The sequence below is a fragment of the Mus caroli genome, unplaced genomic scaffold (assembly GCF_978045245.1).
Source record: "Mus caroli unplaced genomic scaffold, Mus_caroli_1 scaffold_8, whole genome shotgun sequence".
Taxonomy (NCBI): Eukaryota; Metazoa; Chordata; class Mammalia; order Rodentia; family Muridae; genus Mus; species Mus caroli.
Genome location: NW_028227263.1, coordinates 137,777,944 through 137,850,032, shown reverse-complemented (window position 1 = coordinate 137,850,032; position 72,089 = coordinate 137,777,944). Strand labels below are relative to the sequence as shown.

The 72,089-nt window shown below is 37.9% G+C and overlaps 1 protein-coding gene and 1 pseudogene across 2 annotated transcripts; both read left to right on the top strand.

Moving 5' to 3' along the window:
- The first annotated feature begins 20,325 nt into the window (after positions 1 to 20,325).
- Positions 20,326 to 45,722, top strand: LOC110288018 (vomeronasal type-2 receptor 116-like). 2 transcript variants are annotated; one of them, XM_085842314.1, is made up of 6 exons: positions 20,326 to 20,620; positions 23,464 to 23,755; positions 25,476 to 26,288; positions 27,913 to 28,140; positions 40,346 to 40,469; positions 44,554 to 45,722. In XM_085842314.1, exons 1-6 carry the CDS (start codon positions 20,424 to 20,426, stop codon positions 45,306 to 45,308), a joined length of 2,409 nt encoding a protein of 802 aa, XP_085698440.1. In that variant the 5' UTR covers positions 20,326 to 20,423; the 3' UTR covers positions 45,309 to 45,722. The 2 variants fall into 2 exon arrangements, with proteins under 2 accessions (XP_085698440.1, XP_085698439.1); XM_085842313.1 differs by having other exon boundaries at positions 44,404 to 45,722.
- Positions 45,723 to 49,965: 4,243 nt separating this feature from the next.
- Positions 49,966 to 52,974, top strand: LOC110288338 (uncharacterized; annotated as a pseudogene).
- The last annotated feature ends 19,115 nt before the right edge of the window (positions 52,975 to 72,089 follow it).

The following is a 72,089-nucleotide window of genomic DNA, read 5'->3' as shown; positions in this document are numbered from 1 at the left end:
AAATGGGACTGAAGGATAAAACTTGACAGATCGAGGTAGGTGTGAGAGAGAGAATGAGAACAAGAGTGAAAGAGACATAGACAGATATGGATAGTCAGAGAGAGAGAGAGAGAGAGAGAGAGAGAGAGAGAGAGAGAGAGAGAGAGAGAGAGAGAGAGAGAGAGAGAGACGAGAAAGAGCAGGATAAACTTCTCTTTGAAAATTACTGTCTAATTATGAGCTTTTTCACTGAAGATCAGATCACTAATTCTTCTTGACCTGCTTTCAATTCTAACTGCAATAACCCTTACACAATAACCCTTACATATAAAAGACTAAAGATGACTTCCTAAATTCAACCACAATAACATTTATTAGCTAATACAAGGACTGATCCATGTGTCAGAAGATAAGATATTACATATTAAATATTCACTGGTAAATTAATGGAAGGTAATGGGATGGGTTTTTCTTTTTTCTTTTTCTTTAATCTTTTTTGTGATTAATGGAAAATATGTTGCTTTAGGGACTTTATAATTATATTTATAAAATATATATGATTTAAGTGAAACATCCATTTGTTTGTATGTCGAGAGAGTTTATTCAACTTCTTACTTAAAAGAAAAAAGGCTTTCCTAAAGACTTTCTTAATGATTATCCAGTGGTGGTGGTCTACATAGAAGGAAAGAATATCCAAGTAGATATTTGGATTCTTAAATATATATCTTTAATCATGTTTTACAGCCCAATCATATTCCCTTCCTGACCCACCCTCCATCAGGTCCTCAACATTGTCTCCTGCCCACTGTATCCAAGAGAAAATACCTACCGCCCTGTCTATCCCACCTAACTCCACCCACCCACTCACCCACTGCATCTCCTCATTTTCCCCAATAACCTCCACTCCATCTGTACCAACTAGGCTTCCCTACTCCCTGGGGACTCATGTTTCAAGGGTTAGGCATATCTTCTCTCACTAATACAAGACCAGGTAGTCCTTTGCTGTATGTGTCTGGGTCTAAAAAAGAACTAGTGTATGTTGCCTGGTTGCTGGCTCTGAGAAATCTCTAGGGTCCTAGTTAGTTAAGACTAATAATTATAGTAGAATGAAAATCCCATAACAGTGCCAAAACCTAGTTAAAGACAATGTAATTGTTATCTCTAGAAATAACTTTTAAAATATCTAGCATAGCTGTCTTCCATGATGCCCAACAAGCACTTGACTGTGAGAGATGCAAATACTTACATCCAACCAATGGACTGAAGTTGGGGACCCCTGTGATTGAATTAGAAAATGGCTGGAATGAGTTGAGGAAGAGCCTTGTTGTCTATTGTTAAGGTTCTTTTGCTTGTCTTTCACCATCTGATGACCTCTTCTATTAGTTGTTCTTGCTGTCTTTGGCTTGAGCTTCTCCCTCTTGTGGTCCTGCAACACTGTGTCAGCACTCCTAGGAGACCAGCTCTCTCCTGGTAGAATCTGTGTACATAGGACTGTGGAACAGACATAGGTCTTGGTGCATTTGGTGACGAGAATAATCCTGCCCCAGCTTCTCCACTGTTCCTGTGCCCTTTGTGTCCCTGACAGGTCTCCATTTAGACAGTTATTGTAGCGATTGTGACTATTTCATCTCTGAGACTGAGAATGAGAGTACTCTGGTGAGACCAGCTATCTCCTGATGAGACTGGTATACAGCAGGCTGTATATAACCTAATAAAATACTTTTATAATCAGGAAATTAAAATACTCTGGGAAAATATTGTTCTGTTGTAATGTTTTAAATGTTAAAAAATATTCTTTTCCCTTAAAATTTAAATGTAATTACATTTCCCAGTTTTATTCTACCCTTCAATCTTTCCCATGTACACCCCTCGAACACTCCTGTATTCAGTGTCCAATTATGAATGTTATAAATATATAAATAGAACCTGCATACTCCATAAAGCATAACTTATATGTATAATATTTCAGGACTGAACTCTTGGTGTTGGTATATTTATTCAAAAACTCTCCCCTTGGGGAGATTATTTCTTCCAATTTCAGCATTCTGTGGTTGTTTGTAGTTCTCTGCATATGGTTGATTGATTCTTCATGAAATTCAAAACATTCATGATAGTATGTCTATTAATATAACCCTTTTCCATTTCTGTTTAGGAAGCCAAATTTATGACACATCATGTATGCCATCAGAAGGTATTCTCACAGCAATCATTCTGTTCCCCTTACTCTCACAACATTTTCAACCTCTCTTCCACTTTCATCCCTGATTTATATGCAGTTGTATTGCACATCAATCAGACAGGGATAGGTACCACATGATCTCTTATTCTCTGAATTTTGTTCAGTTTGGTCCTCAGTAATGGCTCCTATCTGTTTCAATTCACATTCTTCTTTAGAAGTGTGAGAGATAAGATATTAAGATAAGATGATAATAAGGTATAAGAAATTAAGATATTGTGAGTATAAGAATAAATATTTACAATGTAGTGAGCAATAATATTGGGTTATTAAAGTGGCAGTAGCAGATTCTCTTCTAAGATCCATGACCTCCTTAGTTCTGGAGATTTATATAGGATGGCAACAAAGCTTTAATGTCCTCCACAAAGAAGAAAGTATTCCTAAATCATTTTGTTCAGCAACTTGTAACCTAAAATCAAAACATGATAAATATCCAACAAAATTTGATATGTATGTGTATTCTATATTTTTGTTTACAAATACTATCTAGGTCAAAGTTATGTACCATGAAGAAAAAATGGATACCAAAAGAGAATTTTATTAAGCAATTAAAGCTAGGCAGCCACACAAAAAACAGTTTCCAGTCTAAAGTGGTTACCTCATTAATCCCAGGAAAAAGAAAGCAAAGAGGCCGAATATGTAACCAAGTCCAGATTGGTTTATAGAGTGTATTTCAGTACTAACATTTCTAGGAATATGTACTGATGGCATGTCATATAATGCTAGGGTTCACACTAGCACTAAGAGAGCACTAAATCCCACAACAACATTTTCAAGGCATCTATAGTAAGATTGCTCATGACTGTTTGGAAACCCAGACTGTAGGAGAGCAGAGTAGTTGCAACCTCATACTTGTCCATCAGTCTATTGTCTCTACAATACAAGATTTGTTGGATCCCCTTCCCAGACTTGCTCAGTTCCTGATATCAGTAGAATGAAGGGATACTACCACACTTCTAACTTGTCCCTCAGAGATGCTCACTGTTCATTAATGTATTTGCCTGGCTTGCTGATATGAACAAGCGTTCCCAAGATATAATTCATGTCCATCAATAGACACTCTGTGACACGTTTCTGTAATCCTTAAGGGGCACGAGGACTGAGGTATTTTAAATGTAAAATTGAGGACTTTGAGCCACTTGGACTTGAGTTTTCTGCAGGGTGAAAAACATGGGTCTATTTGCATTCATCCATGTGCAGATATTCAGTTGGTTTAGCAGCAGTTGGTGAAGATACACTGCTTTTCTCTTGGAACTAGTTTGCCTTCTTTGTAAAACTCAAATGTCTGCAACTGTGCAGTTTTATTTCTGGGACTTTAATTTTAATCCATTGATCAACCTGTACATTCCTATATGAATATCATACATTTTCATTAATTTAGATCTGTAGGACACACTGTAGTCAGATTATCAGATTTTAATGGTTCATTGTTTCCTTCAGGTTGTAAGTTTACTTGAAATGCGGATTTGTACTTGACCAAAAATTTCTAAGTGATATCCATTGAGAATATTAAACATTTCTCTTGGATTTTCCAATTTAATTGAGTACAGAATTTCAACAAATGCCTTCATGAATCTTAGGGTTATTGCCATCTATTTTTTAGAATGGCTAAGTGCTTGAATGGCGAGGTTTTTTTTTGTTGTTGTTTTGTTTTGTTTTGTTTTGTTTTTTAGAATAACTCCACCAGCTTGCTCCGTAGGTTCATTTGTGTCAATTTTTTTTTCCATTTGTTAATTCTAAGATAATGTACATCTTTGATGTTCAAGTATATTACTTGTAAGCATCAGAAGAATGGATTAGAGGAAGAAAGTCATTTTTAAATATCCAGTACCATTTCATAATAAAATGACTGAAGCCATTAGAGATGTGTATGAATTATCTAAATATAATGATTATAGTTTACAGCAAGTAAAGTGCCAATAATAATAATTGACATCTTTTAGAATCATACTCAATTTTTCCTTCCAAATTTCAAGATTTGAAAGATTACATGATTATGACATGTGCATTTCATATGAAAATAAAAATATAGTTCAGATAAGATGTGAATCTAACTTCACTTTGGGATAGGATAGCTAAACAGGGATTAAATAATATATTGAGATTGAAAATTTTGTACAAAGTCTACAAAAGATTCTAATATGAGAGAAATTACGAGTTAGGGTATGTTTAATAGTTTACTCACAGCTCTGGTGGATTTTTCTAGAAGTAAATATGAGTGAGCATACTACATAGGTAATTTTCTGTCAATTATTTTCATTTTATGATCATTATAATATGCAAGATGCCACGAATCTTGATACATTTCAAAAATGTGTAAATAAAGTATATAATATAAAATTTAGTTATTTTACTTTCAAAAATGGATTTTTTAACATTTTTTATTACGTAATTTCCTCAATTACATTTCCAATGCTATCCCAAAAGTCCCCCATACCTCCCCCACTTCCCTACCCACCCGTTCCCACTCATTATGGCCCTGGCATTTCCCTGTATTGGGGCATATAAAGTTGGCAAGTTAAATGGGCCTCTCTTTCCAGTGATGGCCGACTAGGCCATCTTTCGATACATATGCAGCTAGAGACAAGAGCTCCGGGGTATTGGTGAGTTCATCATGTTGTTCCCCCTATAGGGTTGCAGATCCCTTTAACCCCTTGGGTACTTTCTCTAGCATCTCCATTGGGAGCCCTGTGATCCATCCAATAGCTGACTGTGAGCATCCACTTTTGTGTTTGCTAGGCCCTGGCATAGTCTCATAAGAGACAGCTATAACTGGGTCCTTTCAGCAAAATCTTGCTAGTGTATGCAATGGTGTCAGTGTTTGGAAGCTGATTATGGGATGGATCCCTGGATATGGCAGTCTCTAGATGGTCCATCCTTTCATCACAGCTCCAAACCGAGTCTCTGTAACTCCTTCCATGGGTGTTTTGTTCCTAATTCTAAGAAGGGGCATAGTGTCCACACTTTGGTCTTCATTCTTCTTGAGTTTCATGCGTTTAGCAAATTGTATCTAATATCTTGGGTATCCTAAGTTTTGGGCAAATATCCACTTATCAGTGAATACATATTGTGTGAGTTCCTTTGTGATTGTGTTACCTCACTCAAGATGATGCCCTCCAGGTCAATCCATTTGGCTAGGAATTTCATAAATTCACTCTTTTTAATAGGTGAGTAGTACTCCATTGTGTAAATGTACCATAATTTCTGTATCCATTCCTCTGTTGTGTGGCATCTGGGTTCTTTCCAGCTTCTGGCTATTATAAATAAGGTTGCTATGAACATAGTGGAGCATGTGTCCTACTTATCGGTGGGGACATCTTCTGGATATATGGCCAGGAGAGATATTGCTGGATCCTCTGGTAGTACTATGTCCAATTTTCTGAGGAACCACCAGACTGATTTCCAGAGTGGTTGTACAAGCTTGCAATCCCACCAAAAATGGAGGAGTGTTCCTCTTTCTCCACATCCTAGCCAGCATCTGCTGTCACCTGAATTTTTGATCTTAGCCATTCTGACTGGTGTGAGGTGGAATCTCAAGGTTGTTTTGATTTGCATTTCCCTGATGATTAAGGATGTTGAACATTTTTTCAGGTGCTTCTCTGCCATTCGGTATTCCTCAGGTGAGAATTCTTTGTTCATTTCTGAGCCCCAGTTTTCAATGGGGTTATTTGATTTTCTGGAGTCCACCTTCTTGTGTTCTTTTTATATATATTGGATATTAGTCCCTTATCTGATTTAGGATAGGTAAAGATCCTTTCCCAATCAGTTGGTGGTTTTTTTTGTCTTATTGATGGTATCTTTTGCCTTGCAGAAGCTTTGGAGTTTCATGAGGTCCCACTTGTCAATTCTCGATCTTACACCACAAGCCATTGCTGTTCTATTCACGAATTTTTCCCCTGTGCCCATCTCTTCAAGGATTTTCCCCACTTTCTCCTCTATAAGTTTCAGTGTCTCTGGTTTTATGTGAAGTTCCTTGATCCACTTAGACTTGACCTTAGTAAAAGGATATTGGAATGGATCAATTTGCATTCTTCTATGTGATAACAACCAGTTGTGCCAGCACCATTTGTTGAAAATGATGTCTTTCTTCCACTGGATGGTTTTAGCTCCCTTGTCGAAGATCAAGTGACCATAGGTGTGTGGCTTCATTTCTGGGTCTTCAATTCTATTCCATTGGTCTACCTGTCAGTCATTATAAGCAGTACCATGCAGTTTTTATCACAATTGCTCTGTAGTAAAGCTTTAGGTCAGGCATGGTGATTCCACCAGAGGTTCTTTTATCCTTGAGAAGAGTTTTTGCTATCCTAGGTTTTTTGTTATTCCAGATGAATTTGCAGATTGCACTTTCTAATTCGTTGAAGAATTGAGTTGGAATTTTGATGGGGATTGCATTGAATCTGTAGATTGCTTTTGGCAAGATAGACATTTTTACAATGTTGATCCTGCCAATCCATGAGCATGGGAGATCTTTCCATCTTCTGAGGTCTTCTATAATTTCTTTCTTCAGAGACTTGAAGTTTTTATTATACAGATCTTTCACTTCCTTAGTTAGAGTCACGCCAAAATATTTTATATTATTTGTGACTATTGAGAAGGGTATTTTTCCCTAATTTCTTTCTCAGCCTGTTTATTCTTTGTGTAGAGAAAGGCCATTGATTTGTTTGAGTTAATTTTATATCTAGCTACTTCACCGAAGCTGTTTATCAGGTTTAGGAGTTCTCTGGTTGAATTTTTAGGGTCACGTATATATACTACCTTATCATCTGCAAAAAGTGATATTTTGATTTCATCTTTTCAAATTTGTATCCCTTTGATCTCCTTTTGTTGTCAAATTGCTCTGGCTAGGACTTCAAGTACAATGTTGAATAGGTATGGAGAAAGTGGACAGCCTTGTCTAGTCCCTGATTTTAGAGGGATTGCTTCAAGATTCTCGCCATTTACTGTGATGTTGGCTACTGGTTTGCTGTAGATTGCTTTTATCATGTTTATGTTTGGGCCTTGAATTCCTGATCTTTCCAAGACTTTTATCATGAATGGGTGTTGGATCTTGTCAAGTGCTTTTTCCCCATCTAACGAGATGATCATGTGGTTTTTGTCTTTGTGTTTGTTTATATACTGGATTAAGTTGATGGATTTCAATATATTGAACCATCCCTGCATCCCTGGGATGAAATATACTTGGTCAGGAAGGATGATTGTTTTGATGTGTTCTTGGATTCGGTTAGCAAGTACTTTATTGAGGAATTTGCATCAATATTCATAAGGGATATTGGTCTGAAATTTTCTATCTTTGTTGGGTCTTTTTGTGGTTTAGGTATCAGAGTAATTGTGGCTTCATAGAATGAGTTGGGTAGAGCACCTTCTATTTCTATTTTGTGGAATATTTTGTGAAGAACTGGGATTAGATCTTCTTTGAAGGTCTGATAGAACTCTGCACTAAACCCATCTGGTCCTGGGCTTTTTTTGGTTGGGAAACTATTAATGACTGCTTCTATTTCTTTGGGGGATATAGGGCTGTTTACTAGAAGTAAAAATCTTTGGATTTAAGCATTATTAAGCATCTGAATAGATCGGTAACACTGTTAAAAAGAAATTTTCTTGAACACAGGGAAACACTTTTTCAGGCATTGTTTGCACAAGAAAGGCCACAAGCCGCTCTGGGGATGCCCAGACCCCTGTATTGACTCAAACGTAAAATACTTTTTAATCTGATCATAAACCTTAAATTTGCAATCAAACTGCAAGCTGCAGTCAATGGAACAATGGCAGTTTTAACCATAATTTTTAAGTTTCTTGTGCAAGGTTAGGATAATATCTACAACTTTGTGAAAGCAAAACTTAAGTTTAAAACAATTTATCATCTTTAAAATCAATATTAGAAGCATTACTATCATATTACGAAGTTTGGATGCCAATTAATACCTATGAATACCTATTAGAGAAAGCCTTAATGCTTTAATAAAGAGGCATTGTTTTAAATCTTATCTTAAATTTTACTATTTAGGATAGGAAACACATTAGTTATTATTTAAACTAGAAATATCTTTTGAGACCCAGCCTCTTGGGCTGCCTTATGCCACGTGTTGGAAGGACTCTAAACTTGAGTTATCAAATTTAACACTAACCATCTGTAGCAATGTAACAATTATTAATCTTAACCAACAACTTATGAGCTGAATGTGAAAACATGTAGAACACATTATCAATAAAAAAGAACCAAATGAAGCAGTTAATTTTAGACCAATCAGAGAATATTAATTTTTGTAGCTATAATCATAGAATAAAAAAACACTTTACCATTGTCAAACACATTAATCATGAACCATTTATCAGATTTTTTTACTCCAAACTAAGAGGCTGTGCACAAGCCCCTTTTTTCTAAAACAAACAATTTTTCCAGCAGGGCCCCTCCTGCCATGTGTCTGGTTCCTGGCTGAAGCACGTGGAAGCTCTCAGCTTTGCAGATAAAGTTTTTTATACCATCTTTATTATCCAACATAAAACATAGAAGATTCATTCATACAGACTGGACACAAACATACATGAATTGAACACGAGAACAGATTGGTGCACCAGACATTAAAGAAGACACAAAAGGGGACACAGTGCTCTTCCTATAAAGTCCAGAGAGAACAAAGCATGCCACTCCTGAAATTTCTCTCTGCTTTTTGGGACATTTTACTTCCTCTAGATGCATTTTTTTTTTAATTTATTTATTTAAACTGGGGCAATCCGCCTGATCCATAACTTTAAACCCTTTCTTCTTCCACCTAAGCAGCTCCCTAAAATGCTGTGGCACACCACCTATTTCCGTTTCTATTTCCGATTAACACGCTGCTGACCCAAGCAGAACCAGCATTGGGTTAGCACTGATTCAAGCTTAATTCGAATCCTACCACATCCTCAGCAATACTTTACAAAACTGAAATATTAAGCTAGCGTTAGCATGTGTACCTGTCCTTTGCTCCGGTTCCTGATATGAAGATCCTTGCCTTTCCTGTGGAGCTCCACACCAACAGTGTTTCTCTTAGCATCCCTCTGCCATTCTTCAGGTCCCAGTTGTGGCGCCAAACTGTTGGGGGCGGGCCAGCAGCTCACAACATGAACAGTTCCACTGAGATGGCAGCTCCGAGCTGAAAAGAGAGGAAGCTAGACAGGGAGGAAGGAGAAACAAGGCCAAGACAAGGTCATCCTGTTCAAAGCCCCCATTTTACTAGTTCCAACATCCATTTATAAAGGAAGGGGGTGGAACCCGATTTCCCACCAAATAAATCGGGGTCCAGTAGCAGGGTTAACATGTGTGTGGCTCCAAGCAGCAAAGCAGCACCATCCAGCAGTGGGCGTGGCAGAACAAATGAGCAGGAAACTCCACCCCTGAGCCAGCAGGTCCCAGGCTGGGGTGGGGAGGCTACAGAATGCTTTAAATGGGGCTTAATGGGTCATCCTAGAAGGAATATGGAAGACTTTGTTGCTGGGAGTAATTTGAACTGTGTTGACCTGACCCAAGAGATTTCAAAGGAGAAGAATTTCAGTATGTGGCATAAAGACTAGTTTTTGTGGTATTTTGGTGAAGAATGTGACTGCATTTTGCCCTTGTCTGAAAAGTCTGCATGAGGCTAAGGTGAAGAGAGTTGGATTAATTGCATTAATTGCATTGACAAAGGAAGTTTCAAAAAAGCCCAGCAGAGACTTTGTTCTCTGGTTAAGTCTCACAAAAGAAGTTTGAACAAGCACAGCAAGCTTAGAAAGGCAAAATATAAAATATATGATTCGAGTATTAAACCCATACTAGGAAGTGAAGTGGAGCAAAATCCTGTGTTTTAGGAAATAACAGATTAAGGGAGTGGGACCTTGGGGCAAGGTCCTACCCAAATCAATTTAGATCCAGGCATGCTGGTACACACCTTTAATCCCATGAGACGAGCATGCTGATCTCTGCATTCAAGGTCAATCTACAGAGCAAGAACCAGGAAAGTCAAGCTTAGGCAGTGAAGGATTTAGAAAACATAAAGCCGGTGATAATGTAATAGTACAAGGGGATCATATTCTAGTTCCTGTAAGCAGCAGAAATCGACAGCATCAGCCCTGTGGCTCTGGCTCTAGAGTTAAGAATTAAAGGAACTACTGGGACAATTGATGCTGGTTTGCTGGAGCTAAGACATTAGCAATGATTAAGAAGAGACAAGCATCAATGTCTTGAAATCTGGGAGTTGTTTTCTGGGAGCACAAAGAAGCTGTGTTTCAAAGATAGCCAAGGTTTTACCTCATGCTGCAGCTGGACTTGGTAATGAGTAAGAGTCACCCAGGTGGTACTGGTTTTGAAGGCATGAAGGTGTCATAAAGAACAGCTGAGGCTTGTCACTGTGAGAGGTCACAGAAGGCCATTGGAGAAGGTGAAGCCTCAGCTGTAGCTGATGGCCCAGGACTGAAGGTGTCAGGCAAAGGATTTGATGCATGGCACCATGAAGAGAGCCTATGAAAGGCTATTGGTGAAGCCTGGTTGGAGTGGAACACACCAGTGTGTAAGAGATGTCAGTACCATGGGATGATCACCAAGAAGCAGCCATAGTTGAGTGGACCAACCTGAGTTTAGAGTGCTACAGAGGGCAGAGCTGGAGAAGTGATGCCAGCCCATAGGAGGAGTCGAAAAGACCAACTTGAATCCCAGACACTGAAACAAGAAGCTAACATTGAAATTTCCTTGGAGACTCAAAGATGTTAAAGGTGCCAGAGCCATTGGATACATGCTGAGGAAAGCTGCTAACAGGGAGTGGAACTAGCCCAGGAGAAAGCAGTTTGTTGCAGGCAACAAAGATGAAAAAGAAATGGAGATCTGAAGACTGCTTTGATATCAGCCATGGAGATGCAGAGTGTGGAGTTTGCCCAACTGGTTTCCTGCCTTGCTTTGGAGATGACAGTGAATTAGTTGGATGAATCTCAGAAGAGCCCTTGAACTTTGGACTTTTAACATTGTTGAGACTCCTATAGACTATGACAACATTGAAAGTTGGACTAAATGCATTTGCATTATACTATGTTTAAATTTGGCCTTCATAAACTCATGTTTTTAAAGGAGTCTTTGGGTACCAGGAAATGGAATGTGATGGTTTGTATATTCTTGGACCAGTGAATGGCACCACTTAGAGGTATGGTCCTGTTGGAATAGGTGTGACCTGGTTGGAGTAGGTGTGTCACTGTGGGTGTGGGCTTAAGACTCTCACCCCAGTTGCCAGGAAGTTAGTCTTCCACTAGCAGCCCTTGGATGAAGATATAGAACTCTCAGCTATGCCTGTGCCATGCCTGCCTGGGTGCTGCCATGTTCCCACCTTGATGATAATGGACTGAAACTCTGAACCTGTAAGCCAGCCCCAATTAAACGTTGTTTTTTATAAGACTGACCTTGGTCATGGTGTCTGTTCACAGCAGTAAAACCCTAACTAAGACAGTTGCCCTCAATTTATTTGCTAACTTTGAAACATCTAACCTGCCCCAATTTAAAATGCTCCTCAAACGAACATACATGTCAGAATTAATTTCTATTGAATTAGGAATAAAAGGAAAAACTTGCTGTCATGGGAAGAAATAGAAATCATTAGAACACTTAGTATAATCTAATAAAAATTTCATAATAATAACGTGAAAATATTCTGGGAAAATATTTTTCTTTGGTAACTTGTTTAATTTTAAGAAAAACGTTTTACTTTTAAGATTTAAATATAATTATATCACTTCCCCCTTTCATTCAATATTTCAATCATTCCCATGCACACTCCTCAAACACTTTCATATTCATAGTATGCATTTATGAATGTTCTAAATATATAAATAAAAATTACTTAGTACAAAACTTGTATGTATAAATACTTCAGGGATGAACTCTTGGTGTTGCATTACCATCTGAAAATCTTTTCTCTTGGGTAGATTATCTCTCCCAATTTCAGCATTCCTTGGTTGTCTATAGTTCTCTGCATATTGTTGAGTTTTCATGAAGTTAAACACTTCCATGTTCCCATGTCAATCAGCATCACCTTTTCCAATTTTGTTTAGGTACCACATTTATGAGACATCATTGGTATATTTCTACCAATTGTAGGAGGAGGCGTTCTCACAGCAAACGTCCTTTTTCTCAGGCTCTTGCCATATTTTCAACCTGCTCTCCCCTTTGTTTTATTTTTATTGGTTATTTTATTTATTTACATTTCAAATGTTACCCCATTTCCTGAATTATCCTCCAGAAACCCCTATCCCATTCTTCTTGCCCCTGCTTCTATGAGGGTGCTTAAACACCCATACACCCAATCCCACTTCCCTCCCTGGCATTCCCCTACACTGGAGCATGGAGCCCACCCAGGACAAAGGATCTCTCCTGCCATTGATGTCCAACAAGGCCATCTTCTGCTACATATGTAGTTGGAGCCATGGGACCCTATAAGTGTACTCATTAGTTGGTGGCTTAGTTCCTGGGTGCTCTGTAATGTCCACCACTTTGATCTCTGAGCATTATGAGGTATTATCCTGTGGATGAAACAGATAGGGATAGGTACCACATGCTCTCCTATTCTCTGGATTTTGATCAGGTTTTTCTCAGTAACTGAACTGATCTGTTTCAAGCCATATGTCTCTTGAGAGTTGTGACAGCAATAGTTTTTTGCGCGTATAAGGATAAACATTTACCATGTAGTGTGGAATAATGCTGGTTTAGTAAATTGTCAGCAGCAGATTCTCCACTAAGTTTCATGACCTCCCTAGTTCTGAAGAGTTACCTAGGTTTCCAACAAATCTTTGATTTTCTCCAGAAAGCAGAAAATTTTTGTAACTCATTTTATTCAGCCATGTTTGACCAAAATTTAAAAAAGGTAGAAATCCAAAAAATTTGATATATACATGTATTCTAGCACTTTGTTTATGAATACTACCAGGATAAAGTTATGTTTCATGAAGAACAAATGGATACCAAGAGAAAATTGTCTAATCAATTAAAGTCAGGCATACACAAAAACAGTTTCCCTACAAAATTGTTGGCAAACATCATTAATCCCAGGACTAAATAGGCAAGGAAACAGATTTTGTGTCCAAGATCAGCCTAATTTAGATAGTGTGTACCAGTACAGCCATTTCTAGGTAGAAGTAATGATGGCATGTCAAACCGTGCAAGGGTTCACAACTAAGGTCCTTATGATTATATAGCAAACCTTCATCCACTGAGAGGACATTCAATCCCACGACTGCATTTTCTTCAATTTTTCTTAAAAACAAAAAAAAAAAAAAAATGAGGGAGGAGTTTTCCATGCCACATTCAAAACTCTGACCCATAATTGTTCCCGCTGAAAGAACTGCAGGAATGGAAATGGAGAGGACCCTGTCTATGCAGCTCGAGGGGAGGTCCTAAGGCCTGACACTATTACTGAGGCTATAGAACACTAACAAAAAGTGGCATATTGTGACTGCCCTCTGAAAGATCCAACAAGCAGCTGAAAGTGTCAGATACAGATATTTGCCCCCAACCAGCAGACTGAAGATGCTGACCACTGAGTTTCAATTATGGAAATCCGGGAAGATGAGGAGGAGGAGAGCAATCTTTTAGGAAGCCCAATAGTCTCAATTGACCTGAACCTCCAAGATCTCTCAGATACCGGAATACCAACCAGTCAGCATACACCAGCTGATATGAATCCACCAACACATATGCAGCAGAAGACTGCAGGGTCAGGGTTCATTCAGAAAACATGCACACAACCCTCAAGAAACTGGAGGCCACAGAGAGTTTAGAGGCCTGGTGGGTGGGTAGTGGGGATTTCCTTGTGGAGATGGGGGCAGGGAGGAGGTACGAGATGTGGAAGAGTCAGAGGGTGGGACAGGAAGAAAATAAAATCTGGAGTGTAATAAAAAATAAAAAAAATTAAAGTATTTAAAAAGTAAGTGTGCCATTATTTATTTGATCTGAGTATTTTGCTTTCCAAAAGATGAATAATAGGGTAGCCTTCAGTTAAAAAAATTCCTGTAGCCTTCTTCTGAATAAGTTCTTTTGCTTTATCTGCATTCAGAGACAGCTGTATCCTGGCAGAAGTGATTTAAGATTACCAACACTGTCCATTGTTGCTCCTATTCTCACAGTTTTTCTCCAATGTTCTAAATGATTCTCCACTATAAGTTCTGGGTGCCTATGGAAACCTTCCCTCTCAGTGACCATGTTGATGGAGTCCGGATTGCCAAACATATTACATTTAAGTTTCCATTGTGGTCTTCATAATATCAGAGTTTGAATACCACTTGGACAAAATTCCAAAATCTGAAAGTTTTTGCTTTATATCTATTCATGTTTCTGTTTTTCTAGTATATATATCCTTAATTTTTAATATTTATTATTTTTTTTCAAATGTTATACCCCTTCCCAGTTTCCCCTCAGAAAACCCATATTTTACCTCCCTTCTAAGTGATATCTATTGAGAATACTAATGATTTCTCTTGGATTTTCCAATTTAATTGAGTACAAAATTTCAATGAATGCCCTTATGATTCTTAATGATAATTGATACCCTATTTTCAGTCCAGATTTTGTTAATTTGGATTTTCTCTCATCAATTTCTACTTAGACTGACTAAGTGTTTGACTGTCTTAATTTTTTATAACAACAGAAGCTTACTTAATTTAGTTCTTTGTGTTCTTTCCTTTGTTTTTATCTTATTCATTTCCCTTCATCTTGATTATTTCTTATACTTTACTCTGATTCTCCTTCCTGAACATGAGAAGTTATACTCCAGAGAACCAAAAAATCTATAAAAACAAAAGTCGTGTAAAGAGCTAAATAAAGAATTCTTTACTGAGGAATTTTGAATGGGTAGGCAGCACCTAAAAAATGTTCATCATCCTCAGTCATCAAGGAAATACCAATCAAAATGACCCTGTGATTCTACCTCATACCAGACAGCATGGCTAAGTTCAAAAACTCAGGTGACAGCAGGCACTAGTGATGACATGCAGAATGAGGAACACTCCTTCGTTTCACGAAGATTGTAAGCAGGTACAACCACTCTGGAAACCATTCTGATGGTTCATCAGAGAATTGGAAATAGTCCTACTTGAGGAACCTGCCATAACACTACTGGGCATATAATCAAAAGATGCTCCTACATATAACAAGGACACATCCTATACCTATAACCAGGACACATCCTCCACTATGGTCATAGAAGCCTTATTTATAATACCCTGAAGCTGGAAACAAACAAGATGTCCCTCAAAATAGGAATAGATACAGAAAATGTTGTACATTTACACAGTGAAGTACTACACAGTTACTAAAATAAATTACTTCATGAAATTCACAGGCAAATGGATGGAACTAGAAAATGTCATCCTGAGTGAGGTAACATAGTCACAAAAGAAAACACATGGTATATACTCACTGATAACTGGATATTAGGTAAAAAGTTTGGAATACCCATGATACAACTTACAGACCATACCCAAGAAGTAGGAAGACCAAGTGTGGATGCTTCAGTCATATTTAGTAGTGGGAGCAAAATAATCACAGGAGATAGAGGATGAAAAGTATTTGGGAGAAAGAGAGAAGGGGAGAAGAAAAAAGGGGCAGGATCAAGTGTGAGGGGAGATTATGGAGATATACAATGTGTCAATAAATTAAAGAGAGGTGTGTAGCAATGGGAGGTGTTAAACAGGAGGTAGCCAACAGAAAGTCCCTGATGCCAGGAAAGCAAACGGCTCTCAGGACAAAACTGGGATGTCATTAACTGAAATGCCCAACCAAGGGGAGAGGCAGTAGAAACCATATTCAGATGTTAGAAATGGCCACCAGTTGAGGGTTGGATCCACCCCACCCATTCTCAAATTTTTAACCCAGAATTTTTCCTGTCTAAAGGAAACACAGGGAAAAAGAGTAGTGCAGAACCTGAAGGAAAGGCCATCCAGAGACTGTCCGACCTGGGGAATCATTCCATATGCAGTCACCAATCCCAATCACTATTGCTGATATCAAGAAGTGCTTGCTTACAGGAAACTGTTATGGATGTCTCCTGAAAGACAATATGAGAACCTGACATATACAGATACAAATGTTTGCAGGCAACCACTGAATGTGCACAGGAACTCCAGTGGAGGAGGTAAAGAAATACTAAAGGAGCTGAAGGGGTTTGCAACCCCTTAGGAAGAGTAATGATATCAACCAACCAGACACCCCAGAAATCCCAGGAACTAAAAAACCAACCAAAGTATACAAATGGAGAAACCTATGGCTCCAGCTGCATATATAACATAGGGGGGGGGGGCTTATCTGTTATCAATGGGAGGGGAGGAACTAAGTCCTGTGAAGGCTTGATGCTATTGCTTAAAAGAAAGTTAGAGCAGTAATGTGGGAGTGGGTGCATGGATGGTCATACACCCTTATATAATCCGAAGGGAGGGGATTGTGCTGCGGGGGTTTGAATGGGACACATGGAATGAGGATAACGTTTAAAATGCAAAGAAATAAAATAACCAATAATTATTAATAAAATATGCATATACATAGAAATAAAATAAATGAATAGTCTAAAAGTAAAAAACTGCAGAAAGTGAGAGTTTATTTTTCTAAAAAGGCATAAAGGAATTGGGAAGGGATAAAGGAATAAAGGAAATGTGAAGCCTATAGTTAGAAAATTTAAAGAAAAATATCATTCTTGAGTTTCAAATTGAGCATGACACAGAATGTCTTGAAGGGAGAAGAAGGTGGATTGAACGGAGGAATGGGTCAGCAGCAAGAAGAGCAACAGACATGAGTCATGGAGAACAGACACCAGCAAAGTACATGCTACATTTGTGTCAATGTGCCACAATGAAACAATAATACATGGTAATAATAAACCATAATGTATAGTAATTTCCAGGAAATAAAAATTATTTTTATGTTCAATAAATCGTATTTATTTAAAATTCTATAGCTATTATAACTTGTTTCCCCAAAGCTTCATTATTTATTGTCAAGGTTATTTTATTATAATACAATAGATGATTCTAAACTAGAAAACTTCCATTAAAATGACACATACTGAATGTTTATTACATATACAGTTTTAAAGAGATAGGCAAGGTAATTATATAAACTCCATAATTAATATTCCCAGTTACTGTAAATATTTATTTATTTTTATTTTTTTAATTAGGTATTTATTTCATTTACATTTCCAATGCTATCCCAAAAGACCCCAACATGACCCCTCACCAACTCCCACACCCACCCACTCCCACTTCCTTCCCTTGACGTTCCCCCTTTAAGAGACATAAAGTTTGCAGGACCAATGGGCCTCTCATTCCAATGATGGCTGACAAGGCCATGTTCTGATACATATGCAAGGAGAAACACGAGCTCCAGGGGATACTGGTTAGTTCATATTGTTGTTCCATATATAGGGTTGCATATCCCCACAGCTCCTTGGGTGCTTTCTCTAGCTCCTCCATTGTGAGCCCTGTGATCCATCCAATAGCTGACTGTGAGCATCCACTTCTGTGTTTGCTAGACCTCGGCATAGTCTCACAAGACACAGCTATATCTGGGTCCTTTCAGCAAAATCTTGCTAATGTATGCAATGGTGTCAGCGTTTGGAAGCAGATAATGGGATGGATCCCCAGATATGGCAATCTCTAGATGGTCCAGACTTTCATCTCAGCTCCAAACATTGTCTCTGTAACTCCTTCTCTGGGTGTTTTGTTCCCAATTCTAAGAAGGGGCAAAGTATTCACACTTTGGTCTTCGTTCTTTTTGAGATTCATGTGTTTCACAAATTAAAAAAATGGGACTCACAGCTAAACAAAGAATTCTCACCTCAGGAATACCGAATGGCTGAGGAGCACTTGAAAAAAATTTTCAGCACCCTTAATCATCAGGGAAATGCAAATCAAAACAACCCTGAGATTCCACCTCACACTAGTCAGAATGGCTAAGATTAAAAATTCATGTGACAGCAGATGCTGGCCAGAATGTGGGGGAAAGAGGAACACTCTTCCATTTTTGGTGGCATTGTAAGCTTGTACAACCCTCTGGAAATCAGTCTGGCGGTTCCTCAGAAAATTGGACAGAGTACTACCAGAGGTTCCTGTAAACCTCTCCTGGGTATATATCCAGAAGATGTTCCAACCGGTAAGAAGGACACATGCTCCACTATGTTCATAGCAGCCTTATTTATAATAGCCAGAAGCTGGAAAGAACCCAGATGCCACTCAACAGAGGAATGGATACAGAAAATGTGGTACATTTACACAATGGAGTACTACTCAGCTTTAAAAGAATGAATTTATGAAATTCCTAGGCAAATGGATGGTCCTACAGGGCATCATTCTGAGTGAGGTAAACCAATCACAAAAGAACTCACAAAATATGTAGTCACTGATAAGTGGATATTAGCCCAGTAACTTAGAAGACCCAAGATATAAGATACAATTTGGGAAATAGTAATTATTAAACAAAACATTTACCAAATCTGAACTATGAAAATTTCATTTGCACACTTGAAAAGAAATTCCCACTTTTTTAATTTTTTTATTTTTATTTTTATTTTTATTTTTATTTTTTATTATTTTTTTGGTTATTCTAGACATGGCTTCACTGTATAGCCTTGGCTGTCCTGGAACTCACTTTGTAGACCAGGCTGGCCTTGAACTCAGAAACCTGCCAGCCTCTGCCTCCATACTGCAGGGATTAATTGTGTGCACCACCATGCCCAGCCCTCCTCCATATTCTCTTGAAAGAGTGCTTCATTATCATTAATTCTTCTAGATACAGCTCTCTGTACTCTGAATTTATCAGAGATTCAGAAGTCATACACAGGAAAATCAGTGACTTTTACATAATGTAGAATTATACAATGCAAAACACTACTTTTTTGTGTCACTCAAACATAAAATGGAGCATATCATCACCCAAACTGTTGAACTACCTATATAAACTCTGATTGTTTCCAATCCAAATCCAATGAAACCGGTTCATGAATGTACAATATTCAGTAAACTCTCAGATTGTCACTGTTGACTCTAGACTGCAACCAAATATACATGAGTAGAAAGAATGTATTGGAAAAGTTTACACATTGAACCACAGTGTGCCGTTACAGTCACTATTTGTTTCTAAGATATTTAAAACCAATTTTTAAATAAGATTCCTTAACAGCCACTACCTCAATGTAAACTGACAAAAAACAATGTAGGAAAACAAAATATATACAATATATATATACAATATATATATATACAATATAAAATATATACAATATATATATATGGAGAGAGAGAGAGAGAGACAGAGAGAGAGAGACAGAGAGAGAGAGACAGAGAGAGAGAGAGAGAGAATAGATAGCCTAAGTATTAAGTCGAAAAAATATTGAGCACATGGAGGGAGATAATAGTTTGGAATTCAAATATTAATATTATTTTTCATTACTAATTAATTTTTGGAAGGTACGGTGACTTCTTGTTTTATTGGAAATAAAGAACAAAGCATGGCATATATTCTGGGTCTTGTTGAGCCTTTAAAACTCAATTTTCACCATGTAAATTAACTTTGGAAATGTGAAGAATGTATGATTTCAGATAGAGATGGATTACCTATACTTGGGATTTGATTTATTAATAGATTCTCAAGATAATGGAAGCACATGTCTTGTTTAGATATTCTTATCTATCACTTCAGTGACATAGTCCACACTCTACATGGTCTGTGGATCTCAGTGACTGTAAACATGAGACTGCATCTCCATGACTTGGACTGTGTAATGCAGTGTCCCCTGTGTCCTCAGTAGCTCCAGATTTGCTAGTACTGGATGTGTCACTATGAATCTGATTCAAACCACTGACATAATTTCTAACTGTGGTCACATAATCAGATTGTTGAAACTTTCCAAGGAACAAATTTGAACACAGGGACTTCCTTCCACAGATACACAAACATGAATGATATCATGGAGATTGAGAATGAATTATCCTCCGAAGAATTTACCTACACGTGTTTATTCCATGGGCTCTGGACACCAGTTGCAGAGCCCCAGGGAAGAAAGTATTTAAGTTTCTACCAGGGCTCAGGAGAAACCTAAAAATAAAATGAATCATGAATATGCAATAAACATCTCTTTTGCCCAAAGAAATAAAAGCTGATAGAAATCTGATGTGCAGATATGCATGGCACTTCACAATCCACACTGCCCAGGTTTAAGGAAGGAAAAATATGATCATTTTCATGGGTGTCTTCTTCCTCCTTAATATTACACTTCTCATGGCCAATTTCATTGATCCCAGGTGCTTTTGGAGAATAAATTTGGATGAAATAAATGATGAACCTGTGGGATTAACTTGTACTTTCATCCTGGCAGCAGTTCAGAAACCCATTGATAATCATTATTTCAACAAGACTCTTAATGTTCTGTAAGTACATTTGTATTTTAAATTGAAATGAGAATATAAATATTTCTTGAGTGCTCTGAGGATGAAGATTAGGCAAATTCTTGAGTCTTCTGTCCTGGTGCTAAGTCTCAACTCTAATAAACAACCTTAATTCCTTTACAGATTTAATCCTATTTTATCCATTTAATAAATCCAATGGAGGTTTTGGTTTTCTTCCAGGTGGCTTCTGATTTAAAGGTTGGAAGCGCTGGAATAAAGGAATATCTACATTGATCTTTAACATAAAGCCTGCTTTTGGGCAGTTTATATTGCACTCGAGGCAGAGATGACTTATTGAAATTTATCCTGCAATATTTCATTATGTTTTATCCCAAGTACATGTAAATAAATGGTCATAAATTCTGCTGACAGTCCTTCCATAAGTGTGTTGCTCCTAAAGTATATTATGGTTCCAGTAATATTCACGGCACATGTAGTTTTCAAAAACTTTACATACATACAAACTTACTGTCTCAAATCCATTGCATGTGGTCACTTATTGACTTCTAAACCTTCATCAGGTTTGGAAAGAGAAGAAACTTACACTGAGAAATTCCTACTTCATATGAATGCCTGGATGGATATCTTTGTATGTATATGAGCAAGGAATATTTAGCTCATTAGGGGTCAAGACATCGAAGTGTTTTAAAAGATAAAATCCAAAAGCACTGTGGCTTCGTACTTCACACTATTTATGTACAATCACTGGCTTTTATGTTTTGCAAAGTTCAATTGGGCACACTCTCTTTAGAGTAAACCATATTTGGAACATATGGAATCCAATGATATGATTACATTCTTTGAATAGGCAGGCTATCAATAACAGTGGTGACTCTTTATGTCCCATATCACTGGCATGGGTGACAATTGTATTGTAGGATAGTTGGAACGTTTGAGGACAGTGATACAGAAGCTTTTTATTTGTGTTTTTTTGTCATTATTTAAGAAAAATGTCTTCTCCATTCATGTATGAGTTGGTTAATCTCTGACCCTTTTAAAATATCTAAATATTGTGGGACTTATTTCAATAATTTTAGTAAATATTAGTGCACGTGTTACCAACGTGGTATCAATACCAATTTTTGTGAATTGCTGATCATTGTTTTAAAACACAGCCCTTTAGAATACTAGGCTACACAGACATCTTAAGTAACTGATGTTTCCTAAATTTCAGTTATAGGTAGTAGTTTGAGCATTGTACAATGTCTACTCTCAAATTAATTTTGTATATTGGTAAAACTTATTTGAGATTTGTATGTTTGTGTGTGTGGTAATAAAGAATATTCTAAATGACCTATTTTATAGGGTATAGAATGAAAACACAATAGTTGTATAATTTTTACTGAAAGACTGATTGAATTTACTTCATTCTAATCATTAAATATGCAGGTTTACATATAGAGTTTATTGATAAAATTATATGATATGAGAAGTGTAAAACAGGAGATATTATTCTTTTCAAAAACATAAACAAAACCAATATGATATTATTCCATTCCCATGGTCTAGTGGTCCACTTTAAAAAAAAACAATGAATATATTCCATAAATTTACACAAAAAATCTCTTCCATATTATAAGCATATAATACTGGTATATACAAATATCACAGATATTTCCTTATTTTTCGAGTTCTCAGTAGGATACTAGTACTGTTTTAGTGTAATGACAAAGGTTGTCAAAGATGTTTCCTAGAAATTAATTTATAATGAATAAAATACTCAGAGAGAATATATATCACATTCTTTTGTAAATAGGAAATAGGAGAATGATACATCAGCGGTGTGACAAGCCCTTAATCTCTGCACTAAACACCTGCCACTGCTGCCTACCTGTGCATTTGAATTGAGGATAGTTTACAGGGAAGTACCTTATAAAACATGTGGATGTATTGAAATCTTCAAACCTAAATAGTCCTTGCATAAATACATAAAACCTTAAATATTGACATGTATCAATTACCTAATTCATGTTTGATATTTGAATTTAATTAAAAATAAATCTTTAGAAAATATTTTCTTTTAATAAAAGATTGAAAAAAATAACAGCACGAGGATAGATATGAAGGGATGTGTCAAGAATTTTGGCCACTACTTGTAAGTGATTATAAGTACAGGAATCAAATGTTGCTAGAGATAGAGACAATTATGCATTGATAAATCATGATTTTCTCTCTTACTTTCTTTCTTTCTTTTTTCTTTCTTTCTTTCTTTCTTTCTTTCTTTCTTTCTTTCTTTCTTTCTTTCTTTCTTACTTACTTTTTTTGAGACAGGGTTTCTCTGTACATCTCTGACTCTCCAGGAACTCACTTTGTAGACCAGGCTGGCCTCAAACTCAGAAATCCACCTGCCTCTGCATCCCAAGTGGTGGGATTAAAGACGTGTGACACCACTCCTGGCTATGGTTTCATTTCCTTAAAAAATTCAGTTAATTTCATAAGAAAATTCCATGAACTCAGTGGCTCTAATCACAAATTTATTTATTGTTTAATAATTTCAAAATGAAGACATGATCAGAATTACTGTTTTGTCAATATCTGTTGTTTTCTCTTTACCTTCTGATCAAGCGCTCAAAAACAAAAATGGAAATTATCTCTGTGGATGAGGTCAATACCATCTCTTATTTATGGGACCAAAACTGTCATGAACTTTTAAAGTGCTTTCTATTTTCCAGGTCCATCTTTCAATCCAATCTTATAACAAAAGCCATTTGTTCCTGTCCTTAGATGTCAGATTCAGAAACTTCCAGTATAAAGTAGTGCTTCTATTGAGTACAAATATGCATGTATAATCATCAGTCCATAATAAACAATGTACTCTTTTACAGAAAAATAACTAAAAACCACAAATATGCTTTGGCATTGGTGTTTGCAGTGGATGAAATCAACAAAAATCCTGATCTTTTACCAAATATGTCTTTGATTATAAGATACACTTTGGGCCATTGTGATGGAGAAACTGTAATACCTACACCATATTTATTTAATAATAATAAAAAAAGGCTTATCCCGAATTATTTCTGTAATGAAGAGAGTATGTGTTCCTTTCTGCTTTCAGGACCCAATTGGGAGGTATCTTTAAGTATCTGGAAGAACCTCGACAGCTTCTTATCTCCACGTGTGAGTTATCATCAGACAGGAATTCTTAACATCATGTCCCTTTGGGAGACTTTGATAGCTATTAAGAAAGTTAATGGATACGGTTGGACTTATGCTTAGGTCAATCTAGGTAGTTCCAGGATACTTACTATTAAGAAACATGTTAGGCCTTCTGCTAAGGGCTACCACCAGAAGTAGAAAGATACCAGCAAGACAGAATAGAAAAGGCCATGGAGAATTGAGTCTGGCATGGTGGTAGAAGGAATCTTACAGCCTTGACTAACTGTCAGTCAGAGTGTTTCATTATTTACACCAATCTCAGCAAGCAGAGATTTGTTCATGCTTTTCCAAAATATAGAGCATGTTATTTCTGTTCCCAGATAGGTGTTATCTTTATCTTGGTTATAAGATTAAAGTATCATTGGTAAACTATGAAATAATAGAATTATGGTGGTGTTATAAGTTTAGTCATCAGAGATAAACTGTGATGGAACAGAAATAAATTTTACCAACATTTTCTATATAACCTAACTTTAACTATCTGAAGTATTTTTATTTGTAAAGGCATGAAATACCATTCTTAATCTGTCAACTCATGACATTTCAGTGGTACAAGAAAGGATGAAAAGCTCCAATCCAGTCTGTGGAGTTAGTCATTTGACTACCTATGAGTGTATGACCAACTATTAAGAGTCAGAATTTAAATTGACATTAGATCCCTGGAAAAAAAGTACACACCCATAGTGCTATACCTTTAATAAATCATTTTCTTTAATAATATGATGATATTATTAAAATAATTAATTTAAATTGTTAAATTATTATCAGTATATAATATTATTATATACTCTGTAGAATTTATTGCTATGTTTTATCTTGTTTTTTATTTTGCTTCCACATCGTAAGATGCAAGATTAGAACTTCAAAAGTGAACTTTTCTAAGAAAGAGAAGTTATGGGGTTCCAATACCATACTCTTCCATATTTTTCCACATTAAGATTTTAAAACATTATAATCACTTTTTAAGGAGGACAAAATACCATTCAATCTAACTTCATTTTTATATATTTTCCTCAAGATTTACAACTTATGAATCCCAATTATTTTGCACCAGAATTACCTGGGTATATAGTAAGAAGTTTTTTTCTAATCCAATTTGCTGCTAACACTTTTAGGATGCAAAATCTAGTTTATATTTTTACAATCACTTTGATTTTATTGTCTGTTTCCTGAGGAGACACACAGGCAGACATTGCCAGAGTAATTCAGAACAAAACCTAAAAAGGAGATCTCTGGCAGTTTTATGTGAGTCACAACTTCTAGTGTACAATATTACTGTCAAGTAGGGCAATATAAGAATATCTCTTCCAAATGCTGTATCAGTATTATGTACAGGACTATCCTCTTCAACCTTAGAAGTTTTTATGGATTATGGCATATTAATCAAATATCCCCAAATTGTAAAAGTATAAAAATCCCTTCAAACATTTGAAACACACATATCAACACTAAAACTGAAAGACAGAAAGGCAGTCATTATAACATGTGAATACATTTGTTACATCTTTGTCAAACAGCTATGCTTGCTGTTCCCATTAGAATTGGATGTGCCAGGCTTCCACATTTGCTAATTTGAATCGGAGATAGGAGAAAAAGACACAGGTAATCAACTGTTTGCAGGTAAATATGATTACAAGTATTTTCCCATGCACCACACCTCATGCTGCTCTTTGTGTTGTAGCTCCTTCAGCTTACCTATGGACCTTTCCATTCTATCTTCAGTGATGATGAACAATATCCCTATCTCTATCAGATGGCCCCAAAGGACACATCTCTAGCATTAGCAATGGTCTCCTTCATACTTTACTTTAGCTGGAATTGGATTGGCATTGTCATCCCAGATGACGATCAAGGAAACCAATTTCTTTTAGAGTTAAAGAAACAGAATGAAAAGAAGGAAATTTGCTTTGCCTTTGTGAAAATGATCTCTGTTGATGATGTTTCATTTCCACAAAAAACTGAAATATACTACAACCAAATTTTGATGTCATCCACAAATGTTATTATCATTTATGGAGAAACATACAATTTCATTGATTTGATCTTCAGAATATTGGAACCTCCCATTTTACAGAGAATATGGATCACCACAAAACAATGGAATTTCCCTACCAGTAAGACAGACATAAGTCATGGCACATTCTATGGATCACTTACTTTTCTACCACACCATGGTGAGATTTCTGGCTTTAAAAATTTTGTACAGACATGGTTGCATCTCAGAAACACAGACTTATATCTAGTAATGCCAGAGTGGAAATATTTTAACTATGAAGACTTAGCATCTAACTGTAAAATACTGAAGAACAATTCATCTGATGCCTCATTTGATTGGCTAATGGAAGAGAATTTTGACATGACCTTTAGTGAGGGTAGTCATAACATATACAATGCTGTGCATGCCATAGCCCATGCCCTCCACGAGATGAATCTGCAACAGGCTGATAATCAGGCAATAGACAATGGAAAAGGAGCCAGTTCTCACTGCTTGAAGGTAAAAGTTTCTTCTATTGGCCGAGGTTTGGTGTCTTCAGTTACATAGTTGTTTAGAGTCTTTTAGATGCCCAGACTTGAAGAAATAAGAAATATTTTCCAAAATAGATACGTTCCTGAACATTTCACCTTAACAAAAGCAAATCTATAGATTGTTAAAAATGTGATTGGAAAAATAATTCACAGATTAGCAATGAAAATGTGTGGTTTTATACAAAGCACCCAAATATCTACTAGCATGCCCCTTCCAATATTGGATATAAACAGTCTTTCCTCATTAATTTTCTCCATGATTAGAAGATGGGGTTTTATTTATATTTGTCAATTATATGGAAATCATTTGGAGGAATTATTTTCATTAGTGTAATCCAGTGATTCTGCCAAGAGTGTAGGCTCTGGAGAACATTCTGGGTTTTCTGAGAGTAACTAAACAAGAAATAGTGTTGGTACTCATTTCTGTCTGTAGAAATGTGTTTATATGTGTGAATGTATCCTTCTCACTGAGTATATGTATATTTTCTACTCTTTCTGTGTATCTATGTTTATATTTGTGTTACTTTCAACATATATGTTTATCTCTCTGTATGAAAGTGGAAGTGAGCAACAATTTTTTCTATGTAGGAATTTCTTTCTATAAGTGTTAGTTTATATATGTGTGTATGTTTCTTTGGTGTTTTGTCAGAATAGGTTTCATTGAGTACAATGTATGTATTTTGTAAGTGTTTATAAGTACTTATAGAGATTTGTACCTGCTTTAATAAGTATATGTTTGCCTATTTCCTTGTACTTGGCAAGGCCTTTACTTTCCTTTTTGTCCTTAGGAGTGAGTATAAAAATCTCTGTGTGTCATTATTGTTCATGGCTGGTCCTTAAATATTTATACCTCTCTCCATGTTTTGCTTCCAGTCTCTCTCTCTCTCTCTCTCTCTCTCTCTCTCTCTCTCTCTCTCTCTCTCTCTCTCTCTCTCTCTCTCTCTTCTCTCTCTCTCTCTCTGTGTATGTGTGTGTGTTTGTGTGTGTGTACGTCTGTGTGTGTGCTTGTATGTATGCCAGTGTATTACTTTGTGTGATTTCATATCTGTGTTTTTATTTGTGTGGATATGATTGTCATTTATGTGCCTGAATATTTACATATGTTCTTCAACATGAACGTATATTTGTTTGTAAATAAATGTATACCTGTACTATATGTGTGACTTAGAAAAGATGTGAGCCTCTCTCAGTGTGTGTGTGTATATTTATATGTTTGTGTGTGTGTGTTTGGTGTGTGTGTGTTGCATACCTGTGTTTGGATCTGCATTTTTCTCCGTTTGTGTTTGGTATTTTTCGCTGAGAAAACTGACATTCTTGCAATATTGTGATAATTTCATTTATGCAATTGCATTTGTTGTGATTCCTCTCTTTCTTTGTTTCTTTCTTTGTTTCTTTCTTTGTTTCTTTCTTTCTTTCTTTCTTTCTTTCTTTCTTTCTTTCTTTCTTTCTTTCTTTCTTTGTTTCTTTCTTTCTTTGTTTGTTTCTTTCTTTCTTTCTTTCTTTAAATATGTGTGCCTTTGCTATGAAAACAGAATGAATTTTATGACTTGAAGAAATGATATATACATTATACTGCAATGCTTGTATTTTAGGTAAACTCCTTTCTAAGAAGTACCTACTTCACTAATTCTCTTGGGGACAAAGTGTTTATGAAGCAAAGAGTAATAATGCAGGATGAATATGACATTATTCACTTTGGGAACCTCTCACAACACCTTGGGATGAAGATAAAGTTAGGAAAGTTCAGCCCATATTTACCACATGGTCGACACATTAACTTTTACGTAGACATGATTGAGTTGGCCACAGGAAGAAGAAATGTAAGTGTGTGCTAACTTACTGGTTTATATAATACAGAGCTGTAAACAGCGTCAGATGTATACACGGCAACATATTGAAATGAACAATTTAGTCACATAAGGAAACTATTTCTACTCTCCTGTATGATATTTCTTTTTTTTCTTTTTTTCCCATTTTTATTAGGTATTTAGCTCATTTACATTTCCAATGCTATACCAAAAGGCCCCCGTACCCACCCCCACACTCCACTAACTACCCACTTCCCCTTTTTGGACCTGCCGTTCCCCTGTACTGGGGCATATAAAGTTTGCAAGTCCAATGGGCCTCTCTTTCAAGTGATGGCCTATTAGGCCATCTTTTGATACATATGCAGCTAGAGACAAGAGCTCCGGGGTACTGGTTAGTTCATATTGTTGTTCCACCTATAGGGTTGCAGTTCCCTTTAGTTCCTTGGGTGCTTTCTCTAGCTCCTCCATTGGGGGCACTGTGATCCATTCAATAGCTGACTGTGAGCATACACTTTTGTGTTTGCTATATTTCTTTTTTTCATTTTTCACATTTTTACCAATTATTTGAAGATTTCAAACATGCATAAAATATACCTTTGTCATATCAGAACCATTTTTTGAAATTTAATAATTAAAAAAAAACTGTTCATCACCGCTGTTAGATATTCTTTCCTTTAAATTAAACAAAATTTTCTTCACATAATTGCTCTAATGAAACAGCAATCTCCTCCCTTACCTTAAACTTCTGGAACAGGTATTGATATGAAAGAGGCTAATGTTACAGTTATGAAACACCAATAGTCATAATTGCTAACCCTTGTCATTATATCCAAAAATGTTTACCATATAATAAAAGGATATTCACCACGTTCACTAATGAGCACAATTACAGAAAATCATATTCATAGAAACATCAGTTTTTAATAAATTTGAAGAATCCATTCACTCTTTTACATAAGGTGACCAGAAGGTCAAAGGAACCTATAGACAGCACTAGAACAACAGGAAAAATAAAGGCTATTTACACACCTCAAGTACAGCAATAACAGCAGCCAGACAAAAGCAACAAATAATTTTCAGTTATAATTGAACTTTTTTGTTAACATTCTCTAAACGAAATCAAAGACAACAAAAATGTTTATTAACACATTCCTAAGAAGCCTGCAGATGGTAGGAAGACACATTCATATACAAGAGGAGAACTTTTCTTTATTAAAAAATGGAGAAAAACAGTATAATGTTTAATAAGAGGGAAAAAGGTCATTCAAGAACAATATATTTGATGGATATGTGTGGAAATATTCTTGACAAAAACACCTACCAATAAAACACAACACACAACAGAAAGATCATTCTCTGAGAACAGGGAGGATTTTTTAAAATTTTTGATTGTTTTATTTATTGAAAATAACTTGTTATTCTCACATAATATATCCTAATTACAGTTTCAATTCCTTCTATTGGGATGTGTACAATTGCCAGTTCTACTGGCAAATATATCATAGTTAATATTCCTATTTCCTTCCTTTTTCATCACATCCACTTTATGTCACTCATTAGAAAATGACAGGATTTATGGGAGAATAATAAAACAAAACAAGATTAAACAAAACTAAGCCATCGTAATAGAACAAAATTTTCATAACACATTATGGTAACTAGACATATGAAATTGAGCTAGGTGAAAAGACCACGAAATCCTACTTCATACCTCATATGAATAGTAGTGAGTGAAGCATGAATAAGTGATAGACAATTGAGTGACAGTTATTCCCAGTTTAGGACTACGAATATTTTATTTTTTGAAAATATAATTCAAACTCTCAAATCGACAATCAGAACATCTGGAACTACTGATACAAATTATTTATTCCACATTTGCATGTGAACAAACATAAGAAGACTCGCCTATAAACTATTAATGTTGAACTGCAAAAGGAATTCTTGTACAAAGTGATGTTATATGTCAATGGGAAATCAACACAAACACCCTGAAATAGACTGTCCTTTTCAAAGCAAGCCAAAACACAAGAATCTGGTAGTCAAACACTGTTGGTATCTTTTTATTTTATTTTTTTTATTATGTATTTTCCTCAATTACATTTTCAATGCTACCCCAAAAGTCCCCCATACCCCATCCCAATTCTCTACCCACCCATTCTCATTCTTTTGGCTCTGGCATTCCCCTGTATTGGGGCATATAAAGTTGGCAAGTTCAATGGGCCTCTCTTTCCAGTGATGGCCGACTAGGCCATCTTTCGATACATATGCAGCTAGAGACAAGAGCTCCGGGGTACTAGTTAGTTCATCATGTTGTTCCAACTATAGGGTTGCAGATCACTTTAGCTCCTTGGGTACTTTCTCTAGCTTCTCCTTTGGGAGCCCTGTGATACATCCAATAGCTGACTGTGAGCATCCACTTCTGTGTTTGCTAGGCCCCGGCATTGTCTCACAAGAGACAGCTATATCTGGGTCCTTTCAGCAAAATCTTGCGAGTGTATGCAATGGTATCAACGTTTGGAAGCTGATTATGGGATTGATCCCTAGATATGGCAGTCTCTAGATGGTCCATCCTTTCATCACACCTCCAAACTTTGTCTCTGTAACTCCTTCCATGGGTGTTTTGTTCCCAATTCTAAGAAGGGGCACAGTGTCCACACTTTGGTCTTCATTCTTCTTGAGTTTCATGCGTTTAGCATATTGTATCTTATATCTTGGGTATCCTAAGTTTTGGGCTAATATCAACTTATCAGTGAATACATATTGTGTGAGTTCATTTGGAATTGTGTTACCTCACTCAAGATGATGCCCTCCAGGTCCATCCATTTGGCTAGGAATTTCATAAATTCATTCTTTTTAATAGCTGAATATTACTCCATTGTGTAACTGTACGATATTTTCTGTATCCATTCCTCTGTTGAGGGGCATCTGGGTTCTTTCCATCTTCTGGCTATTATAAATAAGGCTGCTATGAACATAGTGGAGTATGTGTCCTTCTTACCGGTTGGGACATCTTCTGGATATATGCCCAGGAGCGTTATTGCTGGATCCTCCCGTAGTAAAATATCCAATTTTATCAGGAACCGCCAGACTGATTTCCAGAGTGGTTGTACAAGCTTGCAATCCCACCAAAAATGGAGGAGTGTTCCTCTTTCTCCACATCCTAGCCAGGATCTGCTGTCACTTGAAATTTTGATCTTAGCCATTCTGACTGGTGTGAGGTGGAATCTCAGGGCTGTTTTGATTTGCATTTCCCTGATGATTAAGGATGTTGAACAGTTTTTCAGGTGCTTCTCTGCCATTCGGTATTCCTCAGGTGAGAATTCTTTGTTTAGTTCTGAGCCCCATTTTTTAATGGGGTTATTTGATTTTCTGGAGTCCACCTTCTTGAGTTCCTTTTATATATATTGGATATTAGTCCCTTATCTGATTTAGGATAGGTAAAAATACTTTCCCAAACTGTTGGTGGTCTTTTTGTCTTATTGACGGTGTCTTTTGCCTTGCAGAAGCTTTGCAACTTTATGAGGTCCCACTGGTCAATTCTCGATCTTACAGCACAAGCCATTGCTGTTCTATTCAAGAATTTTTCCCCTGTGCCCATCTCTTCAAGGCTTTTCCCCACTTTCTACTCTATAAGTTTCACTGTCTCTGGTTTTATGTGAAGTTCCTTGATCCACTTAGATTTGACCTTATAAAAAGGAGATAGTAATGGATCAATTCTCATTCTTCTACATGATAACAGCCAGTTGTGACAGCACCATTTGTTGAAAATGCTGTATTTCTTCCACTGGATGGTTTTAGCTCCCTTGTCGAAGATCAAGTGACCATAGGTGTGTGGCTTCATTTCTGGGTCTTCAATTCTATTCCTTTGGTCTACTTATCTGTCACTATACCACTACCACACAGTTTTTATCACAATTGCTCTGTAATAAAGATTTAGGTCAGGCATGGTGATTCCACCAGAGGTTCTTTTATCCTTGAGAAGAGTTTTTGCTATCCTAGGTTTTTTTGTTGTTCCAGATGAATTTGCAGATTGCACTTTCTAATTCGTTGAAGAATTTAGTTGGAATTTTGATGGGGATTGCATTGAATCTGTAGATTGCTTTTGGCAAGATAGCCATTTTTACAATGTTGATCCTGCCAATCCATGAGCATGGGAGATCTTTCCATCTTCTGAGATCTTCTATAATTTCTTTCTTCAGAGACTTGAAGTTTTTATTATACAGATCTTTCACTTCCTTTGTTAGAGTCACGCCAAGATATTTTATATTATTTGTGACTATTGAGAAGGGTGTTGTTTCCCTAATTTCTTTTTCAGCCTGTTTATTCTTTGTGTAGAGAAAGGCCATTGACTTGTTTGAGTTAATTTTATATTCAGCTATTTCACCAAAGGTGTTTATCAGGTTAAGGAGTTCTCTGGTGGAAATTTCAGGGTCACTTATATATACTATCATATCATCTGCAAAAAGTGATATTTTGACTTCGTCTATTCCAATTTGTATCCCTTTGATCTCCTTTTGTTGTCGATTTGCTCTGGCTAGGACTTCAAGTACAATGTTGAATAGGTATGGAGAGAGTGGACAGCCTTTTCTAGTCCCTGATTTTAGTGGGATTGCTTCAAGCTTCTCACCATTTACTGTGATGTTGGCTACTGGTTTGCTGTAGATTGCTTTTATCATGTTTAGGTATGGGCCTTGAATTCCTCATCTTTCCAGGACTTTTATCATTAATGGGTGTTGGATCTTTTCAAATGCTTTTTCCGCATCTAACGAGATGATCATATGGTTTTTGTCTTTGAGTTTGTTTATATACTGGATTACATTGATGGATTTCCGTATATTGAACCTCCCTGCATCCCTGGGATGAAACCTACTTGGTCAGGATGGATGATTGTTTTGATGTGTTCTTGGATTCGGTTAGCAAGAACTTTATTTAGGATTTTTGCATCAATATTCATAAGGGATATTGGTCTGAAATTTTCTATCTTTGTTGAGTCTTTTTGTGGTTTAGGTATCAGAGTAATTGTGGCTTCATAGAATGAGTTGGGTAGAGTACCTTCTGTTTCTATTTTGTGGAATAATTTGTGAAGAACTGGGATTAGATCTTCTTTGAAGGTCTGAAAAAACTCTGCACTAAACCCATCTGGTCCTGGACTTTTTTTGGTTGGGAAACTATTAATGACTGCTTCTATTTCTTTGGGGGATGTAGGGCTGTTTAGATCATTAACCTGATCTTGATTCAACTTTGGTACCTGGTATCTGTCTAGAAACTTCTCCATTTCATCCAAGTTCTCCAGTTTTGTTGAGGATAGCCTTATGTCGAAGGATCTGATGGTGTTTTGGATTTCTTCAGGATCTGTTGTTATGTCTCCTTTTTCATTTCTCATTTTGTTAATTAGAATTCTTTCCCTGTGTCCTCTAGTGAGTCTGGCTAAGGGTTTATCTATCTTGATGATTTCCTCAGAGAACCAGCTCCTTGATTGGTTGATTCTTTGAATAGTTCTTCTTGTTTCCACTTGGTTGATTTCACCCCTGTGTTTGATTATTTCCTGCCCTCTACACGTCTTGGGTGAATTTGCTTCCTTTTGTTCTAGCGTTTTTAGGTGTGTTGTCAAGCTGCTAATGTGTGCTCTCTCTAGTTTCTTTTTGGAGGCACTCAGAGCTATGAGTTTTCTTCTTAGAAATACTTTCATTGCGTCCCATAAGTTTGGGTATGTTGTGGCTTCATTTTTAATTGAACTCTAAGAAGTCCTTAATTTCTTTCTTTATTCCTTCCTTGACCAAGGTATCATTGAGAAGAGTGTTGTTCAGTTTCCACGTGAATGTTGGCTTTCTATTATTTATTTTGTTATTGAAGTTCAGCCTTAGTCCATGGTGATCTGATAGGATGCATGAGACCATTTCAATATTTTTGTATCTGTTGAGGCCTATTTTGTGACCAATTATGTGGTCAATTTTGGAGAAGGTACCGTGAGGTGCTGAGAAGAAGGTATATCCTTTTGTTTTAGGATAGAATGTTCTGTAGATATCTGCCAGATCCATTTGATTCATATCTTCTGTTAGTTTCACTGTGCCCCTGTTTAGTTTCTGTTTCAATGATCTGTCCATTGGTGAAAGTGGTGTGTTGAAGTCTCCTACTATTATTGTGTGAGGTGCAATGTGTGCTTTGAGCTTTACTAAAGTTTCTTTAATGAATGTGGCTGCCCTTGTATTTGAAGCATAGATATTCAGAATTGATAGTTCCTCTTGGAGGATTTTACCTTTGATGAGTATGAAGTGCCCCTCCCTTTCGTGTCTGATGACTTTGGGTTGGAAGTCAATCTTATCAGATATTAGAATGGCTACTACAGCATGTTTCTCCATACCATTTGCTTGGAAAATTGTTTTCCATCCTTTCATTCTGAGGTAGTGTCTATCTTTTTCTCTGAGATGAGTTTCCTGTAAGCAGCAAAATGTTGGGTCTTGTTCGTGTAGCCAGTTTGTTAGTCTATGTCTTTTTATTGGGGAGTTGAGTCCATTGATATTAAGAGATATTAAGAAAAGAAATTGTTCCTTCCTGTTATTTTTGTTATTAAAGTTGGCATTCTGTTCTTGTGGCTGTCTTTTTTTAGGTTTGTTGAGGGATTACCTTCTTGTTTTTTCTAGGGCGTTGTTCCCGTCCTTGTATTGGTTTGTTTTCTGTTATTATCCTTTGAAGGGATGGATTTGTGAAAAGATAATGTGTGAATTTTGTTTTGTCGTAGAATATTTTGGTTTCTCCATCTATGTTAATTGAGAGTTTGGCTGAGTATAGTAACCTGGGCTGGAATTTGTGTTCTTTTAGTGTCTGTATAACATCTGTCCAGGATCTTCTGGCTTTCATAGTCTCTGGTGAAAAATCTGGTGTAATTCTGATAGACTTGCCTTTATATATTACTTGGCATTTTACTCTTACTGCTTTTAGTATTCTATCTTTATTTAGTGCATTTGTTATTCTGATTATTATGTCTCGGGAGGTATTTCTTTTCTGGTCTAGTCTATTTGGAGTTCTGTAGGCTTCTTGTATGTTCATGGGCATCTCTTTCTTTAGATTTGGGAAGTTTTCTTCTATAATTTTGTTGAAGATGTTTGCTGGTCCTTTGAGTTGAAAATCTTCATTCTCATCCACTCCTATTATCCGTAGGTTTGGTCTTCTCATTGTGTCCTGGATTTCCTGGATGTTTTGAGTTAGGATCTTTTTGCATTTTCCATTTTCTTTGATTGTTGTTCCGATGTTCTCTATGGAATCTTCTGCACCTGAGATTCTCTCTTCCATCTCTTGTATTATGTTGCTGATGCTGGCGTCTATGGTTCCAGATTTCTTTCCTAGGGTTTCTATCTCCAGTGTTGCCTCATTTTGGGTTTTCTTTATTGTGTCTACTTCCCTTTTTAGGTCTAGTATGGTTTTGTTCATTTCCATCACCTAATTGGATGTGTTTTCCTGTTTTTCGTTAAGGACTTCTATCTATTTGGTTGTCTTTTCCTGTTTTTCTTTAAGGACTTCTACCTGTTTGATTGTGTTATCCTGTTTTTCTTTAAGGAGTAGTAACTCTTTAGCAATGTTCTCCTGTAATTCTTTAAGTGAGTTATCAAAGTCCTTCTTGATGTCCTCTACCATCATCATGAGATATGCTTTTAAATCCAGGTCTAGATTTTCGGGTGTGTTGGGGTACCCTGGACTGGGCGAAGTGGGAGTGCTGGGTTCTGATGACGGTGAGTGGTCTTGGTTTCTGTTAGTAAGATTCTTATGTTTTCCTTTTGCCATCTAGTAATCTCTGGAGTTAGTTGTTATAGTTTTCTCTGTTTAGAGACTGTTCTTCTGGTGATTCTGATTAACGTCTATCAGCAGACCTGGGAGACAGGCTCAGTCCTCTGAGTGTCAGTGGTTAGAGCACTCTCTGCTGGCAAGCTCTCCTCTTACAGGGAAGGTGCACAGATATCTGGTGTTTGGACCTCCTCCTGGCAGAAGAAGAAGGCCCAAAACAGGACCTATCCCAGATGCTGTGTTGCTTTTCGCAGGTCACAGAAGCTGCGGCCCCAAAAGGGTGCTGCCTCAGCAGCTCTGTGGCTCCCACCTGTCCCAGAAGCTGTCTGTTGGTATCTTCTCTTATCATTGATTAACCATAACATAATTACCAAATACAAAGGTCAGTGGGAAATTTTTTGTGACTCACAAATGCCCTGTTCCCCTACAAGGAAATTAATCTTATATAAACTGAATGTACTCAATACTTGGGAGCAAAAGTGTGAAAATACAATCACATTGATATTTGAGCCCAAATGAGACCAGCTCATTGCTTCCACTTGACTACTCCATCTATTGTAGACAGAATTTCTTGAGGTTTGTGGGATGAGACCAATTCTCAGTTTTGCTTGCAAACTAATCAGTTAATTCACCTCCACAACTGCTGATAATCCTGGCTTGCTCATTATATTTCTACTTTGGATTTTTGTCAACTCTTTATCTTTCACTCTGAAAATTGTTATTTTTGGAGCTATGCTACTTATAAAATATTTAGAAAGCACTACAGGACAATAAATAAGTGTTAGATACCCCTTATATGTATCTATATGGCACACTGCATGAAAATATAAGTATCATTTATTGCAGTATACTTTAATATTTCATATGAAGAAACAGAAAGTAAATAGCAAGTTTATTATATATATGTATATATACATATATATATACATATATATATAATAATACATATACATACACACAACTTTATTACTTTTTACTTTGTGCCTTCAATAGGGCCTGATATATAGTAGGGCTTTTATGGGAAAATTTTGCAATCATGTACCAACATTCAAATGGTATAAAAGAGACTAAAGCCAAAAAAAATCAAAAACAAAAAAAAAATAAAATCAAAACAAAACAAAATAAAAACTAGTTTTATTATCAGGCTGTCATGGAAGTAATTCTGTAGACCATGATGTCCTCAAAATCAGAAATCTGCCTGCTCTGCCTCCCAAGTGCTGGGATTAAAGTTGTGTGCCACCACTGCCCAGCTGACTTTGGCTTAATTAAAGTAAGACATATGAAGCCTTATCAAAACAACAACAACAATAACAACAAAACTGCTCTTATTTTACTGTTGTTTATTACATTCTTAGAGTTGAAGATTGAACCTAGTATGTGTTAGGCTAAAAGCTACCCATGAATTATACTCCCATTTTTATTGTGATTTTGCTATTTGTGGCTTTTTTTTTCAGTTTTTTAAATTGGAGATTTCATTTATTTACATTTTACATGTTCCTCCTTTACCCTGTTTCCCTTCTGCAAACCCACTATACCATTCCCCCTAACCCTTCTTCTATGAGGGTGCTCTCCCACCCAACTATCCACTCCGTCCTCAGCACCTAAGCATTCTTCTACACTGGGGCATCAAGACTTCACAGAACCAAAGGACTCCCCTCCCATTGATGCCAGATAGGAAACTTTAACTCCTTCAGTCCTTCCCCTAACACCTCCATTGGGGTCCCTGTACTCAGTTCAATGCTTGACTGTGAGCATCCATATCTGTATTGGTCAGGATCTGGCAGAGCCTCTCAGGACATACCTGTATCAGATAGCTGTATTTACTGTGTGTAAACACTTCTTGCCATCCACAATAGAGTCTGGGTGTGGTGACTGCATTTGGGATGTATCTTCAGGTGGTGTAGTCTCTCTGTTTCCTTTCCTTCTGTCTCTGTTCTACTATTTGCCCCATTATTTCTATTAGACAGGAACAATTCTGGGTTAAATTTTGTAGATGTGTGGGTGGCCCTATTCCTCAACTGGGGGGGCATGCCTAACCTCTGGATATGGTATCAACAGACTTTTCCTCATGATTCTGGGATATTTCAGCTAATGTCATCCCTGTTGTTTCCTGGGATGCTCTTGATTTCCTGGGATCTGGGACTCTCTGGTTGCTAACCAAAAACCCCATCCCTGATTGTTATAGACCTCTGTTCAATTTCCTGACCTCTGTATACATCTTCCATCTCTACCATAACTGATTCTTCTCCTATTTTTTCCCTCCCAATGTTTTCTTCCTCTAAGGAAGAATTTATTTCAGGGATGCAAGCATACTTCAATATATGCAGTTCCATCAAATGCAATACACGACAAAATATAGAATTACATTATTTTCCAAAAAACCTTCAGAAATTGCTCTTAGCCAACTCCAACATTAATTCATAGATAAAGAAACAAAAATAGTGATAGAACAGAAGGCACCTATATTGATATTAGAACATTTTCTTTCACAATACTATTTACAATACTATAATACATGCAGAGGAAATTTTATCTATGAAAGTCAGAAATAATGTCAGGTTGTTTTTGTGATTCATGTTTTCATCCAAGCACTTTAGAAACAAAACCAGAAAATCTCTGTCTGTTTTGTCCCAGTCTACCCTATATTGTGAGTCCAAAACAGTCATATGTGATATGGAGACACTACCTTAAGATAAATTATCATAAAATGCAAAAGTATGCAGACTTTTCATACTCTAACTCAAAATAGTCTTCAAATATAACAAAGGGTTAATGTACAGTTAAAGAAAATGATGGGAGCCAGGCATGGTGGCACACACCTATAATCCCAGCACTTGGGAGGCAGAGGCAAGCAACTTTCTGATTTCGAGGCCAGCCTGGTCTACAAAGTGAGTTCCAGGATAACCAAGTCTATACAGGAGAACCCTGTCTCGAAAAACCAAATTAAATAATAAAAAAAAGAAAAATAGGAAGGAAGGAAAGAAAGGAAGGAAAGAAGGAAGGAAGGAAGGAAGGAAGGAAGGAAGGAAGGAGAGAGAGAGAGAGAGAGAGAGAGAGAGAGAGAGAGAGAGAGAGAGAGAGAGAGAGAGAGAAAGAAAGAAAGAAAGAAAGAAAGAAAGAAAGAAAGAAAGAAAGAAAGAAAGAAAGAAAGAAAAAGGAAATAAATGATGGGTGGGAGAAATATACTCTTATCTTTGATGGGAAAGTGTAAGACCGTTTTCTACATTATCAAAAACATAGAAAGAATCCTTCAAATCTTCAATTAACTTTAAACAATATAATATTTATCCAGCTTTTTCCAATATTTGAAGCCACTGTAGAGCATTTTGACATCATGGAATACTCCATATTCAAGGTCGCTATGGAATAATTTATCATCTCCAAATATATTGAACCAGTGTCTGCATACTCTACTGTTTTTTTATATACATTTTCTCATGCTTTGCAACAGTAATTTATTTGAGGTCATATTTGTTTTCTGTGACTGAAGGACATATTTTTTCCTATTTCAAATTTCTTCAAATACTCACTTGCTTCTCTGTTGCTTTAATTAAACATTGATAATAAGGAAAGTGAGGAGGAAAGTGTGATTTGACATATGGCTTATAGTTATAGAAGAACAAGTGTGGATATCAGGAAACTGGAACTAAAGAATAGATGTTTTTCTTTATGATAAGACAAGGCAAAATCTTTTAATATCAATTTCCCAAAACATTTTACTGATTCTCCCATTAATAGAAAAAAAACTGCCAAAATTACGTTAGGCTGTTTTGTTTTGTTTTGTTTTTTTTTGTTTTTTTGTTTTGTTTTGTTTTGTTTTCCACAAGAGATCTGAAAAGTACACTACTTACTGGCTCAACTGCCTACAGTAAGATGGGCATTCTTATATCGATTACAACAGAAGAAAATGCTTCAAAGATATGAGGACAGGCTACTGTTGGCTGTAGTTCAATTAAGTTTCCTCTGTCCATAGCACTTAGTACCAAGTTGAAAATAATTAACTAAAAAATATCAGGTTGTAGTTTTCACATACAACTCAATATCAGCAATTTTTCCTAAATTACTAGACACTCAGATACTATGCAACATTTCTTCAATGCATTTCCAATATTTATTTCTGGCCATTAAATAATGGACATTGTAAAATGTCAATCAGGGGCCTGGCGGTGGTGGCACACACCTTTAATCGCAGCACTTGGGAGGCAGAGGCAGGTGGATTTCTGAGTTTGAGGCCAGCCTGGTCTACAAAGTGAGTTCCAGGAAAGCCAGGGCTACACAGAGAAACCCTGCCTCAAAACACACACAAAGAAACAAACAAATACATGTCAATCAGATTGTGTGAATAAAATGAGCTTATTGAAATCTTAAAGTGCTAATCTAAAACATAAAAGAACCTTCTAAAACTCATTATCACTATGTGTCTAATTTTTCTCAGATGCCATCCTCTGTGTGCAGTGCAGATTGTAATCCTGGATTCAGAAGATTATGGAAGGAGGGAATGGCAGCCTGCTGTTTTGTTTGTAGTCCCTGCCCTGAAAATGAAATTTCTAATGAGACAAGTGAGTGTTTGCTACTCTGATAAATCCTGAAGATATGTATTTCTCTTGCATCACCCTGGAATAATGAAGTCAGCTAAAAGGCAACTGCAGATATAAAGTATATTACTTATCAATTTTACTACTTGTAGATACAACAATCCTTAACAAAACCTTGCAAAAGCAAACAAATATGCGTGGTGCCTTGACCCACATATTGACTCATGGAAAATTCATGGTAGATTATATTTCACAAAGAAAACACTTTAGAAAATATAACTGCAATTTGCAGGAATTCTGCACAAGATTTTCCAAAGAGATGATCTATTAAAAAACTACATGTACATTAAGATATTAGTCACGAATTTTGTTAGTATTGATTTAGTCATTTTTCATGATTCTATCTATACTAAATATGATTATGCACACCATGTACATATAAGAGCCCATGAAGAACTGAATATTACATTTAATCTACTGGATTAGATCATAAGACAACTAGGTGCAAATCCATGTTCTCGGTAAGATTACTATGGAAGACAAAAGTATTTGCAAATTTATGAAAAAATGCTAAGTATGTGATATTAAGAGGGCCATGTTCAAACCAGATGAAGTAAGAATCCAGGATGTAGGGGACAAGAGTTGATCTAAGAATGGGAATATACCATGAGACTCATATTCAATATATTACATACTACACCCATTGTTAAGATAATTTTTTAGGGTTGGCAAAATGCTATAAGTTTATGGTTACCTTTTCAAATATTTTGCCTTTCCTTCTACATAATAAATTAAAATTCTTAAAAGACAAATTATGCCTGTGAGACAGTTAAACAGTTAAATCATTTATTGTTAAGGGTTACAGTTTAAGTTATTTCCCATGATGCATGGAGTGAAACCAAGCAATCTACTAAGCTGTCTTTTGAAGTCATACATTTTAACATATACAGTGCTTGAAAACTAATTTAAAGTATACGAAATTGTTTTAGACATAATGAAAATTAATACATACATCAAAATTAAATACAAAAATTCCATAAAATATTTTATTGCATTAATTGCTCATGTGTGTGGAGTGGATATCACATATACAGGTGCACATATGAGCAAATAATACTGCTGTCATTAAATTTATATTTACTTGTGAGATATCTGTCATGGGTACTGGCATCTGAACTCAGATTGTCTGGTAGAACAACATATTCTATTTATATCTAATCCAACTTTTTAGGCTCTTAGGCAACTTATCAAATAATATCTGTCCACAAATGCATTGTTGTAGATAAGAATTCTGAAAACCAAGGAAGCACATCAACATTCTCTGAAATGACTTGGAAATTAAGTGCAATTACAATCACTATTCATGTTGTTACCATGTTGGGGATTACCATTTTAGAATGGAGTATAATTTCTTAATGCAAACCACCTGGGTTACCACACTTTCCAGAGGATTCCTCTTCTATTTTGCTCATTCTGTTTCTCAACACTGATTTCATCCTTGTTTCTCATAAGAATGGAGGTGAGGCAAGGATTAAAGTGCTCAGCTTTCCATATGAAGAAGGAATCAAGGAGAAGGATCTTTTAGTGCAAAATATCTACAGAGATATTTTTCCTTCAGTGCTAAAATTAGTGCACCTCATGAACAATAACCAGAACTTTTGATTAATTATTGCCAGATGAGGAAACATCTTAGGGCTTATTTCATTAATAATTTTTACTATTCAAACATAAACATTATATTTCCTCTCATATTCCAACTTCTTCCTATGACTTATGACAGGAATCTCTTAAATACAATAATGCAATATCTACCTTCACATGAACTCACACATATAAGTATGTACATATACATACAGCCTACTTGTTCAATTTTGTGTTGTTTCTGTGTCAACAAGTATGAACTAGTAAATTCTCCAGTAGTTATTATACATCTTTTCCCAGTAGAAGTCAGAGTCTCAATGTGTCATAGGGAATGAATTCAGAAAAGAGTCAGTGATCTCAGAAAACAGTGAGTATAGGGTTTTGAATTTATACAATATACCCAACCACGTTGTAGTTTATGAATGTATCTTCTCTGAATTAAATAATCTACTTGATGTTAACATAGGACCAAAAAATGGCTTAGGAAATCTTTGCTTTCTGATAACTTTATTGTTTTACTTATTTTTTACATTTCATATTCCATTCCCCATCCCCCCATGCACCGACTGAATACTCCACATCCCACACCTGCTCCCAACCCAACCTGTCTTCATGTTGAACCCCCATCCTCCACACCACCATATAGGAAATAAAAGGGGGCATGGGAAAAGAGGAGTGAGTGAGGACCCATGTCCCCCTAGAGTTCCACTTATGCCCTGGACAGGCAGACATGGGAGGGCTGCCAGACACTTTCCATTCAGAACTGGGTGGGAATCCAAGCCTCTAACTCATTCAACAGGCGATGGACAAGGGGAAGCCCAACCTGGGGTCCTTGGGAAAATAAACTGTAGCCTCGCGGTTATGAGAGAGAAGGAAGATGGAAGACATGTTCCCACACTGGCAAGAGTGAGTACCGCCTTGATGATCAGAGACTGTCTATGCTTTTAGAGCTTTATTGTAAAAAGGCCAAGAGAAAGAAACAATGTAGGGGGGGTGACTAGAAAAAAAGAGAGAGTAAGAGGGAGAGAGTGAGAGGAAAGTAAGAGCAAGAACAAAGGAGTGAGAGAGAGAGGACAAGGAGTGGCCAATCAGCCCCTTTTAAAATATGATATCTTTTCTGTTGCTAGGTGACTGGGGAGGAGTTTAGCCTGAAGGTCAAAAGCTTGGAATATTGCATACATGACTTCTAGCCTTGTTTCTCTTGTGGGGGCTGTAGTGGAAGGTAACTTAGGCAGGAGCCATAGTTCCAGGACCATGAGAGAACTCCTTCCCTCCTATGTAGGTAAATTATGACCACCAAGTCCCAGGGTTCAGCATCTGAGCTTGACTGGAGACCAGGCTGTCTGTGCATAGACCAATACCCCACACCACCTGACCTCTAAAATCCCTGGGGCCTTCAGTCTTTGAGGGTTAGTTGCATCTTCTCTGAATGAACACAGACACAGAAGCCCTTTACTGTATTGAGGGACCCATATCAGCTGGTGTATGGTGTCTGTTTGGTGGTACATTGTTTGAGAAATTTCTGGGGACAAGATTAATTGAGACTGCTGGTCTGCCTGCAAGATCACCTTACTCCTCAACTACTTTCAGCCTTCCCTAATACAGGGGTTAGTTGCTTCTGTCCATTGGTTGGGTGCAAATAAGTCTATTTAGGAGGGCAGTCATGATAGATCCTTTTTGTGAGTGCTCCAGAGCCTCAGTAAAATGTGAAGCCATAGGACCTCCTCTTGACCTATATCCCACTTTGGGCCTGTCATTGGAAATTCTTTTCCTCAGGCTTCTCTCCATTTCATCCTTGCATTCAGACAGGAACAATTATGGGTCAGAGATGTGACTATGGGATGGGAACCCCATCATTCACGTGATGTCCTGTCTTCCCGCTGGAGGTGGGCTCTATATGTTCCCTCTTTCTACTGTAGTATATTAAATATAAGGTCTCTGACCTCCCAAGTCCCTGGTACATTTTGGTGGGTCCACCCATACTCTTATTACCTGAAGTTGCCTGTTTGTATTCTTTATACTGGTCTTCAGGGCTTGGTTCCCCTCTCACCCCCCACACCCCACAACCCCCTTTATAATAACATCATAAATGATACAATCAAGTTAAGTAGACGAATTAAAAAATTGCTTGGTTTTATTTCCTTTAAATCATTATGAACATTATGAATTGAAAGGGATGCTCAGCAGCAATATCCTTCACATTACATTATCAGCATCAAAGGCAGCATTTCAAGGCTTCTTTCATTACCCTTACTTGAAATACCCTGACATTAAAATTTCTAAAGCAGACCTAACTAAGCTTTCCTTTTGAAATCAGATATGGACCAATGTGTGAATTGTCCAGAATACCACTATGCCAACACTGAACAGAACAAATGTATTCAGAAAGGTGTCACCTTTCTAAGCTATGAAGACAACTTGGGGATGGCACTTGCCTTAATGGCCTTCTGTTTCTCTGCATTCACAGCTGTGGTAATTTGTGTCTTTGTGAAGCACCATGACACTGCTATTGTGAAGGCCAATAACAGAAGCCTCAGCTACCTATTACTCATGTCACTCATGTTCTGTTTTCTGTGCTCCTTTTTCTTCATTGGCCTTCCAAACAGAGCCACCTGTGTCTTACAGCAAATCACATTTGGAATAGGATTCACTGTGGCTGTTTCCTCAGTTCTGGCCAAAACAGTCACTGTGGTTCTGGCTTTCAAAGTCACAGACCCAGGAAGAAGATTGAGAAACTTCCTGGTATCAGGGACACCCAACTACATTATTCCCATATGTTCCCTACTCCAATGTGTTTTGTGTGCAATCTGGCTAGCAGTTTCTCCTCCCTTTGTTGATATTGATGAACACACTCTCCATGGCCACATCATCATTGTGTGCAACAAGGGCTCAGTTACTGCATTCTACTGTATCCTGGGATATTTGGCCTGCCTGGCACTTGGAAGCTTCTCTGTGGCTTTCTTGGTCAAGAATCTACCTGACACATTTAATGAAGCCAAGTTCTTGACCTTCAGCATGCTAGTGTTCTTCAGTGTCTGGGTCACCTTCCTCCCTGTCTACCATAGCACCAAGGGCAAGGTCATGGTTGCTGTGGAGATCTTCTCCATCTTGTCATCCAGTGCAGGGATGCTTGGATGTATTTTTGTACCCAAGATTTATATCATTTTAATGCGACCAGAGAGAAATTCTACCCAAAAGATCAGGGAAAAATCATATTTCTGAACAAATATTTCAGGAATTCTTTCAAATGTAAAGTTGGTACATAACCACCAAATATTGGGTTATAGTCCATGTGTCTAGTTTTAGAATCACTTTCACTGTTTGCTCTAGTAATATCAGGAAGTATCATATCTACTGAACTTCTGAACAGTGTCCATAAAATCTTGCACCCATTCACTTGCTTCATTTCTTCTCAGAGAACTAAACTCTCTAATTATTACAATTTTATTCATCATTTTGCTTTCATGGAGATTTCCCTCTGGTAACTTCCAAAAAAATTTTGATAAGGCAGTTGAATCCACCACTTCATGTAGAAAAATGAGATCTAGGACAGAAAGTGTTACACATAGAAACCATTTACCAAATCAATTAATCAATGAGAAACACAGACTAACTAAATAATCAGCAAAGATGAAATCAGAACATATTTTCTGATTTCCAGTAAGAGCACACACATAACAAAATACTGCCGTTTTTTATTCTGTTCTTCAAGCTATTGGCCAATAGTCTAAGGAGGAAATGTTCCTTTTCTGCTGTCAAATACAAATCTATTATATCCAACAATGTTCAGAAACCCAGGGACTCTGTGGATGAATTGGAAATAGTTCTAAGAAGCTGAGGAGGTTGACCCATAGAAACACCAGCATTCTCAACAAATCTGGACAAGCAAGATCTCTCAGACATTGAGCCTCTAACCAGAGATAATACACTGGCTGATGTGAAGCCCCCAACAAATATGCAGCATAAGACTGCCTGGTCTAGCATCAGTGGAAGAGACACACCTAACCCCAGAGAGACTTAAGTCCCCAGGGATTGGGGAGGGCTGGGCGTTGGGGATGTAGGGATATCATCTTGGAGATGGGGGAGGAGATGTTAGATGAGGAAGAGTCAGGGGGGCAGACCAGGAGGGGGATAACTACTAGACTCTAAAAATTAAAATTGAGTAATAAAAATAAAAAAAAACTGAAATATAATAAGCTTGTAGATATGTCATCATTCTATTTATATTGTAGTTATGGAAGGGATAGGTAAAACTACTGACATTTGCATGAACCTATTTTTTTTTCAGAGATTGCCCTTTGTGTGCAGTTCTGATTGAGTTTCTGGACTCGGAAAATTCTGAAAAACAGAATGAGAGGCAGATGTTTAAATTATGCTGCTTTCTAGAAAATAACATTTTCAACAAAACAATTGAGTGTTTGCAGCTACACTAAATATTTCGCATTTTTCAATTCTCACTACTAAATGGGAAAACAAAGGGGTCTAAAATTCATTAGCAAAAACAATCACTTCCTTAAGTCAGTCTTCATAGAAATATGATCATTAGCAATGTCCCTTTAATGAACACATTCTTCATTAACATCCACATTTTAATCATTGAAAATTCATGGAAGATAGCATTGTTGCAAAGAAAGATTTGATATTCAAACTACGGTTTAATGGAATTCTTCAAGAATTTATTCTTTTTTAATTTTTTAATTATTTTATTAGAAATTTTCTTCATTTACATTGCAAATACTATGCCCTATATAATCTCACCACCCTGCTCCCCAACCCACCCACTCCTGCTTCCAGACCCTGGCATTCCCCTCTACTGGGGCATTTAATCTTCACAAGATCAAGGGCCTTTCCTCTTCTGCTATATATGCAGCTAAACACATGAGCTCTGGGGGTCCTGATTAGTTCATATTGTTGTTCTGTCTATAGGGTTGCAGACCCCTTCAGCTCCTAGGGTACTTTCTCTAGCTCCTCCATTGGGGGCCCTGTGTTCCATACAATACATGTAATTGAGCATCCACTTCTGGATTGGCTAGGCACTGATATAGCCTCACAAGAGATAGCTATATCAGGGTCCTGTCAGAAAATTTTGCGAGAATAGGCAATAGTGTCTTATAAAAACTTTTAAAAACTTACTGTCACTTCTTTGATATATATATATATGTATACATATATATATGTATATATATATGTGTGTGTGTATATATATATGTGTGTGTGTTCTTCAATTTATATATAAATATTTAATATAAAATAATATAAATATACAAATATATAATTATAATATCTAATATATAAAATTATAATATGTAAATAATATAAACATATAATATACATTTATAATATAAACATATATATATATAAACTTAAAAGACTTTTGGTCTTATATAAAATATATAAATATTTAATATAAAGTAATAAAATATATAAATGTATAATTATAATATACAACATATAAATTATAATATAGAAATAATATAAATATATCATATAAATATATAATGTAAAAAATATATATATAAATACATGTTTGTATATATATAATACATAGTGACTTATAAAAACAAACTAAAAATTACAGAGGAGAACGTGGAAAAAAAACTCCAGTATATGGGCCCAGGAGAAAAATTCCTGAACAGAACAACACTGGCTTGTGATGTATGATCAATAATTGAAAATGAGACCTCAGGAAATTGCAAAGCTTCTGTTAGGCAAAGTATACTGTTCATAAGACAAAAAATGAAATGAAATAAGCTTGTAGTACATCCTCAGTGCCACACCTAAGTGATTTTGTGGGATGAATTCCCTTATGCATCTCCAAATTTCTCTTAGCATGGGGATGCACAATAGAAAGGTTACTGGTGATGACATCATATTTGATGTGTATAATTGAGAAGAGTTTGAATTCTTGAGATCAGTGGTGAGTGAATACTCGATTTCAAATACGTCCTTTCTTTCTTCCTCTGTGGCAATTTCCTGAGTTTTCTTTGCAAGACAACCTATCAAGTATCATTAACACAAAGGCCTAAAACCAGTTGGGTCTTAAATCCAAGGCAAAAATGTTGAACTAAAGTGTCCATTAACATATCAACTGTACAGTGGCCTCCAGTTTCTCTCAGCATCCCTCTGTCTCTACTGCATATAGGACTCACCTGGCTGCCATGCCTCCCCAACCTAGCTCCAGACTCCCCCCCCCAAACTTTCTAGTCCAGGTAATCCCCTCGGCTTTCTTCCTACCAGCTCTTCTGACATCTATATAACTCAGCCACTTTTAGCCATGCTAGTCTCTTCACTAAGGCTGCCCCTCTTGGTTGGTGGCCCCTCTTTCTTTTTTCAGATCTCCTCTCCTCACATGGCCCAGCTTAGGGTCATGTTCACTCTGTAACTCTCCCAGAGGTTTCCTGTCTGGTCTGGAACTCACTGTGTCAGACTAGATTCTAATCCCAAACTCCATCTTGCCTCTGCCAGCAGTTCTGTAATTTAGGAGTGTTTCAGCAAGACCAGCCTTTGTAGCTCAAGGAAATATTGGCACATCTATAATCACAACAATCCTCCTAACAGATTGAGTGTACAGCTCCATCTGGGGAGGTGTGTCTACTTCCTGGCACTTGATCATGTCTGAAGTACATTGTACAGAAGACATTGCACTGAGAATAGCCAAAGAAAATAGGCATTTTGGTGAAGTCAAAATGATGGGACTTTCGGCTTGTGTGCAGGAGGTTCTTTGAAACATTTTGGATCTGTCAGTCACAGACAACTAGTTTTATCAGTAATGGTCATGGCATGAAAATGGGAGAGTTGAAGCATTTTCCTCTATCATGGAGGTGGAACTGAGATTTGGTACAACCCTTGTGATCTGATCCAGGCTTCCATGGGGGATTACAATGCTCCAGGGCCTGGCAGGCCAGTGGAGCCAGGTGGTGATTGTGGAGGCTGCTTGTGGAGCCCTGCCCCAGGTGAGTCCCTAGTGATCGCCCACCTCCCTGAGTTATGCATCAGGAGCCAACAGGATAAAATCCCATGTCCCTGACTGTAGGACATCTGTGGACAAAAAAAAAATGTTTTGACATCTGTGTGCTCAATCACTAGAGCCATCCCCTCTGACTCACAGGATCTGGTGGACTGTACCCCCTAAGGCTTGTGGGCAGGCCTGTGCTTGGAGACAGAGTCCTGGGGTGACCTTTACTGGCATTATATGAGGGAAAGGGCTCAGTGCACCTAAGGACCTGACTTTTGTATACAGAGACTGTGGTGGCCAAGAAGATTTGAACAGTTGAGAGATTCGATCTAGTCAGTTTTCCAAGGGTAGGGTGGGGGTAATTTGGGTGTGGGCAGAGACCTGTGAATCCTTGGGTAAATCCTGTGCACTAATGTTCAAGTTGGAATGCAAGCTGCAGCAGGCATGGGAGAGTTTAAGGTTGGTGATGGTGGTGTCCAGATCTTTGATGGAGTTATTTTATTCTCTCAGTATGCCCCTCTCCCACCCGCTCTGTCCTTTCCCGCTCTGCTGCCCCCCTCACAGGGGGCCTTGTGAGCTCATTCTCTCCCTCCCTTCCTCTCACCTCTCCCTTTGACCTTCTTCCTCTCCCCTCCCCTTCCCCCGACATCTACCTCAGACTGTGTCTCTCTATGTAGTCATGGCTGTTCTGTCTCTCTATGTACCACACTATCTTCAAACTCAAAGAGATCCTTCTATATCTAACTCACAATTGATAAGAAAAGGCACCCTTTGTTATATTTTTACTTTATTTATTTATTTTAATCTTGTTATATTTTTATTATTTATTTATTTTAATCTTGGCTTGTTCTGTGAGAAATCTCAGATCACCATTAGTAATAGGTGCTGTCTCTCTGACTTTCTGTCTGTCACTTGATAGTCTACATGCCACTCATCAGTATTTCTCTGTGTCCAGGTTGTTGGATTAAAGTGGAGAGTGAAATGTTACCCTTTGAGCAGAGTCTGTCTGCAGAAGGTGCCAATTCATGCATCCTACAACAGCACATGCTGTGCTGTGCTGAGACACCCCTGCTAAGCATGAACAATGTGATGATCCTCCAGACCTCCTCGGGCCTTCTAAAGCATCAAGTGACTTATAATGTTGGGTATGCCCCCATGAACACTGAGAGTGTAGAGGCCATTCAGAGTGAGAAGAAGAACTGCATATACAGCTACTATTGCAAAATTTTACTAGCATGTTACACCTCAATCAACACCAGATGGTACACACTGGAGAAAAGCCTTTCAGTGAAATGAGTGTGGGATGTCCTTCACACACAAATCCTTTCTTCTTAATCATTTCAGAACTCACACTGGAGAGAAGCCATTCAGGTGTGGTGGGTGTGGCAAAGCCTTCAAGCATAATATCTCCCTCATATCTCACCAGTGAGTTCACGCAGGAGAGACACCTTTTACCTGCACCAAATGTGGGAAGTCATATATGACCAGATCCAACATTACACATCATTTTCAAGTTCATGCTTCAGAGAAACCTTACAGTTGCAGTGAATATGGCAATGCATTTAAGGAGAAATTCAGCCTCATTTATTTTGTGCGAGTGCACACTCAGGAAAGGCCTTTTCAGTACAGCAAGTGTGGCAAGTCCTTCAGCCAAAAAGCCTTTCTCATTAAGCATTTCAAATTCACACCAGAGACAAGCCTTTCAGGTGCAGTGAGTGTGGCAAAACCTTCAAACACAACTGCTTCCTTGTTGCTCATCAGTGAGTTCACACAGGAGAGACACCTTTTACATGCACTAAATGTGGCAAGTCATACATAAACAGGTCCAGCCTTTTATATCATTATTGGGTTCATACTGGAGAAAACCAGTAGAAGTATTCTGTAGTGGTTTGAATAGGTTTTGCCCCAGAGATTCATGTGTTTGAATGCTTGGCCCATAGGGAGTGACACTATTACATGTTCTGGCCTTCTTAGAATAGGTGTGGCATTGTTGGAGAATGTGTGTCACAGTGGTGATGGGCTATGAGGTTCAGTGCTCAAGCTCCTCCCAGTGTGGTAGAGTGTCTTCCTGACTGCCTTTAGATCAGGATATAAAAACTCTGCTCCTCCGAACCATGTCTCCCTGCATGCAGCCATGGTTGCTGCCAAAATGATAATGGACTGACCATCTGAAACTGTACGCCAGACCCAATTAAATGTTGTCCTTTATAAGACTTACCTTTTCAAAGTTTTCAAAGTTCTTTTCAAAACAATGGAGACCCTAAGACATGATATCAAATGCATAAGTCATATAAGGAAAATTGCAGCCTTGTTTATCATATCCAAGCTCATATAGGGGAAAGGCAATTTGAATGTCGTGCATCTGGGAAGTGTTAAAAAACAAAACTCACCCCATCAATGACCAACAACTTTATACTAGAGGAAAGGATTTTATGTGTAGTGTGTGTGGGATGCAGCCTCATTTACATCAGAGATTTTATGCAGCAAAGCATCATGAGTGCAAAGAATGTGGCAAAGGGTTTTGCTGCAGGACTGGCACCACACTAAATAGAGTATATGTCTTGAGTGCAATGAACATGGGAAATCATTTCCATCATCTACCCTATATAGTCAAAAGGGTTTTCACTGGAAAAAAAGTCAAGAGTGCTTCAGATGAGTGGATCGTTCACCCACACTTCCATCATATTTAACTGAAGAAACCACAGTGCAGACAGGCATCATGAACCCGCAGAATCTGGGGAAAACTTTGAACAATGTTTGTTCTTATTAACAACAGAGACACAACCCAGATAGGTTTGTGAATGCAGACAATGTAGAGAAAGCTTCAGCCATTGACCAAGCTTGTTGAAACTTAGAAGTGAATGTGACTTTGAGCAAAGAAGTTCTAAGAGTGGCTTTTGTGAGGAAGCCAGTCATTGAAAATTATTCATCAAAGAAGAACATGGAATCAAGATGAGGATTATTGCCATCTCATTCCTAAGAAGTTAATGCTTTCCTGGGACTTAGCAAGATGAAACTGTGTTCTTGGCTGCATCAGTGTGGATTGGATTCTCCATGTTACTGACTTTGAATGGGGGAGGAAGAGAGTGACCTCACTTTAAATAAGACATATATATTTATTGTTGTTTGTTCTATTGGTTGCCCTTTTTTCCCTCACTGAATATTGCAGTCTGTGGGATAAATGATCATTTACAGTAAAGTCTCCATGACTAATGTGTCACTACTTTTGTTGGGGACCAGCTCTGTGTAGCACCTAATGCTCTTACATAGGAATGCAACCCATACGTTTTTGTTGTTTGTTGTTTGTTTCATGTGTCAGTATTTCAACTGGACATATATATGAATATTAAGTACATAACTAATGCCTGTGAGTCCCCCCAAAATGCACTGGATTCCTGGAACAGAAGTTACAAATGGGTATGAAGCAGTCTGTTTGCTTGAAACCAAGGAAGTGAAAGATATGTACGACAAGAACTTCAAGTCTCTGAAGAAAGGAATCAAAGAAAATTTCAGAAGTTTGAAAAATCTCCCATGCTCATAATTGGCAGGACTAATAAAGTAAAAATGGCCACCTTGCCAAAAGCAATCTACACTTTCAGTGCAATCCCCACCTAAATTCCAACTTAATTCTTCATAGACTTAGAAAGAGCAGTTTGCAAATTCACTTGGAATAACTAAAAAACCCAGGATCTCGAAAAATATTCTCAACAATAAAAGTACTCCTGGGGGATTCACCATCCCTGACCTCAAGCTGTACTACAAAACAATTGTGATAAAAACTGCATGGTACTGGTATAGAAACATAGAGGTAGATCAATGGAATGGAACTGAAGATGCAGAAATGAACCCACATAGCTATGGTCACTTGATCTTTGACAATGAAGTAAAACCATCTAGTGGAAACAAGACCCCAAGAAATTAGACTCAAGACAATCAAATATCCCTTTTAAAATGGGATACAGAGCTAAAAAAAGAATTCTCAACTGAGGAAACTCAAGTGCTTGAGAAGCACATAAGGAAATGTTCAACATCCTCAGTCATCATGAAATACAAACCAAAACACACCTGAGATTCCACCTCGCACCAGTCAAAATGGCTAAGATAAAAAACTCAGGTGATAACAAATGCTGGTAAAGCTGTGTAGAAATTGGAGGATCCATCCATTGCTGGTGTGATTGCAACCTGGTACAACCAATCTGGAAATCAGTCTGTCAGTTCCTCAGAAAATTGAACATAATACTACCTGAGGAGTGAGCAATACCACACCTGAGTATATAACCAGAAGATGCTCAACCATGTCATAAAGACACATGCTCTACTATGTTTATGAACATAGTAGCCTTATTTATAATAACCAGAAGCTGGAAAGAACCCAGATGTCCCCCAACATAAGAATGGATACAGAAAATATGGTACATTTACACAATGTAGTATTACTTAGTTATTAAAAACAATTAATTCCTGAACTCTTTTTGGAAAATATATGGAACGAGAAAATATCATCCTGAGTGTGGTAACACAATCACAAGGACACACATGGTATGCACTCACTGATAAGTGGATATTAGCTCAAAAGCTCAGAATTATTCAAGATACAATTCAAACACCACATGAAGCTCAAGAAAAAGGAAGACCAAAATTTGGATATTTTGGTCCTTCATAGAATGGGTAACACATGCAAGAAGATACAGAAAAAAGGTATGGGGCAGAGAGTAAAGGAAAGGCCATCTACATACTGCCCCACCTGAGGATCCATCCCATATACAGTCACCAAACCCAGATACTATTGTGGATTCCAACAAGTGATTGCTGACAGGACCTTGATAATATCTGTCTGCTGAGAGACTCTACCAATGCTTAACAAATTCAAAGGTGGATACTCTCAACCTATCATTGGACTGAGCACAGGGTACCCAGTGGGAGAGCTAGAGAAAGGACCCAAGGAGCTGAAGGTGTTTGTAACCCCATAGAAGGAACAAAAATATAAACTAACCAGTAACCCCAGAGCTCACAGGGATTAAATCACCAATTAAAGAGTACACGTGGAGGGACCCATAGCTCCAGCTGTATATGTAGCAGACGATGGCCTGGTTGGTCATCAATGGGCAGAGAGGCCCTTGGACCTGTAAAAGCTCAATGACCCAGTGTAGGGTAATGTCAGGACCAGGAAGTGGGAGTGGGTGAGTTGGTGAGAAGGGGGAGGGTTGAGTTGATAAGGGCTTTTCATAGGGGAAACCAGAAAAGGGGGTAACATTTGAAATGGAAATAAAATATCTAATTAAAAAGAAAAGACCGGATTACATTTTCATAGGATTTTGTAATGTCTGCAGACTTCAGCCCATTCGTGTTTTCCCAGACAGAAGGGCATGACCTCTTGCAGAAGCCTTTGTTGTAGTATGAGATAGTGGTAGTCTTGTATTTTTGCCTGGTATACACTGGACTTTACCTGCAGTTGACTGCTTCCCAGGGACAGTAAGTGAATCATATGATAGCTAATGAAAATCAGACATTGGTGGGTAAAGCCTAGCTATAAGCCGTCCTCTCAATGTATACAATAAATTAATAACAGAATTAAAATGAAGAATATTATGAGCTAGTGGGTCTCAACCTTCCTAATGCTGAGACCCTTTAATACAGTTCTTCATGTTGTGGTCTCCAACCACAAAATTACTTTCATTTATACTTAATAACTTTAATTTTACCCCTAAAAAATCATAATATACACAACTTTGTATTCTTATGGCCTTAGGGAACACTTATGGAAAGATTACTCAATCCATAAAGGGAGCATGACCCACAGGCTGAGAACCACCACACTAAGGTATATCAGTACATCACTGATCCGTTAACTAGACAATAATAACGTTCTGTTTAGGACACATTATGTGTCACTCAAGGCATAAGTATCTGAAGCCTACCTACAATCACCAGAGAAAACGTGATCTGAAGGGGAATTTATTTATTTGACAGTACATATAAAATTATTACACTTAAATATTTCATTTATAAAATATCAAAAATCTGCATAAGATTGATGGTAGGTGTATTGGTCAGTGGAATAACAGATTTATACATAGAAAAATACATAGACATGTAAATACAAGAAGTTGTAAAATTCCTAGTGGTTGCTGAAACTCCAACTTGTCTTCTGCAAAAACCAAATGTACTCAGCTGCTGGATCAATTCCCTAACTGACTTTTTAAACAAGTAGGCCAACATAATGGTGAAGTCAAAATTTGAGAATAGCTAATTTGTGCCTCAGAAAGCATGACAATAGCTTAGGTTGTGAATCAGTTGGTAGAGGGCTTATATTGCAAGTACATGGCCCTGGGTTTGATTCACAACAGCATATAATCCAGAGGTGGTGGCTACTTGTTCGGGACATAGAGGGAGGTGGATAGGAAGTTCAAAGTCATCATAAGTTACAAAGATGGAGGCCACCCTACTCCACAGAAAGTTGTATCAAAAAAATTACATGGGGGTGGAGGGCAGTGTAGAGATGGCTCAGCAATTAAGAGCACCGACTGGTCTTCAAGGGGTCCTGAGTTCAATTCAAAGCACCCACATGGTGACTCTAAGCATCTGTAATGGGATATTATGCCTTATTTTATTTTATTTTTATTAGGTATTTATTTCATTTACATTTCCAATGCTATCCCAAAAGTCCCACACACGCTCCCCCACCCACCCACTCACACTTCTTGGCCATGGCATACCCCTGTACTGAGGTAGATAATGTTTGCATGACCAATGGGCCTCTCCTTCCACAGATGGCTGACTAGGCCATCTTCTGATACATAATGAGCTAGAGACACAAGCTCTGGGGAGTACTGGTTAGTTCATATTGTTGGTCCACCTATAGGGTTGCAGATCCCTTTAGCTCCTTGGGTACTTTCTCTAGCTCCTACATTGGGGCCCTGTGATCCATCCAATAGCTAACTGTGAGCATCCACTTCCGTGTTTGCTAAGCCCCGGCATAGTTTCACAAGAGACAGCTATATCTGTATCCTTTCAGCAAAAGCTTGCTAGTGTATGCAATGGTGTCAGCATTTGGAAGCTGATTATGGGATGGATCCCTGAATATGGCAGTCTCTAGATGGTCCATCCTTTCATCTCAGCTATAAACTGTGTCTCTGTAACTACTTCCATGGGTGTTTTGTTCCCAATTCTAAGAAGGGGCAAAGTGTACACATTTTGGTATTTGTTCTTCTTGAGTTTCATGTGTTTAAAAAATTGTATCTTATATCTTGAGTATTCTAAGTATCTGGGCTAATATCCACTTATCAGTGAGTACATATTATGTGGGTTCTTTTTTGATTGGGTTACTTCACTCAGGATGATGCCCTCCAGTTCCATCCATTTGCCTAGTAATTTCAAAAATTCATTTTTTTAATTAGCTGAGTAGTACTCCATTGTGTAATTGTACCACATTTTCTATATCCATTCCTCTGTTGAGGGGCATCTGGGTTCTTTCCAAATTCTGGCTGTTATAAATAAGGCTGTTATGAACAAAGTGGAGCATGTGTTTATCTTAGCAGTTGTAACATCTTTTGGATATATGCCCAGGAGAGATATTGCAGGATCCTCCGGTAGAACTATGTCCAATTTTCTGAGGAACAAAAAGACTGATTTCCAGAGTGGTTGTACAAGCTTGCAATCCCAGCAACAATAAAGGAATGTTTCTCTTTCTCCACATCCTCGCCAGCATCTGCTGTCAACTGAACTTTTCATCTTAGCCATTCTGACTGATTTGAGGTGGAAACTCAAGCTTTCTTTGATTTGCATTTCCCTGATGCCTTCTTCTGATGTGCCTGAAGAGAGCAATGGTATACTCATATATATTAAATTCATAAATCTTTAAAAAAAATTAAATGGAACAGTGACCATGTGTGTTTGCATAAGTCACTAATCCCATGTCTTGTGAGACAGAGGCGAGTAGATCTTAGTGAATTATATGCTAGCCTGGCCTCTAGAGTAAGTTCCAGACCAGGCAGCATTGCATAATAAGACCCTGTCTTAAAAACCAAAATCCAACTTTAAAAAAAAAAACCTAAAGCAAAAACAAGCATTTTAACGTTTAATGTTTAAGTACCGTGGGACATGAGCAACAGGTCAAACTTATGAATTCAATGAATAGAAATAAAACATGAAATAAAACCTAGGGGGTGGGCTGGAGTGATGGCCCAACAGTTAAGATAACTTGCTGTCCTTGCAGAGGACTTATGCTCACTTTCCAGCACCCAACACACTGTGGTCTACCATCATCCAAAACGCAGTGCACAAAGTGCACACACATATGCAGACAAAACACTCATGTACGTAGTATTATTAAAAACCCAAACAAGTTAGAAAAATAGAAATTTAAAGGACTAGAAAAGTCATTCAATTGAATGGTAGACTATGATTTCAGAGAGGTAAGAACAAAGTGAACATTCAATCACAGGTTTTAAGAACGTTAACTGCCAAGAAAAGAATATCTGTGACACAACATCATCTAAATGTAGAAATTACAAAGAAAAAAATAAGTGGTAAAAGCCACTGGTTCCAAATACCAATTCACTGAGAATGGGTAGCTTCTCAGAACTTTATCAAAGTGCTCAGAAAACCGGAGAAAATCCAAGAAAGCCTAAAATGATATATGCCTACCATTGAATGGACATAACTATTAACCAAAAATACATGAGAAGCAGTTTTACCTTTTAAACTTCACAGGAAACAAAAGCATGTTTGTATAGGCACACAATAAGGCACATCATGTGCATCATCCCAGCAGGTAGAAGAATCTACACCCATATTCATTTTATTTATCATGGTTACTGAGACGGGGTGGAACATGTGACCATAGTGTTTATGTGATTGTCAGAGAACTATGGGATCCAGCTCTCTCCTTGCAACTTTTGGGTCTTGAGTATTAAACTCAGCATGTCAAACTTAGACAAAAGTACCTTACCCTGATAAGCCATCTCAGCAGCCTTCAATAGTTGATGTTATGAAGCCTTTTCTATTGCAGTTCAGCTTTAGGGTGGTCTTGAATGTATAATTCTCTTTCAAATCCCAAATTCTAGGATTACAGCCATGCATGCATATGCTCTGTTTGAAAGAAGGAATTCTGTGTTTTTGAGATAGGGCTTCTCTGTGTAACCCTGGCTGTCCTAAAATTTGCTTTTCTAAACCTGACTGGCCTTAAACTGCATGCCTCTGCCTTCCTAGTGCTGGAATAAAGGCATGAGAAACACCCACATTGCAAGAAAGGCATTCTCAATCAAAAGTGTGTGAGAAAGAAGAATACAAGAATAAAAGAGAATAAAATATCAGGAAGAAAGCAATCATGTCCAACTCCACACCAACTCCTAGTAAAGAAATAAGAGGAGAAAGAAGTGAACCAACCAACCAACCAAACATAAACCACCAACAAAATTACCAGAATCAACAAATAGTTCCCATCTGCTAATTGTCTGAGCTCTCTAATAATAAGACAAAGTCAATTTCTTGAGTTGAAAGCAAGGTTTCAACTCTTTTTTGTCCTCAAGAGATAAGGTCACACTCAAAGAAATTGAAAAGAAAAGATGTAAGGCAACACACAAAGCACATGGATGATGAAAACTAACCATGAGCAGTTAGACTTAATCTGATAAAGTACACTTTATCTAAGATTGGATTGGATAGTCTTCCAGTGGGGACTGTTGACATGAGTAGTCCTTGGGGTCTAACTTCATAGCCAGTCCCACAACACCAAGATGAAGCTCCACTCCCAGGTGCTATAACATGCTCAGGATAAGAGGATCACAGGATCACAGTATCCCAGGAGCTTAGTCACACCAGGACGTCAGGGTCTCAGAGGCAGCTTGATACCCGTGAGCTCTGGGGAGCGGGTGTGGCAACAGTCCCAAAGGCGCCAGGAACTGCAGATAAGTCGTATGACTTGCACCTGACTTCCTCATATAAACCACAAACATCGTGAGAGCTGCGCAGGTGTACCAGGTTACTGGCGAAGCCATTTTGGTGGAGATATGCCCCTGCTGCCCTGATTAGCTGAAGCTTCGTACCTGGTGAGCTGATGTGGCCTGCTGTGAGTTAATGGGAACTGGTAGTATATAAGAGTGAGAGGCCCAGGGCTCGGGGTCTTTCACCTACACAGTCAATGCGCAGCCCAATAAACGTGTTGCAGAAGGATCCTATTGTGGTGTCTTTCTTGCTGGCAAGTCAGGCGTCTCACACCAGAATTACATGATCCCAGAATCTCAGAATCTGAGAATCCCAAAATCCCAGAATCCCATAACCCCAAATCACAGAATCACAGAACCAAACAGCTTAACTCTAAGGAGTTCTGACACAACCGAGATCACAGGAAGGACAGGCTACAGTCAGATATGGTGAGTTTGGGTAGTACTAGAGATAATCAGGTGAGGAGAGGCAAGAGAAAGAACTTAAGAAACAGAAAACATGGTTACTTGATATCATCAGCACCCAATTCTCCCACCATAGTAAGTCCTGGATACAACATCACACTGGAAAAGCAAGATTCGGATCTAAATATCACTTCTTATGATGATGATAGAGGAGAATAAGAAGGACATAAATGACTCCCTTAAAGAAATACAGAACAACACAGGTAAACAGCTAGAAGCCCTTCAAGAGGAAACACAAAAATCCCTTAAAGAACTACAGGAAATCACAATCAAACAGGCAAAGAAAATGAACAAACCCATCCAAGATTTAATAATGGAAGCAATAAAGAAGTCACAAAAGGGGCCAACCCTGAAGATAGAAAACCTAGGAAACAAATCAGGAGTCATAGATTCAAGCATCACCAACAGAATAAAAGAGATAGAAGAGAGAATCTCATGTCCAGAAGATACCATAGAAAATATTGACACAACAGTCAAAGGAAATGCAAAAAGCAAAAAGCTCCTAACCCAAAACATCCAGGAAATCCAGGACACAGTATGAAGATGAAACCTAAGGATAATATGTATACAAGAGAGCAAAGATTCCAATGTAAAGGGCGAGTAGATATCTTCAACAAAATTATAGAAGAATACTTCCCCAACCTAAAGAAAGAGATGTCTATGAACATACAAGAAGCCTACAGAGTCCCAAATAGACTGGCCCAGAAATATTATTAATTTTTTGATGTATAAAATGTATTTAAATAATACTAAGAAAACCAACAATTGGGTTAGATAAATCATGCTACAACATATTAATAAGAGGGACTTTCTGTTAAAGAATTTGAAGTAATAAGTATATATTTACCAATTAGTGTTTTTGATTTTGTAAAATAAACATAGCTAGACATTAACATATAATTAACACACAGAGATGACTTAATATTGTTGACTTTAATACCTCATTGTCATCAGATGATCAGTCACCTAGATTTTTCAAGTTTCAACAAAAGTGAAGGGTTAAATTGCAAAGGATATCCAGGTTATTGCAAATGGGCTGAAGAGATTAATCAGTTGCTATTGTCTTCTAGAGGACCTGGGTTCAGTTCCCAATACCCACATGGCAACTAACAATGGTCTATAATTCAAATTCCAAGGGAATCCAAAACAATCTCCTGGCCTCTGTGTTCACTACACATGGGTGGTTCACAGACAGCAATGTATGCAAAATATCCATACACATTTTAAAAAAGAAGAGTATTGAATGCAAAAACTATTAATGACATACTCTTAGTAACCTATTCAGTGTTTTTCAATACCACAATGTATGCTATAAATATAAATAATTTCTTAACATATATATAAAGTTCTAAACTATCTCTTCTCTCTACTCATATCACAGTGAAATAAAGCAAAATAACAATAGCAAATGAAATTTAGAAATCCTTCCTCCTCCTCCTCCTCTTCCTCTTCCTCCTCCTCTTCCTCTTCCTCTTCCTCTTCTTCTTCCTCTTCTTCCTCTTCTTCCTCTTCTTCCTCTTCTTCCTCTTCTTCCTCTCCTTCCTCTCCTTCCTCTCCTTCTTTTCCCTCCTTCTCCTTCTCCTTCTCCTTCTCCTTCTCCTTCTCCTTCTCCTTCTCCTTCTCCTTCTCCTTCTCCTTCTCCTTCTCCTTCTCCTTCTCCTTCTCCTTCTCCTTCTCCTTCTCCTTCTCCTTCTCCTTCTCCTTCTCCTTCTCCTTCTCCTTCTCCTTCTCCTTCTCCTTCTCCTTCTCCTTCTCCTTCTCCTTCTCCTTCTCCTTCTCCTTCTCCTTCTCCTTCTCCTTCTCCTTCTCCTTCTCCTTCTCCTTCTCCTTCTTCTTCTTCTTCTTCTTCTTCTTCTTCTTCTTCTTCTTCTTCTTCTTCTTCTTCTTCTTCTTCTTCTTCTTCTTCTTCTTCTTCTTCTTCCACTACTACTACTACTACAACTTATACTCCTCCTACTCCTCCTCCACCTTCAGAATCTTCTTCTTTGAGATTGGATTTCTTTGTGTAACTCTGGTTGTCCTGGAACGTGAACTGTAGACAAGACTCGCCTTGAATTCAGAAGTCTGTAACCTCACCCCCTCCGGCTAAGTTTTCACTGTTAGCAAGAAGAGAGCATGGGGTGGAGCCTGCCCACCTATCGTTCTGCCACTCCCAATGATGGAGCCTACTGCCTTTCTGTTCCAGAGCCAAACACGTTGTCACCTGCAACTGGACTCCCAGGATGATTTGACAGGAATGGGCCCTTTCCCTTGCTTCATAACCCAGTGTCAGGAATAGTAAAATCGAACCTTGAGCAGACGATTGTCTTGGTTCCATCTTTATCACGCCTCTGAGACCCTGAGGTCCTGGTGTGACTAAGCTCCTGGGATACTGTGATCCTGTGATCCTCTTATCCTGAGCATGTTATAGCACCTAGGAATGGAGCTTCCTCTGGGTGTTGTGGGAGTGGCTATGAAGTTAGAGCCCAAGGACTACTCAAGTCAACAGTCCCCAGTGGAAGACTATCTAATCCAATCTTAGATAAAGTGTACTTTATCAGATTAAGTCTAACTGCTCATGGTTAGTTTTCACCATCCATGTGCTTTGTCTATTGCCTTACATCTTTTCTTTTCAATTTCTTTGACTGTGACCTTATTTCTTGAGGACAAAAATGAGTTGAAACCTTGCTTTCAACTCAAGAAATTGACTTTGTCTTATTATTAGAGAGCTCAGACAATTAGCAGATGGGAACTATTTGTTGATTCTGGTAATTTTGTTGGTGGTTTATGTTTGTTTGTTTGGTTGGTTGGTTCACTTCTTTCTCCTCTTATTTCTTTACTAGGAGTTGGTGTGGAGTTGGACATGATTGCCTTCTTCCTAATTCTCTTTTATTCTTGTATTATTCTTTCTCACACACTCTTGATTGAGAATACCTTTCTTGCAAAGTGGGAGTGTCTCATGCTTTTAATTCTGTGATTTGTTGAAAATGTCTTTTTTCCACTGGATGGTTTAAGCTACCTTGTCAAATATCAAGTGACCATAGGTGTGTGGGATAATTTCTGGGTCTTCAATACTATTCCATTGCTCTTCCTGTCTGTCGCTGTACCAGTACCATGCAGTTTTTAATCAAAATTGCTCTGTAGTACAGCTTTATGTCAGTAATGGTGATAAAACCAGAGGTTCTTTTATTTTAGAGAATAGTTTTTTGCTATAATAGACTTTTTATTTTTCCAGATGAATTTGCAAATTGCCCTTCCTAACTCAGTGAATTTTGATGGGAATTGCAATGAATCTGTAGATTTCTTTCAGCAGGATAGCCATTTTAACTATATTTATCCTGCAGATCCATGAACATGGGAGATCTTTCCATCTTTTTTTTTTTTTGATTTTTTCTTTTTTTTTTAATTAGGTATTTTCCTCAATTACATTTCCAATGCTATCCAAAAAGTCCCCAATACACTCCCCCGCAATCCCCCACCCACCCACCCCCACCCCTTGGCCCTGGCATTCCCCCTGTACTGGGACATAAAAAGTTTGCAAGTCCAATGGGCCTCTCTTTCCAGTGATGACCGACTAGGCCATCTTTTGATACAAATGCAGCTAGAGTCAAGAGCTCTGGGGTACTGGTTAGTTCATAAAAATGTTCCACCTATGGGGTTGCAGTTCCCTTTGGCTCCTTGGGTACTTTCTCTAGCTCCTCCATTGGGGGCCCTTTGATCCATCCAATAGCTGACTGTGAGCATCCACTTCTGTGTTTGCTAGTCCTCCGCATTGTCTCACAAGAGACAGCTATATCTGGGTCCTTTCAGGAAAATCTTGCTAGTGTATGCAATGGTGTCAGCGTTAGGAAGCTGATTATAGGATGGATCCCTGGATATGGCAGTTTTAGATGGTCCATCCTTTCTTCACAGCTCCGAACTTTATCTCTGTAACTCTTACCATGTTTGTTTTGTTCCGAATTCCAAGACGGGCACAGTGTCCACACTTTGGTCTTCGTTCTTCTTGAGTTTCATGCGTTTAACAAATTGTATCTTATATCTTGGGTATCCTAAGTTTTTGAACTAATATCCACTTATCAGTGAGTACATATTGTGTGAGTTCCTTTGTGAATATGTTACCTCACTCAGGATGATGCCCTCCAGATCCATCCATTTGCCTAGGAATTTCATAAATTCATTCCTTTTATTAGCTGAGTAGTACTCCATTGTGTAAATGTACCACATTTTCTGTATCCATTCCTCTGTTGAGGGAAATTTGGGTTCTTTCCAGCTTCGGGCAGTTATAAATAAGGCTGCTATGACCATAGTGGAGCATGTGTCCTTCTTACTGGTTGGAACATCTTCTGCATATATGCCCAGGAGAGGTATTGCTGGATCCTCTGGTAGTATTATGTCCAATTTTCTGAGGAACCGCCAAACTGATTTCCAGAATGGTTGTACCAGCTTGCAATCCCACCAACAATGAAGGAGTGTTCCTCTTTCTCCACATCCTCGCCAGCATCTGCTGTCACCTGAATTTTTTATCTTAGCCATTCTGACTGGTGTGAGCTGGAATCTCAGTGTTGTTTTGAGTTGCATTTCCCTGATGATTAAGGATGTTGAACATTTTTTCAGGTGCTTCTCTGCCATTCGGTATTCCTCAGGTGATAATTCTTTTTTCAGTTCTGAGCCCCATTTCTTAACGGGGTTATTTGATTTTCTGGAGTCCACCTTCTTGAGTTCTTTATATATATTGGATATTAGTCCCCTATCTGATTTAGGATAGATAAAGATCCTTTCCCAATCTGTTGGTGGTCATTTTGTCTTATTGACGGTGTCTTTTGCCTTGCAGAAGCTTCGCAACTTTATGAGGTCCCATTTATCAATTCGCGATCTTACAGCAGAAGCCTTTCCTTTTCTATTCAGGAATTTTTCCCCTGTACCCATATCTTCGAGGCTTTTCCCTACTTTCTCCTCTATGAGTTTCAGTGTCTCTGGTTTTATGTGGAGTTCCTTAATCCACTTAGATTTGACCTTGGTACAAGGAGATAGGAATGGATCAATTCGCATTTTTCTACATGATAACCGCCAGTTGTGCCAGCACCATTTGTTGAAAATGCTGTCTTTTTTCCACTGGATGGTTTTTGCTCCCTTGTCAAAGATCAAGTGACCATAGGTATGTGGGTTGATCTCAGGGTCTTCAATTCTGTTCCATTGGTCTACTTGTCTGTCGTTATACCAGTACCATGCAGTTTTTATCACAATTGCTCTGTAGTACAGGTTTAGGTCAGGCATGGTGATTCCACCAGAGGTTCTTTTATCCTTGAGAAGAGTTTTTGCTATCCTAGGTTTTTTGTTGTTCCAGATGAATTTGCAGATTGCCCTTTCTAATTCATTGAAGAATTGAGTTGGAATTTTGATGGGGATTGCATTGAATCTGTAGATTGCTTTTGGTAAGATAGCCGTTTTTACAATGTTGATCCTGCCAATCCATGAGCATGGGAGGTTTTTCCATCTTCTGAGATCTTCTTTAATTTCTTTCTTCAGGGACTTGAAGTTCTTGTCATACAGATCTTTCACTTCCTTAGTTAGAGTCATGCCAAGGTATTTTATATTGTTTGTGACTATTGAGAAGGGTGTTGTTTCCCTAATTTCCTTCTCTGCCTGTTTATCCTTTGTGTACAAAAAGGCCATTGACTTTGCTTGAGTTAATTTTATATCCAGCTACTTCAACGAAGCTATTTATCAGGTTTAGGAGTTCTCTGGTGGAATTTTTAGGGTCACTTATGTATATCATCATATCATCTGCAAAAAGCGATATTTTGACTTCTTCTTTTCTGATTTGAATCCCCTTGATCTCCTTTTGTTGTCTAATTGCTCTAGCTAGGACTTCAAGTACAATGTTGAATAGGTAGGGAGAGAGTGGGCAGCCTTGTCTAGTCCCTGATTTTAGAGGGATTTATTCCAGCTTCTCACCATTTACTTTGATGTTGGCTACTGGTTTGCTGTATATTGCTTTTATCATGGTTAGGTATGGACCTTGAATTCCTGATCTTTCCAAGACATTTATCATGAATGGGTGTTGGATTTTGTCAAATGCTTTTTCAGCATCTAATGAGAGTATCATGTGGGTTTTGTCTTTGAGTTTGTCTATATAATGGATTACATTGATGGATTTTCGTATATTGAACCATCCTTGCATCCCTGGGATGAAACCTACTTGGTCAGGATGGATGATTGTTTTGATGTGTTCTTGAATTCGGTTAGCGAGAACTTTAATGAGGATTTTTGCATCAATATTCATAAGGGAAATTGGTCTGAAGTTCTCCATTTTTGTTGGGTCTTTATGTGGTTTAGGTATAAGAGTAATTGTGGCTTCATAGAATGTGTTGGGTAGAGTACCTTCTGATTCTATTTTGTGGAATAGTTTGTGAAGAACTGGGATTAGATCTTCTTTGAAGGTTTGATAGAACTCTGCACTAAACCCATCTGGTCCTGGCATTTTTTTGATTGGGAGTCTATAAATGACTGCTTCTATTTCTTTAGGGGATATGGGACTGTTTAGATCATTAACCTGATCTTGATTTAACTTTGGTACCTGGTATCTGTCTAGAAACTTGTCCATTTCATCCTGGTTCTCCAGTTTTGTTGAGTATAGCCTTTTGTAGAAGATCTGATGGTGTTTTGGATTTTTTCAGGGTCTGTTGTTATGTCTCCCTTTTCATTTCTGATTTTGTTAATTAGAAATCTTTCCCTATGCCCTCTAGTGAGTCTGGCTAAGGGTTTATCTATCTTGTTGATTTTCTCAAAGAACCAGCTCCTCGATTGGTTGATTCTTTGAATTGTTCTTCTTGTTTCCACTTGGTTCATTTCACCCCTGAGTTGATTATTTCTTGCTGTCTACTCCACTTGGTTGAATTTGCTTCCTTTCGTTCTAGAGCTTTTAGGTGTGTTGTCAAGTTGCTAATGTGTGCTCTCTCAAGTTTCTTTTTGGGGGCACTCAGAGCTATGAGTTTTCCTCTTAGAAATGCTTTCAATGTGTCCCATAAGTTTGGATATGTTGTGGCTTCATTTTCATTAAACTCCAGAAAGTCCTTAATTTCTTTCTTTATTCCTTCCTTTACCAAGGTATCATTGAGAAGAGTGTTGTTTAGTTTCCACATGTGTGTTGGCTTTCTATTATTTATTTTGTTATTGAAGATCAGTCTTAGTCCATGGTGATCTGATAGGATGCATGGGACAGTTTCAATATTTTTGTATATGTTGAGGCTTGTTTTGTGACTAATTATGTTGTCAATTTTGGAGAAGGTATCGTGAGGTGCTGAGAAGAAGGTATATCCTATTGTTTTAGGATAAAATGTTCTGTAGATATCTGTCAGATCCATTTGTTTCATAACCTCTGTTAGTTTCACTGTGTTCCTGTTTAGTTTCTGCTTCCATGATCTGTCCATTGGTGAAAGTAGTGTGTTGAAGTCTCCCACTATTATTGTGTGAGGTGCAATGTGTGCTTTGAGCTTTACTAAAGTATCTTTAATGAATTTGGCTGCCCTTGTATTTGGAGCATAGATATTCAGAATTGATAGTTCCTCTTGGAGGATTTTATCTTTGATGAGAATGAAGTGCCCTTCCTTGTCTTTTTTGATGACTTTGGGTTGGAAGTCAATCTTATCAGATATTAGAATGGCTACTGCAGCTTGTTTCTTCCTACCATTTGCTTGGAAAATTGTTTTCCAGCCTTTAATTCTGAGGTAGTGTCTATCTTTTTCTCTGAGATGAGTTTCCTGTAAGCAGCAAAATGTTGGGTCCTGTTTCTGTAGCCAGTCTGTTAGTCTATGTCTTTGTATTGGGGAGTTGAGTCCATTGATATTAAGAGACATTAGGGAGAAGTAATTGTTGCTTCCTTGTATTTTTGTTGTTAGAGTTGGTGTTCTGTTCTTGTCGCTGTCTTCTTTTAGGTTTGTTGAGGGATTACCTTCTTGATTTTTCTAGGACGTGGTTTCTGTCCTTGTATTGGGCTTTTTCTGTTATTATCCTTTGAAGGGCTGGATTCGTGGAAAGATAATGTGTGAATTTGGTTTTGTTGTGGAATACTTTGGTTTCTCCATCTATGGTAATTGAGAGTTTGGCTGGGTATAGTAGCCTGGGCTGGAAATTTTGTTCTCTTAGTTTCTGTATAACATCTGTCCAGGCCCTTCTGGGTTTCATAGACTCTGGTGAAAAATCTGGTGTAATTCTGATAGGCTTGCCTTTATATGTTACTTGACCTTTTTCCCTTACTGCTTTTAGTATTCTATCTTTATTTAGTGCATTTTTTGTTCTGATTATTATATGACAGAAGGAATTCCTTTTCTGGTCCAGTCTATTTGGAGTTCTGTAAGCTTCTTGTATGTTCATGGGCATTTCTTTCTTTAGGTTTGGGAAGTTTTCTTCTATAATTTTGTTGAAGATATTTGCTGGTCCTTTGAGTTGAAAATCTTCATTCTCATCTACTCCTATTATCTGTAGGTTTGGTCTTCTCCTTTTGTCCTGGAATTCCTGGATGTTTGAGTTAGGATCTTTTTGGATTTTGTATTTTCTTTGATTGCCATGCCAATGTTCTCTATGGATTCTTCTGCACCTGAGATTCTCTCTTCCATCTCTTGTATTCTGTTGCTGATTCTCGCATCTATGGTTCCAGATTTCTTTCCTAGGGTTTCTACCTCCAGCGTTGCCTCAATTTGAGTTTTCTTCATAGTCTCTACTTCCCTTTTTAGGTCTTGGATGGTTTTATTCAATTCCATCACCTGTTTGGTCTGGTTTTCCTGCAATTCTTTAAGGGATTTTTGTGCTTCCTCTTTAATGTCTTCTACCTGTTTATCAGTGTTATCCTGTATTTCTTTAAGTGTGTTATTAAAGTCCTTCTTGATGTCCTCTACCATCATCATGAGATATGCTTTTATATCCGGGTCTAGCTTCTCTGGTGTGTTGGGGTGCCCTGGACTGGGCGAAGTGGGTGTGATGGGTTCTGATGATGGTGAGTGGTCTTGGTTTCTGTTAGTAAGATTATTACGTTTACCTGTCGCCATCTGGTAATCTCTGGGGTTAGTTGTTATCGTTGTCACTGTTTAAAGATTGGAGCAGACGCTGTGTTCCACTCACCAGAAGTCTTAAGAGCCTGTGGCAGGTGTCATGGGTAGCTGGCGGGTGTCAGCTGACCCTGCGCCCTAGCTACCCTGGTGCTGGTCAGTCCAGAAGAGGCTTGTGGCTCTACTCAGGCCGGTTTTCTGTTTCCCTAACTAATACAGTGTCAGGTCCCACGTGCAATTGGATTGGAGCAGAAGCTGTGTTCCACTCACCAGAAGTCTTAAGATCCTGTGGCCGGTGTTGTGGGTAGCTGGCGAGTGTTAGCCGACCCTGTGCCCTAGCTATCCCAGTGCTGGTCAGACCGGAAGAGGCCCGTGGCCCTACTCAGGCCGGTTTTCTGCCTCCCCAACCAAAGCAGTCTCAGGTCCCGTGCGATTGGACTGGAGCAGAAGCTGTGTTCCTCTCACCAGAAATCTCAAGATCCTGTGGCAGGTGTCGTGGGTACCTGGCAGGTGTCTGCAGACCCTGCGCCCTAGCTACCTCGGTGCTGGTCAGACCGGATGAGGCTTGTGGCCCTACTCAGGCTGGTTTTCTGCCTCCCCAACCAAAGGAGTCTCAGGTCCCACGTGATTGGACTGGAGCAGAAGCTGTGTTCCACTCACCAGAAGTCTCAAGATCCTGTGGCAGGTGTCGTGGGTAGCTGGCAGGTGTCCGCTGACCCTGCACCCCAGCCACCCCGGTGGTGGTCATACAGGAAGAGGCCTGTGGCCCCACTCAGGCCGGCTTTCTGCTTCCCTAACTAAAGCAGTCTCAGGTCCCGCGCGATTGGATTGGAGCAGAAGCTGTGTTCCACCCACCAGAAGTCCCAAGATTCTGTAGCAGGTGTCGTGGTCAGCTGGCGGGTGTCAGCCTATCCTGCTCCCTAGCTACCCCGTTGCTGGTCAGCCCGGAAGAGCTCTTTTCATCTTCTAAGATATTCTTCGATATCTTTCTTCAGAGACTTGAAGTTCTTTCATACAAATATTTCACTTGCTTAGTTATCATCACTCCGAGGTATTTTATATTATTTGTGACTATTGTGAAGGGTGTTGTTTCCCTAATTTCTTTCTCAGCCTGCTTATCCTTTGAGTAGAGAGAGGCCATTGATTTGTTTGAGTTAATTTTATATCCAGACACTGCACTGAATCTGTTTATCAGGTGTTGGAGTTCTCTGGTGGAGTTATTGGGTTCACATATATATATATATATATATATATATATATATATATATATATATATATATATATATATATTATCATATCATCTGCAAATGGTGATATTTTGACTACTTCCTTTCCAATTTGTATCCACTTGATCTCTTTTTGTTGTCTAATTGCTCTGGCTAGATCTTCAAGTACTATATTGAATAGGTATGGAGAAAGTTGGAAGCCTTCTCTAGTTCCTGATTTTAGTGGGATTGTTTGGAATTCTCTCCATTTAGCTTGATGTTGGCAAATGGTTTGCTGTATATTGCTTTTATTCAGTTTAGGTATAGGCCTTAGTTTCCTGATCTTTTCAAGACTTTTATCATGTATGGGTGTTGGATTTTATCAAATGCTTTCTCAGAATCTAAGGAGATAATCATGTGGTTTCTATGTTTGAGTTTGTTTATATAATGGATTACATTGATGGATTTCTGTATATTAAACCATCCCTGCATCACTAAAATGAAGCTTACTTGGTAATGATGGAGGATCATCTTGATGTGTTCTTCATTTGAGTTTGCGAGAGGATTTTGAGTATTTTGCATTGATATTCATAAGGGAAATTGGGCTGAAGTTCTCTTTCTTTTTTGGAACTTTGTGTGGTTAAGGTATTAGAGTAATTGTGGCTTCATAGAATATATTGGGTAGAGTTCCTCGGTTTCTATTTTGTGGAATAGTTCAACGAGAGTTGGAATTAGGTCTTCCTTGAAGGTCGGATAGAACTCTGTAATAAACCCATGTGTTCCTGGGCTTGTTGTTGTTGTTGTTGTTGTTGTGAGACTATTGATGAGTGCTTCTAATTCTTTAGGTGAAATGGGACTGTTAAGATAGTTAATATGATCCTGATTTAACTTTGGCACTTGGTATCTGTCTAGGAAGTTGTCTATTTCATCTGGGTTTTCCAGTTTTGTTGAGTATAGCCTTTTGTAGTAGGATCCAATGATGTTTTGGATTTACTCAGGTTCTGTTGTTATGTCTCCTTTTTCATTTCTGATTTTGCTAATTAGAATACTGTCCCTGGGGCCTCTAGTTAGTCTGGCTAAGGGTTTATCTATCTTGTTGATTTTCTCAAAGAACCAGCTCCTCGTTTGGTTTATTCCTTGAATACTTCTTTTTGTCCCACTTGGTTGATTGCAGCGCTGAGTTTGATTATTTCTTGCCATCTACTTCTCTTGGGTAAATTTGCTTTCTTTTGTTCTAGAGCATCTAGGTGTGCTGTCAGGTTGCTAGTGTATGGTCTCTATATTTTCTTTTTAGAGACACTCAGGGCTATGAGTTTTCCTCTTAGGACTGCCTTCATTATATCCCATAAGTTTGGTTATGATGTGGCTTCATTTTCATTCAACTCTAAAAAGTCTTTAATTTCTTTCTTTATTTCATCCTTGACCAAGGAATCTTTGAGTAGAGTGTTGTTCAGTTTTCATGTGAATGTTGGCTTTCTATTATTTATGTTGTTATTAAAGATCAGCATTGTCCATGGTGATCAGATAAGATGCACAGGATAATTTCTATAATTTCGTATCTGTGGAGGCCTGTTTTGTGACCACTTATATGATCAATTTTGGAGGAGGTACCATGTGGCACTAAGAAGAAGGTATATCCTTTTGTTTTCGGATAAAATATTCTGTAGATATCTATTAAAACCATTTGTTTCATAATTTCTGTTAGTGTCATGTGTCTTTGTTTAGTTTCTGTTTCCAGGATCTTGACATTGATGAGAGTGGAGTGTTGAAGTTTCCCACTATAATTATATGAGGAGCAATATGTGCCTTGAGCTTTACTAAAGTTTCTTTAATGACTGTGGCTGCCCTTGTATTTGGAGCATAGATATTCAGAATTGAGAGTTCATCTTGTTTTTTTTTTTTTTTTTTTTTTTTGGTTTTTCGAGACAGGGTTTTTCTGTATAGCCCTGGCTGTCCTGGAACTCACTTTGTAGACCAGGCTGGCCTCGAACTCAGAAATCTGCCTGCCTCTGCCTCCCGAGTGCTGGGATTAAAGGCGTGCGCCACCACGCCTGGCTGAGTTCATCTTGTTATATTTTAACTTTGATGAGTATGAAGAGCCCCTCCTTCTTTGGGGTAACTGTGTTGGAAGTCTATTTTATTCGATATTAGAATGGCTACTCCAGCTTGTTTCTTCAGACCATTTGCTTGTAAAATTGTTTTCCAGCCTTTCACTCTGAGGTACTGTCTATCTTTCTCCCTTAGGTGTGTTTCCTTTAAGCACAAAAAATTTGGGTCCTGTTTGTGTAGCCATTCTATTAGTCTATATCTTTTGATTGGGGAATTGAGTCTATTGATGTTAAGAGAAATTAAATAAAAGTAATTGTTGCTTCCTGTTATTTTTGTAGTTACAGTTGGGATTCTGTTCTTGC

Excerpts from the sequence above, each read along its gene's own strand:
- LOC110288018 (XM_085842313.1), top strand. The coding sequence starts at position 20,424 with ATGATCATTTTCATGGGTGTCTTCTTCCTCCTTAATATTACACTTCTC. Across the intron at positions 26,289-27,912 it reads CCAGTTCTCACTGCTTGAAG|GTAAACTCCTTTCTAAGAAG; the intron begins GTAAAAGTTTCT and ends CTTGTATTTTAG. Across the intron at positions 40,470-44,403 it reads TGAAATTTCTAATGAGACAA|ATATGGACCAATGTGTGAAT; the intron begins GTGAGTGTTTGC and ends TTTTGAAATCAG.